Genomic DNA, 71,592 nt, shown 5'->3' with positions numbered 1-71,592 from the left:
GACATTTGGAACGTTGATTGGATGACCTATTCAGTGTACAATGAACCGAAGAACCATGTACCTATTTATATTCGATAATTTTGATGTTTGATTATATTTCCTTGAAAAAGCTTGAACCTAAATGCCAGATGAAACGTTGGATTTACTTCAAATTCATTCGCTGACATTTTACAAATATATTCTTCTTATTTAACGTCTTAGATTCTTCATAGTTTACAAACTATCGTAACAAAATATTCAAGACATAACTCTTTGAATATTGTTTTCACAGATACTATTTATACAACTTGAAGTAATGAATGATGCTTTGAATATTCGATCTTGTTCCATTTGTACATTTTTAACATTTATAAACCTTTAATTAATTATCTTACATCAATGATTAATACAAAGTGGAAAAAGATCAAAATGCAGGGAACACTGGCATTCTCCTAGCTTGATACTTCATAACAATGTAAATTTAGTTATGTCTTCACAGAAAACTCATACATAAAATACAGAGTTATAGAAATATTAATATTAAACTATCATTTCAAACAAAAAAGATTATCATTTTGTTAACTGTTTCCTAACTTCTATTTTAAATTTAGGTACCTTGAACTAACTTAGATATGTTCTTGGTCTTATGATTGATTGACTAATTGAGATTATATAAATGTTCCCATAGGTATGATGAAATGTTTAAGATTATACACAGCTATTTGATTTAACTATTTTCTTTTTTCATAGTTATCGGGTTTCATTTTGTAGTGTCAGTTAATAAAAAGACAACTATTCAGTTAAAGATGTAAATTTAAATATTTATATTCATATTTTGAATATAACTTATTCATCGATGACAATTGATAACGTCCCGTAGACTGAGGTTTCTTTTTAATCAGTTCTTTTAAAGAACGACTTCAACCAACTTTCGTCAAACACAATATGTATTGCTATGCCAAGTTAATTAGACTGATTAACTAAACATTGGCTTCATTGATATAGAATTAGATCAATAGTAAAGAATAGATGATGTAAAATTTATTACTACTGAGTGATGGAAAAGTTTACATTTCTGTTTTGAATAATAATGATATTTATGAATAAATTGTTGAACTGACTTTCCAGTTTATAGGTTTTAATAATAAATAAGAGATAACTTTTATAAAATCCTAATATGCATTGTCAACTAATTTGTCGAGGAGGTGTATTCATATTCGATTTGAAGCATTTACTATTTGTGAATGAATACCAGTATAAAACATGTTGAGATTACATTACTTGGTAGTATTCAGCAGCTTTATAAATTTTGAATCACATGTGTAGATGTTTTTTATTGAGATGGTGGGTAAGATTTATATCTCGGGTAGATGACTTTGGTGGAGTTTCATTGTCTGAGTTGGATGGTTTGGTCGTGGAGCTTTCATTGTTCTTCTGGATAAAGAACTAACAGATGTTAGTTATGTGTAGAGAAACTCGTATGCTTCACTTCTATATGAAGTTTATACTGATGATATATTTCAGAAGAACATAGAAAGCACCATGACCAAACTATCCAGTTCAGAGAATGAAACTCCACCAAGTCAATGGAAACACTTTAGTCATTCTTTTATATAAGACTTCAACTATCAAGATGAATGTTAAAGATACAGATTTTTATGGATTGCGATGAGGATACTTAGTTAAAAGGTTTAAAAAATGAGTTGACCATTGATATCTTCGAAGCTTCATGAATGCACATGTTTATAAGGACTAAATTAAAGAAACAATAATCATTGATACACGAATGCTTACCTCAACACCATCTCTCCCTGGATCACCTCTTTCACCCTTTTTACCCTTCAATCCAACAGGTCCTTTTAATCCAGGTGGACCGGTTGGTCCTGATGGACCTGGTGGGCCAACTTCACCTGATGCACCTGGATTTCCAGCTTCTCCATCTCGACCTGGTTTTCCATCTGCACCTGGAGGTCCAGGCAATCCAATAGGTCCAGGAATTCCTGGTCCACCTGTTTTCCCTGGTGGTCCCGGTGAACCTGATGCACCAGGTGGACCATCTGGTCCCGGTGGTCCTGGTGGTCCACGTTCTCCTTGAACTCCCATTGCACCAACTCTATAGGTTGTTACACCAAATGGTGCCGGACCTTTAACCTATAATAAATTTTAGTTAAAATAACTTTTATGGAAATTTTAGTGATTTTTTAAATTGGTGCGGTCATCCGCAAAAGTACCAATTCAGATTCTGATTCATGAAAGATGATATCGTGTTTGATCAAAGGAATGAAAGTTCTGAGTTCTATCTAATTTAATAATGTAGTCAATAGTGATAACGAATTCCAAGATGTGTGTAAAACAACCATCGAATGCTTTATTATTCGCATACTAAATGAAATAATTACTACATTCCATCGGTTACTAATTTAATCAGATTACTAATTGTTTTGTGTGAACTAATCATTGGTGAAAATGACCAGTGATGAATTTTACCAAAATATCAGTTCATTATTAACAATTAATTTACTTTAATCAAGGATATACTGCTTTTGTTATTAACGATCATCATTACGATAATTCATCCGAATAAAAAATTTCAGTGATTAATTTTTTACCAGTATGGGGTTTTTTGGATATGGTAGTAATTTTGCTAGTTGAGTTCATGAGTCGATCTATACTAGACCATCATTGAAAACCTGGGAGCACTGGATGGCCATTTCGTCCTATTGTGTGATTCCTCACCAGTGCGCATCCACGATCCCGCCTCGATAGATTCAAATCCAGGGCCTATCAGTCTCGCGCGTGGGTGCTTATCCTCTAGACCACTGAGCCGGCATCCAACAGTGTCAATGTCTAACTTCAACCAACCTCCGATGTTAAGCAACCGTTCACCAATTGTCTTCAGTGAGTTTCTACCTCACAACAGATGTGATTTGAACTCTACTTCATATTTCCTACTTTGTTATTATAAACAAAAGTGATTAATTATTATTGAGATAAAAAGTAATTCAATAAAAGAGAAAGATTTATTAGATGGAATAATATTTAAAAAAAACTTACTCCAGAACTTGGTACATCTTCAGCTTGACGTTTTAATCTTCGAACTCGTTCAGCTGATAATTTAAAAAAATGTATTTGAAGTATATAAAGAATTTTATATAGATGAGATCATGAGTCAATTGAAGCTAGACCACCATGGAAAACCTGGAAGCACTGGATGGCCGTTTCGTCCTATTTGTTTTTTAATTCCATGAAATAAGGCAATAATTAAGGATCAGGATATAAGTTAACTTTATATACCCTACTTTAAAATATTTATAATCTTGTGATTTAAATTAAACTAAGTGCGATAGAATGGTTAATATGCAGCGGTTATTTCTTTTGAACAAGATCGTTGAATAATACTTCAGTGGTTTGTTCTATTTTCAAAGGAACTTCACACTCAAAGAAATAAAGTCAATTGCAAAGTTTTTGTAAACCACCCATTTTGATACAGTTTACAATTCATATGTAGTGTACAGTCTGAAGCCTACATACGTTCGGATTACTGATGAATCTCAAACCAGAACGAAAAAAACCATCTAGTGTTTCTTAGTTTTCATAGTTTCTCAGATGTTTTTGTGTTTGTATATCATACACACATGTATATTTATAATTTATTGAATGGCGTCGATACAGGAGAATAGCCAAAGACTGCGAATAAAGATGTATTATCGATCCAAAATGTATCAAAACTTTGTCTGATTATTTGTTTACATTGGTCAACATTCAGAAATCATGAAATTAAATGAAGTAACAAATAACACTAATTAATCAGTAACTTAACGTATGAACACAGTTTACAATACCATAGGATTAAAATGCTATTGCAGTTAACGAGAACACAGGTGGGGACAGCCAATTGTATTTTAGTACAGAATTACACAGTTCTTTAGTAAAATGTGAAAACCATACTTTCATTCCTTCATTTGCAAATCCTTCATCAATTGTTTCAAACTTCATCATTTCTTTTTGACTATAACAATTATTCTGTTCTCGTTCTCTTCGATTTGATTTTCCCAACCTTCTGCTGACAGGTATTCCACTTTCCATTGGTGTTATATACTACTTATGTCGACATAAATAGCATACGCAACACTACAGCCAAAAATTGTAGCCAACTTTCGGAATCATACAATAACTCCTTCCTACTAATTCGATCTCTTCAGTTGAACTCATATTATAAGCTTTCGCGTTATGACTCAACTTGATTGATCATTGTCTTTTGACATGATCGTATTGTAACGCATCATATGATAGGTAGGACTGTAGGATGGCAGAATAAACTAATCACTCAAGACGAAAACTGTAATCTATCCGATTTGTCAGGTCTTTGGTATTTGTGTATGATTGTTTCCAATGTCAAGTTAGGTAAAATCATCACTTTCTACATCAAAAGGATTATCTAATTAGTACTTGAATTCTAGTTGACATTTTTAGAAAGCAAAGAGTAACCAATAGTATCAGGGGTAATAATACAAAAATTTGAGTCGTTTCTGTCGGACGGATTTTTTTACTAATGATAATAAAAATAAATTCGATTAACAAACAATATTGAACCCTTTGAATTTTGAATGAATTAGCCGATAAATAACTTAGTTGATGGAATAAAGGAATAACATTAATTTATAACGTAAACCTCCGACATATTAATAGTTGACATTTGAAGATAGTATATTCACCTGTCATTCAGTACTTGACTCTTTTACAGTGAAGAGTCGTCTTATTATAACATAAAGGCTATTATCTGTCTGATTTACTACGTTGAAGAATATATGACATGAACTGGAAAATTCGCACTTTATTCTAATTTCTTATAATAGTCTTATTTCGAACATTCAGTTTGGTTGACACTATGATGATAGTTGAACTTGGTAGATACTTGAAATAATATAAACGTAAAGTGGATAACCTTGAGATTAGTAATTCCTTACTAAGGGGCTTGATCCTGTGTAAAGTCTTAATTGCAAGCTATCAATTATTTACAAACTAATACAACAAATCTCTTCAGTATATAAGAACTCTCGTCTAAATTAGAACGAATAGTTTCACAGTATTTGAGCGCCGAGTTGATGTAAGACATTAAATAGGAATAATATATTTGTAAAATCTCTTCAGTATTTATTTTTAAACAAGAACAAGGTGATAAATTTATAACTGATTACCTTTACCTAAGATATTATCACAATAAGGCATGGTAACAAATAATATACAAAAAATCAATTATTGATACCTTAGTAATAATGGTTTCAAAAAAAAAATAGATAACTCACCTTGTATTAAGTGTAATAAACATATTAAAAAGAATACTGTTCTAATTGGATAAAATTTAATGTGATACATTGGACATTTAAAAAAATAATCACTAGGATGTTTTAATGAGCACTACTCATGTATGAACATAAGATATTCAATATGTGTAACAAATTTTGCTAAGCAACTAACTAATGAAATTTATTAGTCAACAACAAAATATTTGTGTCTTCACTATTCTATCCAAATCTATAACTAGTAATGTACATGTTTGGGTCACAATCTTTTTTCCATCTTTTGGACTAATAATATTAATAAAAAGAACCATTAGGATTAATATGCTTCTTCTCTATTTACTCTACTCTTAGTTATTTTTCTCCTTCTTTTCTTCAATGTTCTTTTTTCCTGTATATTTGTGCATACTTGTATAAGATAGTAGGTTGAGACAAGAAACAGTAAGTATGTACAAAAATTCTTATACAACATAATGTACGTTTATTTGTGCTGTTTGTTCAATGTGTGTACGCACTCCTAATGGTTACCGCCATAGATACAACATATACCCATCCACCCATTCACAAATTAATGATTTACTTATTTCTTTTCTGAAACAATATTTAGATCAGTGAATCTTTGTTATTTTTCTAGATTTTGGTTACATAGAAAGATAGAACATGTAGAAATATGTTACCAAGACCAAAATATTAAGAAAAAAAGGTAGGGAATAGTCACATTGGTGCTTAGTGTTATTGTCTAAAATCTAGAATAAAATATAAATTTATCAGTTTTATAAAATCGTTAATGTCAAGATGCTGTAGGAAAAAAAATCGAATATAATTAGGGAATTTCCATGGTACACACTTCTTTTAATATAAGTGTTTTACGTCAATTTGTGCAAGAGATGAAGATTGGGAAAATTTAGACTGTAATACCTTAAGGGATATAAACGATAGAATAAGCAGGATCAGTGTACCTTATAGCACACATTCATACACATACACACAGTGCAGCTATCTCGTTACCATCATGTATTATATATCGGACATATATAGGACTAGGATACATACAGAAAAGGAGTTATAGGGAGAACGTCACTATAAGAATGAAAACATTAGTAAATAATAATATAACTGTTGTAATCGTCTATTTCTGTTCTAGATTTTAGACTAAGTAGATGTGTTTAATTTTTGAAGTGAATGTTTTCATATGTCTGTAATTCAATGATTGGTTATCCTATTTTTCATTTGTATTAGAAATACATTTGAAAATGTCAAAGGATAAATGCATTTTTATTTTATTATTGTATTATGAAATAAAGGATTTTATTTTCATAGATTATTACAATTCAAAGTTTACTTTGGTTAGTTTATCTAACGAAAACATGATACTTTGTCTTAGTTAAAAATTCATTTCGAGTCTTTTCAGTCTTTTGAAAAAAGTTATGCGCAGTCATTCATGGATCAATGGAAGTTATACATTAACATCGTTGGATGCCGGTCAGCCCATTGGTCTAAAGATTAAGTGTTCGCATGCTATCCCGGAGATCCTGTGCTTAAATCCCTCATGCGGGATCATAAATGCGCACTGCTAAGGAATTCCATACTAGGATGAAACGGCCATCCAATGCTTCCAGGTTTTCAATGGTGGTCTAGTATAAATCGACTCATGAATTCAACTAGTAAAATTACTACGATCTCCACAAACCCCATTTTGATCATAAAGCAAAGGGTCATTAAATATAGCTTGTAAATTTTTGTACCGCTTATTAAACAATGGGGATGCAGATAGACCAGTTCAAGAGCCTTTCAATAGTTAAGTTATAAAATGAAGATGTATAGTATGTGTATTTTGCAAGATTTATAAAAGGTCTTCCTATCCTGGATATAATATAATTTTCACTATGAAAAACTCATTCTTTGTATTATAAACCCATGCTTCATGGATGTATTTTTAAGTCCATAAATATTGATGATAGCTGCCTCAATTAAACATTGATAAAAAAGGATCTGGTAATCATGTTTAAACTAATCTTCAATTAAATTACAAATTCTACTGTTTATATCTTATTTTTTCAACCATCAATAGATAGTGTCAACACGGTATACCATGGAAATCGTTCAACCAAGACTATTAAGCACAACATCTAGCATTCGATTATTTTCCGCTTATAAAATATATTGGTAGTGAGATACGTAAAGGATAGTTTAATACTGTCATTATTAATCTAAAGATGTTAATGAATAGAACTCTTTGACTCAACCGTGACAGGATCATTTCATAATCAAACTTGGAAACAGTGTGTCATGAAAAGGTTAGCTTTAAAAATCAATATTAAAGACCACTTGAATAATATCATTTTACTTGGGCAAAATTTGATAAATGATACACCGAACATTTTCATATAGAGTACTCTACATATCCAATTTTGTAAGCATTGAATTGTGTAATAAACGAATGTAATAAGTATGAGTTACAATTACAAGAACAGAAATTCTTACCATATTAAACAACAGAACAGAATGTTGATTTTATTTATTGGAACATAGTATCAAATATGTGAGTAGCTGTTTGATTTAATTCACAATTTAATTGAGTTCCTATGATTCAAAGCATATCGCGCCTTTTTTGGTTTTGTCAAACTCTTTTACGACGAAGCATTTTTCAATATATCTTCTGGTAACGGTTCATTTCTTCCCATTTATATAAACAATCTGTGGTCTTCCTTGTTTCACTGAATCTTGTGCTATAATTTAGATACTCATTGATGACTTTGAGCTTCATGAAATCGAAAATTATTTAAATATCTATTCCACAGAGCTACGATCATTTTCTCTAATGACATCCATGTTTTACTAAACAAAAACGAATAATCATCAAAGTTTCTGATGAAACATATATCGGTAACTAAGTTTAAAAACGTCACTGGCAGTATGTAAAAAGCCACTATTCCTGAAATTACAGTTGAAAGTCGGTATAACCAGTCAAAGTGAGTTTAAATATCAAGAAGGACAGAGGACGAACATGTATCGCTGTAAGACTATATTCTTCTTTCTTTCTTTATTCATTAATGAATTCAGTAGCGAACTCTTACCAGTGATCAAGAAATAAAGAAAAACTATCTAGTCCTCCCTACCTCTGTATACGTGTACCATTTTGATTTCTGTTGTAGAGCCATTCATATCGGGTGTGCTATCAGACCATTACATTCTCGGATTTCTGAACATTCTACATGATTGACTAAGGGCGGCGATAAAACATCATGTATCTCTATATTGGGACCAATTGCCACAACTAACTTTCAAGGTTATTCACTGAATTCCATTGAACTTGCTCTATGATTCCAGAATGAGTCTCTTACAAAGGATGCCGTAGGTTTGTACAGACTCTTTCACCTACTTTAACTTTTTACCTAGTTATCCTTCTCTCAAAAAAGTTTTTCTCTTTAATTTTCCATTCTTTTCATCTAAATTCAGTTTTAATTTCTTATTTTATTTTTATATAATCTACCTTAAACATGTAATTATCTAGTTTTCTTTTCACTGGTTTAATGAATTGTCTGTTATTAAATGTACTATTCTCATACCTATGTAACCAGTTGTAATAATTCATCGATTACATAATATGCCTTTAATCTTAATCTTAACTTTCCATCCGTTGGTTTACCATTCATTGGTTACCATCATATACATTGTCAACTAGATCCGTTATCATTATCAGAAGGGGGTTTTGTGGAGATTTTAGTAATTTTATGGTTGAAATCATGAGTCAATTGAAGCTAGACCACCATGGAAAACCTGGAAGTACTGGACGACCGTTTTGCCCTATTGTGGGGCTCCTCAGCAGTGCGCATCCACGATCCCACCTCACGAGATTCGAACCCAGGACCTATCAGTCTCGCGCGCGAGCGCATAACATCTAAACCACCAAGCCGGCATCCAACGTTGTTATTGTTTAAATTCAACCAATCCACGAAGTTCATCAACCATTCACCAACAGAGACTGATAGGTCCTGGGTTCGAATCTCGCGAGACGGGATCGTGGATGCGCACTGCTGAGGAGTCCCACAATAGATTTGTTATCAATTACATGATATTGATTTTATACTTCATTTAAAAACTGAATGTATCAGGTGTACAGCTTTGACAGGAAACTGCTCAAAAAGAAATATTTTATCTGTCAGCTTGTATCTTTAATATCTCATTAGGGATTAATTTACTATTAGTTATCGAATTTATGGGATAATTAAAAAATTTTTTAGAAAAAATTAAGATTTTTTTCAGTTTTACAGTAGTCTGGAATGAAATATTGAAACCTAACAATAAGTGATGCAATTAATTCCTATCATAAATGTGGCTATGAATAAATGTATTCAAGCTCATTATGATTTATACTGATTTATACTGATTTATACTGCGATGCAGTATGAAGTTGAAACTTTTTCTGTTGACAAATCCAAAAGATGGTCAAATCATTTTTAAAACTAAAAAAGAAATTATAGTCTTCTATCCTTTCCTAATCAGAATCATAACCCATAAATTGACATTAACAGACTATTTAAAGATTTTAATCAAGAACACTTCTTGGTTTTCAATCGTCTTATTTAGCTAGTTTGATCTTTAACTTGTATGGAATCTATGGTTGGTTTTTTTCTTGATTCGATAAAAAAGATTTATATATATACTTGAAATCATGAGTCAATTGAAGCTAGACCACAGTAGAAAACTTGGAAGCACTGGATGGCCGTTTTGTCCTATTGTGGGACTCCTCAGTGGTGCGCATCCACGATCCCGCCTCGCGAGATTCCAATGTTAAATAAAAATCAACTTCCATTAAGCACATCTTTCCATTTATATATATATGTATTTATATATACAGTAACTAGATTATAAATAGCTTAATTTAGTCATCAATACTAGTTATTATTATGTTTATATTTAGTTATATTGCTAAATATGACTTAACATATTTTCTCAACTGATTCGGTGGCTTTTTTGTGTACGTGTGTGTGTGTGTGTAAGTATGCATATATATGTATGTGTATACTGAATGTACACATCTACATAGATCTACCGGTAAAATTTCAGGATATTTTTTGGCATATTCTTTTCTGTCAAAGTAGTAAATTGTGCCCAATCAAATATTTGTACTGATTGGTTCTTCCTCATTTTTTTTTTCCTTTTTCATTCGAGAGGTACAAGATATTTAATTCATACCTTCAATAAAAACATACATTTACACTCATCAGCACATATAGAATTATATACACCCTATATGCTAACTTATACACACGTACATGCCTATTATAATTCAGATTTAAGTGAAACTAAATATATCCCATTGTTAGACAAATGAATCAAATATTACTTAGATCATATAATCCTCATACAATATAAAGTAGAAAAGTGTATGTATGTATGTATGTATGTAAGAAGAACATAGTTGTTCACCTTTTCTTCCTCACTGACATGTACACAACTACAAAACTTTTCAATGAAATGATGAATAATTTTCTAATGAATCGAACTGTGGAAAATTAAAAATTATGCTTAAATTTTATTTAAAAGATTATTGTAAAATCTTGATCACTATGCTTATAAACTCATAGAAAGTAATACATCATTTTATATTTTTTAATGAATATAAAACTACTACTTATATAAGGAAGAAATTGATATATACTACTTAAAAAAAGTAAACACAATTGTTATCAGTGAAAAAAAATATATTGAAAAATGTTAGTCAATCTTATTGTCATTAGTTGTATTGTTTATATGATCAATGCTCAAGGTAAGTTGATCTATTTCAATATATTTGTTTGATTTTTGTTCTCTCTATTGTTTATAACCCTCCCCCCCCATCACCACCACCATGAAATGATGAAAGTCGGCTTAAAGATTGAATTTCATTTCATGTATCTATCCTTAATTTATTCTCTTTTCATAGTTGAAAGCATGAGTCAATTGAAGCTAGACCATCAAGGAAAACCTGATGGTCCTTGGTGATCTAGCTTTAATGGACTCATGCTTTCAACTATGAAAATACTGAAATCTGCACAAAACCCTTTCTGATTATTTTCTTTTATCATGATTTTTAAGAAATGTATTTGAGAATATATATTAGATAAAGTGTTGAACGTTTCTTTTAATGTTTTGATTGAGGCAAATATTCCCTTTATAATAAACTATAAACACAGATTATAATCATTCTATTTACCAATCAACAGATGAATAATGAAGTTGTGTAATTGCCTAATCATTACATACTGGTTAAGTGTATTTTTGTATGTATTGGATGCCAGTTTCATTCTGTTATAGTAAATTTTAGTATTTTATATGTAACAGATTTTAAACTGTTTAATTTGGAGATCACCCTGTTCAATTTATAAAATCGATACAATCGGCTTGAATAGTCAGCAATTGTAGTTAGGCATGTATCTTTTATTCCAGTAATACCATTTAAGAATATCATTTTAGTTATTATTACTATACTGAAGTTAATTGTTTACATATTTAATATGTTACTAAACTGGATATTAGTAAAATCTTAAATGTTTTAAAGTTCGGTTTTAATATTGAGCTCTATAAGCAAAGATGAATGGTGTCTTAGCAGTGGAGTACAGGACGCGAGTTTCATCCTACTTGAGACTTGTCAGCCGGATGAGCCTACATTCTAGAGTTGGTGTCTACTCTGAAACTTGAACACAGTACCATTCGATTCTAACATCATAGCATTATCCACATGACTACTGAGTTCTGACTATTTGAATCTTCCCATTGATATTTAGGACTCCAATTGATCATCCATCTTTGTGGTATAATGCTTGTGATTTAAGGTAATATCAAAACAATTAGTACAGGATATACATATGTCAATAGCAGACTGATCAATTACATTTCTAAACATCAATAGAAAGATTCAAACAGTCTTTAGAGAACATAAACTTTCTTAATATATTAATTAAGCAATTAAAATTTCACTCATTTCCTTCGATTGTTTTTTTCCTTAAAAAAAAGGTGATTAGTAAGTTTTCTTCATTTAATAATGAACACAAATAATCAATAATTTGCTAACATATTTATATTAAGTAGTATGTAGTTAAAAAGAAAAAAAGGAATTTCGGTAATTATCAGATTTTGTATAAATTTTTAATATTAATATACTAACGAGAACAGAGTGAGTTAAAGAATACTGATCGGTGGCCTATGCTCCATTGGGGATAATAGGCGTAAGTAAGTAAGTTATATACTAACCATAAACAATCATTAATTGATTCCTAGCATCATCAAAGTATATATGGATATCTATAATAAAATGATATACTATTAAAATCAATTACATATCGAATAATTCGAAAATGATTCTTATGAAAAGTATTTTATTATGGGATGAAGCCTATTGTCACTGAACATATTACTTTAAAGTAATGAACAAATATATTGGAAATATTGTGGATAAGATAGAGAGAGAGAGAGAGAGTGATGCATATAAATGAATAATCATGATGAGATTAAAATTAATCTGCAAATTTAATAGTTGGATTCATGAGTCGATCTATACTAGACCACCACGGAAAATCTGGAGGTACTGAACTTCCGTTTCGTCCTAGTATGAGGCTCCTTGACAGCGTGCATCCACAAACTAGTATGAGGGACTCAAACCGAGGATTTTCAATCTCATGCACAAATGCTTAACCTGTAGACCACTGAGTTGATCGGCATTCAACGGTGTGAATGTCTAACTTTAACCAACCCACGAAATTGGGCCACCGTCCACCATTTTCTGCAGTGAATAACTGCCTCACTACTGAGAAGTCTCATTCTAGGACGAAACGTCTGTCCAGTGCTTTCAGGTTTTCTATGGTGGTCTAGATTCAATTGGCTCATGAATTCGACTTTTTAATTACTAAAATCTCCACAAACCCCTCATTCTGAAAAAAATCTATAAATTTCAATACAACTTTACAATTAGAACTTATACAGATATTTCAAGGAAATCAACAAATTTGTGTAATTATTCATCAACCTTACATTGGAAAAGATTAACCCATATTCTTGTTTATTTTAAAGTATATGTAACATAAATTAGTAATTCTTATCATTTATGTGAACAGCTAACATTTAATTCACCTGAATGTGCATTTAATTTGCCTTGAAATGATGGAAGTTATGCGTGATTGAACATGTTTATGTTCTGAAAGGAGTGTGCTTCAAGTAGGAATAATTTCAGACAGTTATGAGTTATTATATAAAAGGTTCATTGTTAACAATGTAAGTCTGATTGACTCAGTTTTTAAGATGATGGTTGGAGGTATTCAACAAGAAACCCTGGACCTAGGTTTCGTGTTACTTGGCACTCGTCAGCAGAATGTACCTGTGATCTTGAGGGAACTGACGACATAAGTATCTTTTATAAGCAAAGATAGATAGTGACTAGTAGTGGAATCTAGGTCAGCCGTCTCCTCTTATTTGGGACTCGTCAGCTAGATGTACCTGCATCTCACAGTTGATGTTCACTCTGAGATGTGAACCCATTACCATTCACTTTAAACTCCATCACGTTATCCACTTATCTACTGATTCCTGAACATCAACTCTGAGATGCAAGTATATTCAGTTGACGAGTCCCATATGGAACGGAACATACTTCCTGTATTCCACTGCTAGCCATTATCCATCTTTGTTTAGATTCCTTTCGAATTAAGGCAATATCGAGGCAATACACACAGTATGCACATATGTCAATAACACACTGATCAATTACACTCCTACACATCAATGGGAAAATTCAAGCAAACAATACCAAGTGAACATAAGTATATCTATTATTTGACACAATTTATACAAACTTCATTTCAAAAACCAAGTGATTATTTAGAGACACTGAATAACCAAATCTAAATGATTTAATTATGAAACTTTAATTATTATTCTGGATAAAAGAAATTTAAAAAATGAAAATGTTCCCTGAACTATGTATGATATACTCATTCATGTTTGTTATATTATTTCAAATGAATTATGATTAGAGTGAATATATTAAAACAAATAATCAATTATCAGAAAAGGGTTTTGTGGAGATTTTAGTAATTTTTTCAATAGTTGAAATCATGAGTCAATTGAAACTATATTACCATGGTAGAAATGTGTATGTACTGGACGGCCGTCCCGACGTATGATGGGACTCCTCAGCATTGCGCATCCATAATCCCACCTCACGAGATTCGAACCCAGGACCTACCAGTCTCGCGCGCAAGCGTTTAACCTATAGACTACTGAGGCGGTATCCAGCGGTGTTAATCAATTCATTGTATATCGTAATAAATTTACATTATAACTTCTTTTCTTTTTTGATGATTATAATTATAGACGTTATTTATAAACATCATAGTGATAATAACATTTAATTTATTTATCTAAATATCCGATGATAAAGTTGTATTAGTAAGAATAGGAAAAAATTTTACATTCATGATCATTTAAATATGCTTATGTTGTTCCACAATAGGATGAAACAGCCGTCCAGTGCTTCCAGGTTTTCCATGGTGATCTAGCTTCAATTGACTCATGATCTCAACTATTAAAATTACTATAATATCTGCAAAATCCATCTCTGGCAATATTTTTTTTACTTCATTAAAAACAAATGCTAAGAACTTTCTTATTCCAATCTATTTATTATGATTAAGTAATATTTACTAATGTTTACTCAAAAAATATAAATCTTGGGTTGTTAATGATGAAAAATATTTTCTTTTATTCTTTTAGGTTGTACAATGGACAATGGGAGAGTTTTATCCCCCGGTGAAGAAGTTCGCTTAGCAAATTTTCCATGCGCAATATGTCGTTGTGACCCAAATACACGTGAAGTTGTCTGTGAAACAGAAACTTGTCCAACTTTACAATGTGGAGAAGATGAAGGACAACTTCTAGAACCTGGTCAATGTTGCCCAGAATGCGTTGGTAATTTAATTTGTACTTCTCTTTCTAATTACTGAAATGATTGTTTGGTGCCTATTAAAATTATTATTTAACAATTGGTTCAAAATTAAAAACTTGCCCTCTAAATTACTATGATAATTTTAAAATAATTTACATCACTGACTAAGTTTACGAGGGAGCATTAAACAGCTGTTGTGTTCTAGTATGAAACTCCTAACGAGTGCGGAAGCAAGACTCAATTACATGATGTAATCATGGACTTCATATCTCACACCCGTCATATAAACTTCAGACCAGTTCCTGCAGATTTTAGACGGTTATGTAGCTAAATTCAGATTGTGATGTGAACTGTTCTCGAATTCAATGGTCTCCATAAACCTCCAGTCCTGACTGAAAAGTTATGAAGCTAAGGGCAACAACTTTAACATTATAAAATAACAATTATTTTGTAAGACTACCAAAATGACTGTATTGGCCAAGTACATCATCTACCCACGGCATCGAGTCACAAGTCACAACCAAACAATGTCAGAAGAAAGTATGATTGACTAACTAAGTGGATATGTATTATTATTATTATTATTAAGTGGACTATATATGAATAAAAATTCGGTTAATGTAACGTGACTAAATGAGTTACCAGGTGATTATCCACGACTGAAAATGAAAATCACAGATAAATCAGTGTTCTTCCAATACTGTTCATTATATCAATGTAATTATCGTCAGATTTAGTTGACTAGCGGTTATTGTATGAAAGGCAAAAAGTAATTTACTTGTCATATATATTGCGAATCGAAAAAAATTGACTAAAGTTACTATTTGTGCAACGTTTCACTTTCTTAGCTAAATTGACAGAGCATCATGCCAGTAAATAAGAGGTTTATGAATTTGTTCGTTCTCTGAGCTCAGAGAACAAAACTTCATTAAAATCATCCACCTGAGCTACAAATCTTCTCAACCATCTCATAATATTTTGGTCTGTTATAAATTTCAATTTTTAATGACCTGCTATTAAAGCCTATTTTATTTGAAGAAATACGTACTAATTCGCCATTTTTTCATTATTTTTTGTTTCCTTTTTAAAACATTAAAGCGAAGAATCGTGTGGTAAGTAAATTTTAATAACACAATAAATTACTATTCAGTATACTACCCTGCCATTGAACTCATCTGACAATTTATGTTCATTCATAAGTGTTATTTATGTCATATTTTCTATGGATAGATTTTTTGTTCAGGAACTTTATTCAAGCTAATTTAAGAGGGGAGTCAGGTACGCTTAACAGGATATTGAACTAAAATGACTTTTCAAACCGTTAGTTAATCTCATGAAACTGAGATAATCAAAGTAGAGGGAATTTTCAGTGTTGTAACGAAACTAAGATATGGGGACAAAACTTTAAGTGATACATTTTATCTACTTAAAGTTTATCAGTAGACAAAAATTATACACTAAAATGTATATTGATGGAGAATGATTATTTCAGTAAACTAATAATTTTCGTCAATGATCTCATTTTCGATGGTATAATATCGCAATAATAAGTTATCTTTTTATTAATCAAACCTAGTATCAAGATTCTGAGTTTAAGTTGAATTTTGTGCCATTAAGATACTTGTGTGTACTGTGATAATTTACCGGATAGTTACAACAATTTTTTGAATATATGGTGAAAAACAAAATAGAATATATATTCTGTTCTTAAAACAGAATAATCATAACAACCATGTAAAAAAGAGGATTATTCAAACAACTTTTAAGGAAAGAGAATAAGTCTGAATTGATTGGGATAGCGAATGAGATATTAACTCAGAAGTGAAATTGAGTGGGAGATTTTTTACTATACTTCAGATAAGATTATAAATGTTAACCATTGGATTTCGCTATATCAATTCAAACATGTAGTGAAACAGAAGATTCTGGTTTTGATTACCCTCACGGTCATTAATGTACACTATTGAAACCTTAAAATACAGAATGGAACAACTATTCAGTAGTTCCTAGGTTTCATCTTTATCCAACTGCTGTTAGTTCATAATAAAAGTTTCCGATGAATTGCACAAAAGCTTTGCATAACCACTTGAAAAAGGTCAAATATGTCTATAAATGACATTTATAGTGAAAGTAGTCTAATAAATGTAAAGGAGAATGAGAAAAATAACATTGAGATAAATCTTCTTTACATGCACTACTCAATAGCATGTATATAAATAATTAAGATTCATCAATATAAATGTGAGTTAGAAATTCAGATTTGATGGACTTATTACCAAATTATGGGTAACTCTCATTCATAGTGTGCTGTCGGATGTATATAAAAGGTTTGCGATTGTCTCATATTTACTCTTTTCTTAGGGTGTAATATTTAAACAATTCTGAATAGATCACATCTTGCGGACACAGTACACTTAATATCAAAGGAATAAACAAAATTAATACGGATCTGCTGAAAGATCTGTTTTTAAAAAAGGAGGTATATCAGAGGTGCAAGACTATGCAACATTCTTCATATTAAACAGAAAAGAAACCGCCTCTAAACTGTATATAGGATGACTATTCCGACGTTTTATTTTGCGAATACTTTTCTGTACTGTTCTCGATAACTAACTGAATGTTCTTAGTCAGTCATACTTGGAATAACCGTAGAATGGTGACTTAGTGGTTAACCTGTTTAAGTTTTCCTTGATCGTTCTTAGGTTCAAAAACCAATCAATCTTCTGTTATTCGGATAGGGAAATAGTATCATTTTCGCTTACACACAAAAATGTCCGATTCAAATTTAAGTACACAAAATAGGTTGTACACTAAATAGGTTGTATCAAGTAATATTCAGAGTGTGGGTACTTTCCACTAATAGGCAAAAATGGTAACAATCGAGCTTCATATAGATTAAGTAAAGCTAATTACAACATTGGATTACGAGTGATTTGAGTATCATTTGTGTTAATTTGTTATTCCCTGAGACGGAATATTCGTTTGAATGATGATAGATTCCTAAATTACATTACAAAGTTGACCAAGTAGTTTTGAAAACTACACGTTCTTTAAACTTGGTCCTTTTAGACTATTAAAACTTGAAATTTATTTCAAGTAGATATGAAATGGTAATAATAATAATACATTTCAGTAATAAGCATACCAGATAATCGTAACTTAATCACTAAGTTAAATCACCATTTATTTGCTAATAGTTTTGATTAGCTGAAATGACCGAACAGCGTTTTTAGTATCAACTCTAGTGTTAGGTAAGAGGTAGTACTAAAGAGTATAATTCATTTAATTATGTAGTTGACTTTCGATATTTTTCTTATTCCATGTCGATATCAGGTGTAGTATTAACTTAGATGTTTTCATATTTTTTCTTAAGTTGACAAAAATGCAACATGAGTGTAAAATTAATCCGAGATATTTACTTAATCTTCATTACTTTGATTTAATTTGAAACGCTCAGTTTTTCATGGTGAACTCATTAAATTTTAAGACAGTCAACAGTACATTCCACATTTTTTACCTGATCATTAGGAACCAGTACTACCACAGGCTACACCTCGTACATACACTGATGAACCAAGATCGACAAAAACATCAAGACCAACTGCTGAGCCAGCATACACTCTACCACCCCCACCCCCACCATTACCTGATGGGTCTCCAGGACTTAGAGGACCTATTGGACCACCTGGACCTCCAGGACCACCGGGAGATCCTGGTCTTGATGGTGAAAATGGATTGCCTGGTATGCCTGGTCCCCCAGGTCCAGTAAGTTCCATAATTTCAAATATTTAATTTTTTTTTACACAATACAAATAAGAAATAATTATTAAAAATGATTTTCTGCAGTTTTCAAACTGTAACAAATGCCAGCTTATGAATTATTGTTTAATTTTTGGTAAGCAGTTAGAGAAAGCATTCTTTTAATCAAAGTGTAGAAACTCCCAGGCACGTAACAGGGATGGGGTAGGAATAAACTAAATATTAGTGAGATCTTTGTAAGTCAGTCCTCTGCCTTCCCCTAAATATTTCTGACCCAAGTTGGAACTAAGTTTCACAAATCGTAGATTTATAATTAATTCTAATTTATCGAGAAAACAACTTTGTTTATTAATAAAAGTATATTGAAACGTATATTGACAATAAATCACACAGAAGTGTGTTTATGTTTTACTACAATTGAGTGAACTAGATTGAGGGACATAATCACATATAATTTTGTTACATTTCTTCGTATATTTTCAACCATAACATGAAAAAGATGTAAGTAAACTTAAATATTTTAACAATTCAAGTAATTTAAGACTGATAATTGACTGGTTACACAGTAAATGAAAATATAACTTCACCCCATTGGCTATCAGGACACAGTAGCTAAGTGGGTAACGCGATGGCGTTTGAAGAGAAATGTACTGGGTTCGAGTCCCAGAGTGAACATGAGCTCTGAGATGCAGGTACATCCGACTAACGAGTCCCAAATAGGACGAAACGCGCCTCCTGGATTCCACTACTAGCCACTATCCACCATTGCTTATAAAGCTTGTGACTTCAGACAATATCGAGGCAGTCCGCGCAAGATGCATATATGCCAATAAGAGACTGATCAATTACAGTCCTAAATAACAATGGGAAGATACAAGTAAACAACACCAAGTAAATATTGTTTATACCTGTTAAGACAGAATATTTGATGGACACTCTGCTACAGTTAGGTTTGAATCTTTAGTGAATATGATGTACAAAACAAAATTTTACCTTGAGGTTAACTTTTCAGTTTAAATTAACATACTTCCAACGCTATGCTTACACTGTTTAAGTTACTCTTAGTCGGAGTTTTAGATATCCATGTTAGTTCAATGATTGGAGCTAGATGATAGTCTAAGTTATAAAAGGACTGAAGATACAAATCTTGAAACACCTTTAGTGTTTTCTGAACACAATTATCGAACTGAATAGCTGAACAAATTCTATTTTGCATCAGATCTAAAAGAATTATTTTCCAAAGCAATCAACTGTTTTCATTTTTTGCCAATTACAGATGTTGGCTTCACACACTTAAATCATACTGTAATGAATAACTTTAAAGTTGGGGTCACTCAAATGTATAATAAATACTAAATTACAGAATCTCTTGGTAAAATATGAGAATTATACGCTGAATACTGAATCTGTAAATTTCCATGATTCTTGCTGTTTATTTTGTATGATTCTTCCAGTTCACAATTCCTTTCTATTTTTACTTCTTGTCTTCCCGACTCGAGCTTCATAGCCTTCTGATGCTAGGTTTTCCATTTCCGATTAGTGTAACATACTATATACGTTTGTCTACATAAGTAGCATACACCATAATACTATCAAGATAATATAGATAGGTGTAAAGGGAACCTTAGTAAAAATAATTATCTCGTCACGAGCAAAGATGGATAGTGGCTAGTAGTGGAATACAGAATGACGGTGTCCTCTTATTTAGGACTCATCAGCTAGATGTACCTGCATCTCAGAGTTCATGTTCACTCTGGGATGTGAACCCAGTATCATTCACTTTAAAAGCCATCGAGTTATCCACATAACTACAGAGGCCTGAACATCAACTCTGAGATGCAAGTATATCCAGTTGACGAGTCCCCAATAGGATGAAACACGCGTTCTGTATTCCACTGCTAGCCACTATCCGTCTTACTTTATAATGTTTGTGAATTATCGAGGCAATATCAAGGCACTACGCACAGTGCTAAACATCAATGGGAGTATTCAAGTAAACAATACCATGTGAATTATCTCATCGTTATGAAATTTGAAATTAGTTAACTTTTTGTAAACAACCGAAGTTTGTCAAATATCCGGTTTTTGAAAATGTTAAACTCCATTGGTCTAGTCTTTTTTTTATATTAATCAATAACTATTATTATTATACTATTATAAGGGATTATAAACATGTACTCTATGGCTTGTAACAAAAGTGACTACAAACCAACTAAGAAACTCAAAAGATAAGCTAATCAGTTTAAAGGAGGTCAAAAGAAATTGTATTTGATTAGGGTACAAAATTTAAAAACCTGATTTTGATTACATAACCACTTTAGAATTGATTAAAAACTTATGTTTTTCATAAAATTTAGGATCATACTTTACACTAATCAATCTATTAATATTGGTGTCATTTTCATCCGCATCTTAGTGCTAACCATAATCTATTGATCAATTTACAATGTAAATCATAATTTAAGTAATTTAAAATTACAATACATCGTATTTTCTATCAAGAAGTTAGCAGGAATCGTCCAGAATTACAAGTGGATAATAGAGTAATGGTAACACCTCCAATTGTAATAGTGGATGATTCAGGACTCTAGATACATCTTGTTGATGAGTATCAGTTTCCATAACATCGTACAGTTCTGGATTCCTGTTAGTGGCATCTGTAATATTCATATATTCTTGCTTTAGTGCCATGAAAATCCTGTATTTTTATTGTGTTTTTTTTCAGTAGACAGATTTTATTTATAATCCAGTAATGTAAACTTTATACTGTGAACAATGTGGGTTTTAAAGAAAGCGTTTAATACCTGTGCTATAAGATGTTATATTTTTAAATCATAAAGGTGTGTCTGTGGTGTGGTCTACTTATATCCATACATGTAGTGTAGGGTGATGGTCAGACATAGAATGTATTTTGGCAGAAGACCGATGAGGGAAGAACTGAAATGAAGCGCAATTGGTAGGAAAATGCATGAACAATGGGATTAGAGAAGATGAACTGATATTTACAGAAGAAACAGTGAAGATTGAGACAATTGGTTGCTATTTTCCAAATTAACTGTTCATTGTTTGATTATCAGAATTCAGTGAGATAGCCTGTAATTTTGCTTAAATACATTCGATTGTCCCCACCAGTGTTCTTGTTCACAACATTTCTAATACAATGTGACTTACTAAACGATGTGGATGGTTTCATCTATTAAAAAGGAGATTATAAAAATCGCTTCTTTAGGACGATGAAAATACTTTACAAAAGGATGAATACCATATTAAACAGTTTTGAAATGATTTTACCATGATAAATGAACAGTTATGACCTACTATTATGTTTATCAAATCCTTCCCTCATTTAGATGATGTATGCAATTTTAATTTTTTTTCAATGATTAACTAATTTTAGCCCCCTCAAGATGTTGATGACTATATGCAACGTTCTAGAGCAATGATAAAAGGTCCAGTTGGTGAAAATGTAACCATGTACCAAGATATCAGGGTAACAATGGTGAGTTGTAGTATATATATATATATATATATATATATATATATATATATATATATAGGAATTTGAATCATGTGTTTTTGACAATATATTGCACTTTCAAAATGATTATAAAGTGCGTTTTATTATGGAAAATGTTTTGTTACATCGAAGAATGTGTTCAATTGAGAACTCTGTGAGATAGTAACTCACTGAAGACAATGATGGACGGTACGGAATTTGGTGGATTGGTTTAAATTAGACATTAACACCATGGGATACCAGCTGAATGATCTAGAGGTTAAGTGCTAGCGCGCCAGACTGATAGGTCATGGGTTCAAATCTTGCGAGAAGGGATCGTGGATGGGTAATGCTGAGGAGTACCATAATAAGATGAAACAACCATCCAGTGCTTCCAGGTTTTCCAAGGTGATTTAGCTTCAATTGACTCATAAATTCAAATATAAAACTACTAAAATTTCCACAAAACCTCTCCTGAGAATAAATATATCTTGAAGTCGATAATTTTAAAATAAACAACACTCTTCTACACTTGTCTATTCAAGAAAGAAAAAAAACTTTTATGAAGTAGCAATTACATAATTCAATAAATCAGTTCTATTTATTAATTGTAGCAGTTTCATTATGTGATACTGTCCATTCAGTAAGTTATTGCTTGATCATTATCAAGTTCTACTCAACTAAATTTGTTTAACTTATACTGTTGCTTAGTCAATCATAAGTTGATGATATAAAAAGCAATGTATTCAGATGTATTGATTTATTTTTGACGTATTAGAAATCCTCATCCGTTCTCTTCACCTTTTTCTTGCATTCAGTCATATCAGTTTTGTTCAGATTTACTCATTTTTTATGGTAACTTGATTTGTTTCACCGTCGATCTATGCATATTCTACAACCTGTTGAAGAAGTATTTTGAAAACGAAACTCTTTAAGCAAAGAAGGATAGTGGCAAGCAGTGGAGTCGAGGACCCGCGTTCCGTCCTATTTGGGACTCGTCAGCTGGATGTAAGTGCATCTCAGAGTTCATGTTAACTATGAGACTCGAACCCAGTACCACTCGCTTCAGATGCCATCGCGTTATCCGTTAAGCCACTGAGTCCTGATAGCCACTTGATTGTGCAATAGGGTGAAGTTTAAATTCACTTGGTATTGTTTACTTGAGTCTTCCCATTAATGTTTAGGACTGAACATCAACTCTGAGATGCAGGTACATCCAGCTGACGAGTTCCAAATAGGACGAAACTTTTGTCCTGGATTCCACTGCTAGCCACTATCCATCTTTGCTTACAATGCTTGTGAATTAAGGCTATATCGAGGCAATACGCACAGTATGCACATATGCAAATAAAAGACTGACCAGTTGCAGCCCTAAACACCAATGAGAAGTTTAAAACAAACAATACCAAGTAAATTTGAAACTCTTTAAGGTTTATATATTTTAATTAACTAATAGTTATAATGCTTAGAATGTTAGACCTATCCAACTATATACATTTCTTTAAAATACATATAATAACAATAAAGTTTTTAGTCTGATAGACTATTGAAATAGTTGGGTTACTTGACAGTTACTATAATATCGTATTAAATTTCATTTTAATCTTAGGTTACATGTTTTAAAGTTGACCAGAATCAGGTATATTAGAAGTATGTAGTTTTAATCATTAAAATTTCTGTACAGTTGTTTGTTATTCACCAATCTAAAGGCATAACAAACGTCTACTATATTTAACAAGTTTTTTCCATTAACATAGCAATTTGGTTTAACCATTTTTTAGAAAGGGTATTTAATTGTTCACTTGATTTGGTTTTACAGGGTTATGGCTTTAATATAATGATAATTTTAGGGTTTTCAATCTTTTTCTTATGAAATGCTGATTTTTTTTCAAGCATTTAGTCGGAACAAGTAATCTTTACCTGAGATTATTTATTAGATTTGAAAATTTGCTTTTTAGCTTTCATTTTGGATTCCATGAGATGAAATCAATAAATCAAACTACTGTTTATTTCTCTAGGGACCACCTGGTGAGCCAGGTGCACCCGGATTCCCAGGAGTCATAGGCACACCTGGACCTATCGGACAATCTGGGCCCATGGGAGATCCCGGCCCACCGGGAAACCCTGGATCTAGAGGACATTCTGGGCCTGTCGGAAATGATGGAAAAGCTGGACCAATAGGAAGACCTGGGTTAAAAGGTGCTCGAGGACCACGTGGTATGCCTGGAGTCATGGGAGAAGCTGGACTTCCTGGAGCTATGGGTCTACGAGGTGAACGAGGAGAACGTGGAGAAGAAGGGATCAAAGGAATGGCTGGTGATTATGGGCCGAAAGGACTACCAGGACCCGTAGGGCCTAAAGGTTCGATTGGTCTTCAGGGTCAACGAGGTGAACCGGGCCCCAGAGGATTCATGGGACTGCCAGGACCTATAGTATGTGTCTATTTTCTCCAGTTAATACTTGTATAATTATGAAGTGTATATCTTTATTTTTTATTACAATTCTGGTAGTGTATTTATGTTGTTATGAGATCAGAATTTCAGCAAACAGTTTTGAAATAGTTAATTTTCTCTTGTATACCATAGGCAACTAATCTAAGTCTTCTATTTACGAAATATTTCAGGCAGTGACTAACTTTTATGTATTTTAAACCATCTTTAAACTCCATATATTTAGTTCAGTACAGTGTAAGCATTCCTCACTAAAAAGATTAATCTAGTAATTAATGAGTACTTCATATCATACATATCGATTGATTCCTTTAACGTACAATGAGTCTGTAGTGAACGAAGGCTCGCTGGGGAAAACCAATTTATGTCTGATGGGAAATCCCACTATGGGTTAGTAAAACATGAAATCATACATTAAATAAATCATTTGAACATCTTCTCTTAGTTGTACTCTTCACACTCCTTAAACTCCATAATTCTGTTGTTATTTCGTTTGCTCTCCGATTTCCTTCCTGCTCTCCTCATTTCAATCTTTTGCTGCCAGACATTTCACTTCTGATTTTTTATGCATACTACCTATATCTGTCAGTATAAGCAGCATACACCATACGACCACCAACTCATGGTTACTCAAGAATTTGAAATTATCGATTCCAATAGATTCAAGGGAAAATGGGTCTTAAAACTGGAATATTATTTAGAGAAAAATAGGTATGGTATAAGTGGTTTATGACTTTTCATTGAAACCAAGCAATTATTTGTAAAGAAAATAATATAAAAAAATATGGATGGGAACTGGATATAGGATATAAAAACATCTGAAAAGTCACAAAGCTAGAAGTCACTAGACATATAAATAGTTATGAAAAGTCAAAATCAAGCTTAAATTCTGACTACTGAAATAAAAAGGAGGTACCTAGGTGTTCATATAAATTTGAAAATTTTATGTTGCATACCACGGATGACTTGAATAGTTTGATATACATATATATCAGGGATCTCAAGTTTATGGTTAACAAATAAATTCTTATATTGCTTACTACGTAATAACATCTCTTTATTGTTGTTTATTTTTACCTTTTAGGGAGTTGATGGGACAGATGGTGTTCCAGGAGCACCAGGTGATCCTGGAGCACCTGGTTCTCAAGGAAGTCCTGGGTTACAAGGCCCAGAGGGACCTAAAGGTCAACCTGGTCTCCCTGGCCCCAAAGGAGAAGTCGGTTTCCCTGGATTACGTGGAGATAGAGGGGCGCCAGGACCATCTGGAAATCCTGGAAAACAGGGTACACATGGACCTCCAGGAACAATCGGCAATAAAGGAGAGCCGGGAGATCGAGGACACCCTGGGAAACCTGGGATGATGGGAATCAGAGGATTTTCTGGTGGAGAGGGAGAAATAGGTCTTGTGGGTGCGAAAGGACCAGAGGGTTCGGTGGGATTGCAAGGTGCTCAAGGTTTGCCAGGACCGGAAGGTATCAAGGGTCGTCGCGGTGAGCGTGGCCCACTGGGACCAGTAGGTGAACAAGGTAGTAGGGGTATACGTGGTTCCGCTGGGCTATCAGGAGCCCCTGGGCACGAAGGCAGTCGTGGCCTCCCTGGACTTCGTGGTCCTCCGGGTCCTGAAGGCCCACCAGGTGCTATTGGACCAGGTGGAGCACCTGGTATAACTGGTCCCGTTGGTGAGAAGGGAGCTCAAGGAGACATTGGCCCAAGTGGTCTCAAAGGTCCTACCGGTCCTAGAGTAAGTTATAGATATTCCACTTTTCAGTATTTTGTTAAAGTAAATCTCAATCGCATTAGAAATAAAGGAATTTTTTAATTATCGAGAAGTCTATATGTTATTTGAAAAAGTAACTGCAATAGTGATTTGCTTTTTTAATATTTTTCATTGAATCAATAATAATCTTCAGTGATGTGAGTAGTTATGTACTAGAACACAGAAAATGAGTTGATAATTACAAATTTATAAGACTAAGGTGGAAAGTGATCACAATATGACACAATTGGACTACTTCAAATGGTTAATTACTTGAACATCAATGTTGGTATAAGAAGGCATTTCAGTTTGATTATTACATAATTATCTGTGTATTTTAATGAAAATTAAAGAAAATGCTTTAAGTTTAACTAAATCGTGATGTGTCATCATCAGAAGATATTCTCAAGTATTAATCCAACCATAGAAAAATATTTTCATAACAAATAATCATATCGATTAAAATCTATGAAATAGTCCTATAAATCAAACTTTAAAAAGAATATAACATTGTGTCGAAGTACTTTTTTTAGGATACGCGTCTGACAACAAGCCCCCAAATGCCCTGGTACGGCCGAGAGTGGGAAGAGTCAGCTCTCCCTCTCGAAATGCTCTCACATGGCCACGCGTATATAGTCCTACTCACTGCCTTCTCTCGGCATTACTGTTGTTTACGAAATTGAGAGGACGAAAAGCGAATGTCCGGCGCTTTAACCGGGTTGATGGACACGGAGGGTCCGCCTAAGAGAGTTGGAAAACACTGATTGCAAACCAATGGTGAACGTGGGCTCCAGTATCCTAAGGAAACAAATGACGTTTGAATAAATCGTTGGTCATCGGCGACCATGAGACTGCATCTCCCCACGATGCTCCACTGCCTTGTGGACCAGATCTTAAGGTCAAAGGCTCCGGATGTGGCCCCCTAAGAAAACCACCTGCTTCAAATTGGGCACCTGGGCAGTATCACAGCCCTCACACAAATCAAATGAGATTTGTGTGGCACATATACATATCTGGTGTCGTTTTGTACCAATATTTATGTGTTCAAATAAATAAATAATAAATTTTTAACACATGTTATTGTAATATTCATTTCATTTAGGGTTCAGTTGGCAATAGTGGACAACCCGGACCAACTGGTGAACCCGGTCCTAAGGTAAGTTTTCAAGTTAAAAATCAGCAAGCACATTTGTAAACTCGTTAATTTTACAACACTGTACAATATCTTAGTTTTTTTAAGGAATATTATGCAGGTAAATATAATTATAAGGGATAATTTGTAATATGATTCAATTAAAAGAGATCTATGAACAAAATTCAGAATTTTAGTGATCATATCAACCTCAAAAGATTAAGCTTTCCAAACTTATTCAATGTATCAAGTTTGAGCAGTGATTGATTTCAGTTGTAGATATGGAAATGAAGTATAATTACATAAGTGACTGATTTCGTTATTAAGAAAGAATCCTATACAATTCATGAAAGGAAATTTTCTTTGTGACGGTCCCATTTCATCAAACCGTACAGTCATATTCATTGGGATTTAACAAACAAAGTAATCTATCAAAAATCACAAAGAAAATTACATAACAGTTTGTTCACAAACTTCAGGTGTCAAAAGAAATCTGCATAAAGATTAGTGAGTTAGAGGAAAGTAATAGAATGATACCAGAATTAAGAAAAAATAATTATCAAAAGGGGCTTTTGTGGAAATTTCAGTAATTTTATAGTTGAAATCATGAGTCAATTGAAGCTAGACCACCATGAAAAACCATGGTGGAGTTCAACCAAGTCTGTTGTGAGATATCAGCTCACTGAAGACAATAGTGGACGGTTGCTCAACTTCGTGGATCGGTTGAAGTTAGACATTAACACCGTTGGATACCGGTTCAGTGATCTAGCGGTTAACCGCTCGCGCGCAAGACTGATAGGTCATGGGTTCGAATCTTGCGGGGCGGGATCGCGAGTGCACACTGCTGAGGAGTCCCACAATAGGATGAAACGGGAGTCCAGTGCTCCCAGGTTTTCCACGGTGGTCCAGCTTCAATCCACTCATGATTTCAACTATTAAAAAAATAATTGTCTAGTTGACGATTATAACAAGAATAAAAATGAATTAAAATATGAATATGCCTGTAATAAATAAAAGTAACATTAAAAAAACTAACTAAAAACATCAAGAGGAAATTAATAACAACCAATTTATCACATGTGGAAAATTAAAATTGTTAAAATCATAGTAGAATGAGAATTTGTAAGTGTCTGTTTCGTGCACAAAGTTCAGGTATAAGACGGTGAATTAATGACACCTCTGTTGTACAGAAGTTATCGATTTATGCTCCATTCGAACGTAGTCAACTAACTGTATGAATGATACTTAGGGATATATCTGAAGGGCAAGTGTGATTGGAATTAATATGATGTTTCGTCGCCGAACTGTCGATTCTTTTATATTCTCCTCTTGAAAGTCAATCAGGATAATTTTTGGAGATTCTCTTGAAGAGCACTCGCTCTATGCAGTTAATGTAATTAGATCCACAAGAGCGAATAAACTTAAAAATACACATTGATATGACCCAAAGAGTGAGTTTATTTTTGCCACATCCATGAATAGTTGGAGGTTGGAGAAGACAACACGAATCTAAGAAACATAAAATATCATTCCCAAAAAATTGCAAAGGAAAAAAGATTTTGGAAACAAAATGTTTTTCCCTGAATTTCCTTTAAAGTATAGTATACAAAAGTACTATTAATTGAATCGAAGATCAATGCATACGCTGATAATGTTTAAATCATTTTGAGTTTCTGTATCTACAAATATGTTGGAATCAATGATTGGTTAAAAACAAAACTTTTCAAAACTCTATATCCTCTTCCTCACTTTAATTGAGTCGGTCGAGAGTTAGTAAATGAGAGAATATCATCTTATTCCTACAACAAAGATTATAACTGGTTAATACGTATCTTATCCAGGAATCTTTGCTAGGAAAACATTTTCATTTACTACAAAAGTGATCACAAGAATTTCGGAAAGTACATGGGATTACAACAACATTGTTTTGAGAACCCTAATTAACTTCTCTGATCGGTTCATACAAATAGTTATCTAACTTATAGGCTGATAAAATTTCTGTCTGACTGTCACTCTTCTCGAAATTTACTTTACTGCTAGCCAAACATAACTCGTTGGGGTAGACTGTAGTTAAATATGTGTAGTACATTTCTCAAACACCTCGGTGGGGAGCAGTTCAATACCTTATCAAACGACTTACTATTTCCTTCTAGTATCATATGACCGATCACAAATTTACTCAATTGAAGATCACACAGCATACAAACATCGCTTAGAAAGGGCTTATGATCAGATACTATCAACCAACTCGTGTCTTTAGCTTCAAAATACCACGTCTTTTAGTTATTAAGATACATAGACGAAACTGGTGTTCTGTTCTTTAATATCGAAACGTAGACCTCGTTCGAGCAACTGGTTAATCAATGTATTAAGATCCAAATGACTGCTGTGTACAGATACTGGCAGCAATCCTCTAGTGCTGATGAGACTCAAGATGAATGAAGTGATTTGTACGCTCGATTATTCCACTTCATATTATCAAACTAAGCATTAAAGTAAAGTCTATGGAAAAAAATTCAAAGTAATGATAATAGTATCGGTTAAACATTTGATTAATACATTCGAACCTTAAATGTCCTTTAGAAACGACATGACTCAATTAATCCTCTTATCCTAATTTAGTATTGTTACTACGTGAGATCACTTTTCTAACCTCATGTTTTTTGCTTCCGCATTATCACACAAGGGTCCACTTGGATCTATTGGTCGACCTGGTATGCCTGGAGCAGCAGGAATTCCTGGTCCGCACGGCCCTCAAGGAGGACAAGGGTTACGTGGTCTACCGGGTTCAGTGGGGAAGACTGGAGATCCCGGAGCAGTTGGATCGAAAGGTCCTAGGGGTGACAGAGGTCCACGTGGAGAACCCGGAGCTCCGGGTCCATTTGGACCATCAGGTGAGAAAGGCCAACGTGGACAATCTGGCAAACGTGGTCCTATGGGAGCAGAAGGTAGAGTTGGTCCAGAGGGTTCACCAGGAACACCTGGGAAACCGGGTGATCCTGGGCCTGCTGGAGAACCTGGGCATATTGGTCCACCGGGACCTCCAGTAAGTGAGATATATTTGCTTTCTGTATTGATGATGCTATTTACATAAACTACTCACAGTTCGGTATCAAATACAGTTAAGTAGAAATATCTTATGGCTGTCTTGATCAATGGTTACATTTTTAATTAGATATTAAGAAACTATGCAGTCACGATGTCTGTTTTTTTAAGATCTGGAAAAAGGCATGTAAATTTTTACTTACATAAAATTCGTCTCTATAAGTGTGAATACTTTGGTTTGCACACTTTATAATATTATTACGATTAGTTTTCTTACCACTTGTTAGGGAATGTGATTTTAACTGAAATCCTAACTGTTGAAATGCTCTTTTATGTAACAATAGTTTACTTTTATATGGAAGAATACATTACACATATTTTAGTCTACGTTTTCATGAAACCGTAATTGTGGCATTGAAAGGTACATTGAAACATGTGTATTATCAAGTAAATCTGTTAACAGTTCAATTTACCCGGCCAATCAACTTTAGATACATCTCAGTCCTACAGGAGGTCAGTCGTGGCCTGGTTAGCCCAACAGTAGCATCTATGACTGTGAAGTTAAGTGACATGGGGCCGAATCTACTAAGAAGGGTCAGTTTACTCAAGACTACTCTTACACCTTGTTGACAGGTGCGAAATAGAATGAAACTTAAGTCTAAGGTTTCCCGTCAACTGCTTTCAACTGCCATCTTACATCTTAATATAGTACATGCTATGTTGAATCATTTCGACTAGTGTCCATATTGCAACTTGCTAGATAGAATTCAATCAGAGCTAAGAAGGACTCAAAATACATGACACTGGTCACTGCCCAGTGATCAACCAATTGTAACTAATTGGTTGATACAATTAAATACTTTCAATGCTTTTGCCGGTTAGTTTACTAAGGCTGTTAACAAAACGTTTGCCTGTCAGTTAATCTATGCATTTTTCTATAGGTTAAATGATTACAATAAAAAATGTATTGAAATTATATAAATCTACTGATATAATATTATCTTTTCGTGTTTTTACTATTCAGTAAAGCATAAAATGCTCAAATGGTGAATCGTATATTGACTTACTAGCAGTACTCTGTACATTCCACTTGTTTGTGTTTTCCATTGATTTATTCAATAATTTCACCTATATGATCAGTTTTATTCCGAGGGAGACTGTATACTTCATAGCGATAACACAATAATCAATGTCATGTTTTTTAAACCTTTACACAGATAACACTTCATCAGCAAAACTTGAAATAAGAAATATCCATTATCCTAAATAATTTGGGGTCAGATAGTAATATCCTTCATGTCACGTGATTAAAGAGATTATCATACAACCATAAACCTTGGTTACTTATTTACTTCAACTTATCAATAAAATAAATCTGTACACTAATTCAAATCCTAGTGAATATAGTCAGAGAAATCACGCTCATATGAGCAGGAAGAAAATCAAGAGGTTCATAGTTGAAAGTTTCCTTTAATCTCTTCTAATTTACAATTCTTCACAGCATAAAATTATGAAAGCCTAATTCGAATTAGTACAAATAATTATAGCAGCTATCTTGGAATACATCTATCATTAGTCAATACAAGGTTTGTTCATTTATTCATTTGCATTTTGTTAAAGAACTAAACATGATTACTTACACACAATGTGTTATTGAAATAAGTTGAGAATAAAATATGTTTGGTAATAATATTCGTTAACATGGTAAAAGATATGACATGTTAAAGGTTACAGGAACTAATAATATCAAAGCTATTAGGAAAACTCAGAATAAGGCGGTAGCAACATTTGGCTAAAAATGACTGCTGTGCGTTCTGTCTGTTTATAAACTCATCAAACTGTTCGATAATGCAAAATGAAACTTTCTGTAACTTTTAGGGAGAACGTGGAGCTCCAGGACAAATGGGTCCACCGGGCCCACCTGGAAGGGCTGGGGACAAAGGTGCTTCAGGTCCAGTTGGACGTGATGGGGCCAAGGGCGACAGGGGTGAAAAAGGTGACATGGGAGACAGTGGAACGGTTGGTGTTCCTGGCCTTGTTGGTAATACGGGAATTCGTGGTGAAAGAGGCGAAAAGGGTGACAGAGGACCCACTGGACCACGGGGCGAACCGGGTCCAATAGGAGTTCCGGGGCAACGAGGAGCCGACGGCCCTATGGGACACCCTGGGCCACAAGGACGACCTGGTAACAAAGGGATACTAGGAATTCGTGGTTATCAGGGCGACAAAGGAACACCTGGAGATCAGGGACCACAAGGTATTCCAGGTGATCCAGGTATACCAGGGCAACCCGGCCCACCTGGTTCTGTCGGGATGAAAGGAGTTAAAGGGGAAATGGGTCCACGTGGACCTCGTGGTGAAGCTGGTAACATGGGAATAAAAGGAGTTCAAGGACCACCTGGACCTAAAGGTCACCCTGGATTATCAGGTCAACAGGGTGATAGAGGCCAACCAGGTGTACAGGGAGATCAGGGGTCGGAAGGTTTAATTGGAGAACCTGGACCCCAAGGACCACCAGGAGAAAATGGTCGGCCAGGTCCCCCAGGACCTGCTGGACAAACTGGGCCGAAAGGTGAGGCTGGGGATCCAGGACTTGAAGGACCTGCCGGTTCAGACGGAATGGCTGGACTTCCAGGTCCTGCAGGTGATAAAGGGGAACGAGGAGACCCTGGATTGCCGGTAAGATTATATTACTATTTTGACTGAACCTCAATTGGTTACAATATATATACCAACTGAGATATGATATTACTTGTACGCCACAATTACACAATATTTAAATTTATTATTTTCAAATAAGTTTTACTTTCCTAGAAAATTCTCATTTATTATGAATTTTTGACTTCATAAGAGTACATCCTTACTGACTATTTGTTGGTGTTGTAATCATTTTGATTATACATACTATAAGTACAGTCATTTCTTGAAACGACTAATCCAGACTAATTTTAGATATTACTTATCTTTTGCCATAGTTTTTCGTTCATATAATAATAATAATAATAAGAAGAAGAAGAAGAAGATGATGATGATGATGATGATGATGATGATGATGATGATGATGATGATGATGATGATGAACTTTCTATGTACATATTTAACGTAGTATTCTTTTTTCAGAAAACTAAAACATTAAAGAGTAAATGTAATTTATCTGTATCACTCAAATAAGTGTGAGTAACTGACAACCTAACTTAACTTAATGTTCCATTAATCAAAGAAGTAAAGTATGATAACGACGAAAACTGACGCTTGAAATAAGAAAGCATTAAAATCTGAATGATTCAAGGAAGAAGGTTGAAATTTATAGCCAATGAAAAGTTTATTCAACCTCCAAAATTACGACGACCACTTAACTACAATAAACTGATTTGTATATCGATTGTATTGAAATATAATGATTAGTCAAAAAAATAAATGTGAAAAATGAACTTTACACAGAATTAATACAAAATTTATGCTGTACGTTGTACTAAACAAAATTCACACTAAATTGTCACTAAGACGAATAAATATATATGAATAAAATGAGGGTTATGTTGAACGATTATCATACTGAATTAGTTGAAATCATAAACAGATCGATGTTAGGCCACCACTGGAAAGTTGGAAGCATTAAACGGCTATTTCGTTCCGGTACAAGACTCTGTTTGTGGCCTAGTATCTGAGTCTAGTTTGATCGTATGAAGATGCTTGAATATAAATCTTCTATTTAACGCCGCATAATATCTAGGCTAACCCCATTTGTATGACGGCAGTGATAAAAAGCAAATACGAGTTGCATTGAAGGGATTTATTTAAAACATTCGTTTATCCTGACAGACATTCCGAATAAGAAGCGGCAAACAAAGCGATGCAGGGAAGGCGAGTAAGCCAACTCGATTTGATAAAGCATGACTCAACACCTATAGTCAGACAAAAATAAGCCGATTACGTGTGGTGAATAAGGTAAGCAATACAGAAACATAAGCTCATATAAAAAAGTCAAGATTACTAAGCGACTAGTTAACAACTTCAAAATGTGATTCAAGAAGAATGAATAGACTAGTCTGCCCGGAAGCCAGAATAACTTATGTGGGTTTAACGTAGTAGTAGACATCACAATCCTCAGAAGTGCGCACCCGCTACATTGCAAATGGGAGTCGAATCACAGACCTAAGGTCTTGCACCCGAACGCTTAACCTCTAGACCACCGGGTATAAATCTAATGTTGCTAATGTCTAACTTCAATTAATCTACAAAATTGCGCGCGGGGTCGAAGGTCCTGGGTTCGATTCCAACATGCAGGGTCGTGGATGCCCAATGCTAAGTAGTCCCGTACTAGGACGAAACGGCTATCCAGAGCTTCCATGTTTCCAGTTGTAATCTAACATCTATCTGTTCATGATTTATCAAGTAAAGGTTCGCATAGATGACATATAAGAGGTAATCTCGCTATCCAGGAGGCAGAATCGAAATAGATTGAAAAGAGTTTTGTTTCGAGTTATTTAGGTTAACACTGCAGACAACAATTTGAATGACTACTGTATTTTTTTATTTTATAAATTAATCTCATAAACTGAACAACTAGCAGTAACTAATGTTTACCCTGAATCATCGGTATAGAGTTGTGCAAATTTTCGAGTTTTTATTGAAATCATGAACCGATCAATGTTGGACCACCATCGAAAACATGGAAACAATAAACGGCCATTTCGTCCTAGCATGGATGTGTACTGCTGAGAAGTCCCATACTACGGTAGAATGGCCATCCGGTGCTTCCATGTTTCCAGTGATGTTCTTACATTGATTAGTTCATGATCTCAATAAAACTCTGGATCAATTAAATCATTTTTTCGAATTGATTCACTATACATATGAATTGTATTAACGAATATAAAAAAGAAACGGATTATCTTACACTGACACAAATTAGTTAGATCTCTCTATAATACGTTCAGCTACTATGTTGCCAATGCATACTTATTAAATTTTTCTAAATATTTTATGGCCAATTTCAATGACTGATGTTTGAATACCCTCTTATTTTTTAATCCATTAAAAGAACGAAATGATTATTTAAAAAATTTATTTTAACTTTTTCTGTAGATTTTTATTTCGTAATCTAATAGGACCAAGTTATTTGAAAAGGAAATATTAGAATATTATTTTTATCGCAATAACATTTCCTCCCATAGGGTACAGTAGGTCCAATTGGACCAGACGGTGATCAAGGACCAAGTGGTGCACCGGGAAAAATTGGACCAACGGGACCACCTGGTAATGTTGGAAAACCTGGAGAAATGGTAATATATGCATTGTTTTACTATTTTAATCTGGTTAAATAAAATTGATTCAATGTTTTAGTAGTAATTCTATTTATACAAAATAATAATGTTATGATTGATTAAAACTTATTGTGAAAGTCTGTATTCTTAGTACTCTGATAGCTTTGATTTATGTTTCCAGGGTCCACCAGGAAATGCTGGTCTACCTGGAAGAACAGGTTTACCTGGTCCTCCTGGAAAAGACGGTCAGGTGGGAAAACAAGGTCCACGTGGTGAAGAGGGACCTCGAGGACCAGACGGAAATCCAGGAATTCAGGGCCCACCCGGAGCTTCGGGTGTTAAGGGTCCTCCAGGGAGTAGAGGACCAGTTGGTCCAACTGGGATGAGAGGACCGCCTGGATTAATTGGACAGCCCGGGCCACCAGGTAAACAAGGAAGTCAAGGAAGACCTGGAAAACCAGGGCCAGATGGATTTGAAGGGAAACGAGGTCCTCCAGGGGAAATAGGAGCACCTGGAGTTCCTGGAAATAAAGGACCAGTGGGAGACGAAGGAGAACCTGGCTCAAGAGGTGCATCCGGAAATATGGGTCTTACCGGGCCACCTGGTGATGGTGGGCCTCCTGGATTGCCAGGAATTCCAGGTTCACGAGGAACACAAGGACCACCGGTAAGTTATTGTATGACATTTCAAAATTGTGGTCACATTCTTCTTATTTACTTGTCTACTAAGAAAACAAATATAATTTTGTTGGATGGATACGACATAATAATCAAACAACTGAATATATAAAACCGATTTTATCTGAGGTGGAAATTTCTTTGACAAAGCTGTTCCCTGAATATTAGGGTGAAAATTCCTGCTAATTTACTTTAGAGATCAGATCAGTTTCACCTATAACTAGAAGGAATTATCAGATTTGAAAAAAGGTTTTAGAAAGACACCTCCAAATTACAAATGTAATTCTTCAGTAGCTCAACTTCAAGACCTGGTTACTGAACTAGATTTCAACATTTGGCTGTCCATCTAACGTAGCAACTGAATACTTTAGTATTCACTTTCGAGTATCTGAAATGAATTTGGAACTTAATCAACAATTCATTCTTGTAATTTTCTTAATCAAAACACACTGAGCTATCAACTTGGAAGACTCTGATAATATAAATTCTATTGTGACACATGTTTTCACTCAACTTCAACCATCGTTATTGTATCAGTAACGAAATTATAATCCAAAAGCTCATTTTTATACATTTATTTTAAATTGGACAAATCTAATATTACTTAAATAGATTTATGAAAGTTTCGTATTTTTTACAGGTGATTTTCATTGTATCGGATAATTATAAAAACTAGTAAGCTGTAGACAGATTAATAGAATTCGATCACCACTAAGGTTTAGAAGAACATATCATTGATACCACTCAGTGACTATTTCTTCGCATATCAGAACTGTTCCAATAGTGGACATCCACGATCGCATATATGACGAAAATTAACACGTTTGAGTCTGTTTGGAGCATGATGGTTTTGAGCCGTCAAGTTCAAATTCAATGATTAAGATTTTTTGTCATTCTTTTAATTATATAACACAATTATTTACTAGTATTATCTGTAATTTACTGTTTCATTCATTAATCCATTACTTATGGCTTCCCTTTATAAATTTTAATCAGATGGTAACTACTCGTGAAAACTAGTGGTTTTTAGCTTACTCCTTTGTAATTCGCAAGATGTTATGTGACAGATTAATTAATGTAGGTTATCTCCTAGATAACTAAATCGAACAGCAGTATTCATCAAACTGAAATCGGACATTATTCTACGATTAAGATATTATTTTTGGGACTAAATAAGAGAATAATCTATGCATAAAGTTATACTATACAATCATATTCTTAGATATTTCAAGTATATATTTTTCAATAATACATAGTTTAACTAAAACTACTACTCAATAGTAGAAAACCTAACTTCGTGCATTTGAAATATCACCTATGTGAAAATTGGATTTGAAAAGTTTAAAAGGCAAATAATGTTTTTTTTCTACCGAATCTTGAGTCCAAAACATTCGCGTATTTAATTATGAGATATTAAACCATGCCATTATTTAAATGACTTCCTGATTTCCCTAGTTGCTAGGTACTTGATTTTTTCGTCAATCATATTGTTATATATACTGATGAGTACCTTTTGATGAAACTTAGGGTGAAGTTGGCCTTAAAGGTGAAGCGGGTCTTCCAGGCGTTCCAGGACCAATTGGGCAACCAGGACCAATGGTAAGTGATAACAGTTGATTGACTAATATATTTACTATGTAAAAGTAAACAACTTGTTCAATGAAATATGTAACTACTATGTTAGTAATCTAAGACAATTTGTTCGATTCTTAGCATAAGAGATCGACATTGACTGAAATGTTATTACATGATTAGTTAAACTTTTCAAATACACTCAGAAGGTTGTGTTACCTTACGAAGTAAAATGAATTGTGTGAACGGTAGTCCTCATACAATTCGCTATAACTATATTCAACCTCAGATTGGAGGATGAAATGTGTATCGTTGTTTTTAGGCTACTGAAAGCTGCGAAAGCACGTTTGATATTTTGCTTTTGTATGCTGATACCGTTATTCATTTGTGGATATTTACGTTGTTTAGTTTGATTGTAACGTTACTGAAATTTTCACAGGGACCACCAGGTATTCAAGGTCCACTGGGTGAACCAGGACCGCCAGGAAATGATGGTCCTCCGGGAGCCATTGTAAGTGAAATTTATTTTTGTATATAATATAATTTATAAGATTTTGGAGTGATATTTTAAGTCAGCAGTTTTGTAAAACATTTTACTACAGAAAAATGAACTGTTCGTTCTTACTAGTATTTGTTAAGTACTAGCGAAAGAGTTATTGAATTGATTGATCAGATAAATTATCTTTAAACGTTAAAATGAAAATGAGCTTTTTTAAAATATCTCCAGTTTATTTTATTGTACACTTAGAATTTTCTATTTATGAATAATTCAAAGCCGCTTTTTTGATCTTAAGAATAAGTAAATTAAACCAAACTTCTTCAAATATTAAATGACCATTATACTTCAGGATCGAACTTGGCAATTATCATAAAAGTAGAGCAGTCCCCTATTAGTATAGAATTACACAAAGTACTTGACTGTTAGTAGTGAACTCTATCACTCCTTGAAAATAAGGGGCCATTTGTGGTTTTTAAACAAATTATTTGATAACAACTCGATTAGTTGTTTATGAGAAAGAACTTTATATGCCAGATAATATATAATTCCTTTATAAATTATTCATCAAGTTTTCTGAATCAAATTTCTTGGGACAGAGACATCATGATAATGGTCATCACTAAGTGACCAACTAGTTTTAACATTTCATTTTAACAGAAAGTAATTTGAGTTCGAATTAGCTGGATGGTCATGTCTCTAATTACGAGACCATGTGAAATGGACTGAAGTCATACATGGAACATCAGTCCTCGGAAAATTGCAGGCACATCATTCTAATAATCCGAAGTAATACCAAATCTATAGTCGTATATATATATATATATATATATACTCATCGAAGCAATCAGGAAAGAAATGACAATACATTGTTCAAGAAAATGTATTCACAATTTAAGCTAACAATTGTACAATAATCATTGATGCGTACATAGCACAAACAGCCATTATCTTCCATGATGTAAAAGTTTATTAATTGGTTCGATAAATCAGTAAATTTATTACATATGATCCGTTATAATCCATAGGTGGTCTAAAATTTGTTTGTCTAATAATATCCTTATGATTCATGCATATCATTATCATTCTCTAAAGTAAAAAGTAAACATAATTAAGAGATATCACATGTGAGAATATAATTAATTGTAGCTTAGCAAATAACAAATATATGGTTACTAGTTTCACTTTATCGCTGACTGTTCTCATGTTTAGCTTTATTATTTGATAAAATTATGTATTTGATCATATAAGATCAACTTTCTTATAATGATAAAGTTTTAAAGTCAGGTGGATTACTACAGAACTGGAGGTCTCGTCAACGCATGTATTTTGAACAGCATAAACAAGTTGACACTATTTCCATCAGTCATGAACTACTTTTCGGTGATGATTATCAAGAACCCACATGGTTTGTTCTTTTCAAATAGTCGATCTGTTTGAACTGCATTTGACCATGTACATCAGCAGTTGAGATATTAGTTGACAAGTGAACAATGTTTCAGCAGTTATATCCCATTGATCTGTTCACTAAGCTCTTGTTGAACACCAGCGATGAAATCAAGCCATCTCACTTGTTCAGTAGTAAAACTTTTTTCCTCTTAATCTGTTGTCATACAAGTCTGTCTCCCATATGGACAAACAGTGAGCTATGTCTATATTTATAGAAATGTGTAACATCGGATACCAACTCAATGGTTCAACAGCTATAAGCTTAGTGTGAGGCCTGAAGATCGTAAATTTGATCTCCCACAAATTTGTAGCTATGGATTGTCGATGTACTTCATAATAGAAACAAACAGCTGTTCAGTGCTTCTTGAGCCTGATTAGTAACTTAATGAATGTCAAACCATGATAAATATCACTTTCAAATTAAATTAACTTCCATAGAACTCTATCAAAAAGGTAAACATATAGCCTAAATTTTATTCAGTATCATTTAAAACCGTTTTAAAAGGTTATTGAGTTGTTTACCTTATTTATTCATCTATGAATTTCTTTCATATTTATTTTTGAATTTTGAATAGGGTTTGCCTGGACCACCGGGAGAGTTTAAAACTGACTATACATCATTGTTTAGTCGTAGAAGAGACACAGATGTTGGAATGATGGTAAGGTTGAAAAGCTAATCGGTAACATATTTAACAGATATTTAATGAATACAATAAAAATGCATGCATACGGCGTTTTTGCTAGTTAGATAGTTTCGGACCTTTTGTTTTTTTCCAGTGTGTGAATCATAGTACAGTTTTAAAATTGTTTGTTTAAGTTTAAACAGTTTTGTACTGTGGCTTTGGAGATAGATTTATTTATGAAGTACTGATACCTACTGAAAATCCATTGCAGACCAAAGAAAACTGAATAACTATTTTTTCCGTAACTTTAGACTATTTAACAAGATACCCTTGTAGCTTTTCATGGGATCAAACTTAGGACTTTCGAATCTTGATTCTTGGTAGTTTAGTGAAAATTCTTGACTGCTAAAAGTCAGATAGGTTATTAGTGGAATAGATATCAAAAAACTACCATGCTTTATATCTAATATAGTCGGAAATATGGAACGCTGGATTCCACTTAAGTTATAAAAATTGTCGACTTTGGGCCAACATGGAATCATGTACAAGTAGTGATGGTGAGTTACAAAGCTATTCAATACTTCCTGGTTTCAAACCAATCTCCAGCTAATGTCAATGGACGTATAAACCGTTATCAGATTAACAAGATAGTGTGATTGGATTTTAATAACTTTGTGACATTATTTAGATTTGAGTAAGCTGTGAAATTATGAACTCGTGTTGCATCCTATTTAAGACTCCCCAGATATATGTACTTCCAACACAGTAAGTTATGATTGTCTTAGTGTAACCTAAAACCTAGTAGTTATTACTTCAAATTCGTAACTCCCAACCACGGAAACGACTCACTCGACGAACACAATAGGACGAAGCGGCCGTCCAGTGCTTTCAGGTTTTCCATAGTAGTCTAGCTTCAATTGACTCATGAATTCAACTGTGAAATAATTTAAAACAATTAGTCCCTTTGATAAATTTTGATAATGCAATGAGAAGACGAAGTTTATCAGAATTATGTGACATACTTCTGCAATACATTTCGAACAATCTGATCACACATATACTTGTTAAGACATTTTTGTATGAAAATTAAAAGGTCAACTAGACAGGTTAAAGGTAAGCCGTAACAAAGAAAGAAAATAAATAAAGTACACAAAAACAATGTGATAACCACTCTGGATAATAAATCAGTATTACCTGTGTAGATTAAGGGTAAGAACAAATTGTTTTTGAACACACAAAGGGCATTTCAATTTCCGTATAGCCAAGGCTTCAATAAACTTTAGTATACGTCCTCGAAGGCTTTTGTATGACCAGTCTTAACCAAATGTTTCGCAATGGAAGAAACTGTCTGTCTATCCTGGGATCTTATTTGAATACTGGAATTCATTTGTTTCTGCAGCCATTTGGGTATGTATTCCGTTACCCTTAATTGCAGATCACGATTGCTCCTCCCTATGTACGTGTTTCCGCGCATACATGTAAATTGATAGACACAATGGGATGTGACACAATCGCTTACGTGCTATTTGGGTTTTTTATGAAATATAGACCTTGTCTTCTCAATAATGACAAGTTGGGCTGCATAGAATGTCCTGTTGATGGATAATTTAAGTCTTTGTTTCAACATGAAACTATTTGAGTTGCCCCTAAATTGTAACATGATGTAAACTCATTCTTTGGATGCCAGAAGCGTCATAGGTCTAATCGTATTGCAACCCTTCCAGCGGTTTATGAACTTCAATGAATAACCATTATTCATTCATTAACGTAACAGTTAAGAGCTTCGTCTGAACTTCAATGGTATCCCTGGTACAAATACAATTAATTCTATTGAATATGCCCTTTCTTTATTAATCCACATTTGTAATGAATGATGTAATAATACTAAATGCTTCCCGTTTCAATTATTCATTTTCTTTTTTTAAAAAATAAAATAAAATTGTGTATCTATGCGAAATAATCAGCTGGAAAATAATTTTTGAAAAAAAAAGTATTAGAAGACTAAAGGTCACAATCATAAATGCCTAATTGAAAATTAAATGAAGATTAGAATATGGTGTAGTTAAAACTGTTAATTATAACAATGATAGTAGAATGAATGAGATCAGTGAATTTTCATGGAAGATATCCGAATGTACTGAATTCAAAGCAAGACTTCATAGGATTTTAGTGTGAGAAAGGATAAGGATAGAAACAAGGAAAGAAACTTGGAAAAAGCGAAACAAATGTAAATGAAAATAAAACCATGAAAATGAAAGTGATTATGCATACCGTTTCAGTATATACAAATCTGCTTTTGGATTGGGTATAGCTACAGTATCTACATTATTCTGTTGATTAAGTCTCGCCCTATATACGGCATAGAATGGAAAGTCGAATACTATATGGTCAACCATGTATCGTCAAATAAACGATTTCATACTTGTGAATAGTATGCTGAATCATGTTAAGAAGTGATTATTCGCTTATCTGAAAACGTTCCACTGTAGACGATCTATATATCTAACTTTATAAAACCAGGTGAGTAAGTATACGCACATTAAGATAATCTATCAAAGTAGTTTGTCTTTCACTCATGGACAAACCAGTAAGTATTTAGTAGGAATTATAATTAAAAATTTAATATTCAGTTTTGCATTTTCTTATCTTTTTGACACTTTCTCTCTTGCCTCGTTTTTCATCATTGTACCTATCCGAAATGAAAATAAACAAAAAACATAAACTGATTTAGCAAGCTGATGAACCCCGTAATAGAGGAAGGAGAATACGCCGTTCATATGAATGGAGTGATGAAGATTATGATCCAAGCAAAGAAACTGATCCTAATGATGAGGTAAGAGGATATGACGAATACAAATACTATTAAGTATTGTATGGTGTAAGCATGTAATCTTGTGAGATTATCATTCTGATAACTTTGAATATTTATGTATAAAGTCGATATTATCACAAGATTCATAGTTCAAGGTTATTTATAACAATTAAACCAAATGCCTAGTTGACGAGATAAGTCACAGAAATTAATAGAATTTTAAAGAAGGAATGTGGTTCATTAGCGCATACCTATAAATTTTATTCTACTTTCTCCCATATTCACCTGATGTACTTCACCATGAAAATAAACTAAGTATCATACTGTCTTGTTTTTTAGTTGTTCTACATTAGAAATCGTATGATTCATGAAGTAAACAAATATGCCTTTCCTGTATTTTTAAAGGAGATTGTTGGCTGTTTGTTAATCTGCTAAATGATGTAGGCAGATTAACGGAGAAATGTGAACATTATAAGAAACTCATACTAGCTAAAAGATGCAAACTATAACTCTTCAATACTTTTAACAATGGAAAAAAGATTTATAATATGATATAACCTAGCTCTTTACCCATATTTAAATCTGCGTTTGATACTTAGATCTCTAACACAAAATTTGATGTTTTTTCCTAGCCACTAGACATAAGATTCTCTGCCGTAAACTATGTATTGGCTATTAAAGAATCACAATCTAGTACAAAGAAATTACATAATACCAGTGAGTTTCACTAGCTTTTTTCAACAACACTCATTAATAGTGGAGAACATCTTCAAAGTTTTCCTCCTACCTTCACAATAATCATGAATATGATATTTTCATAGTATTTAAATCCTGTTCGGTTTTCATAAAGTCGGTTTCTTTCACATCTTCCATTATACAATTTTGATTTTTCTTTGTTTTAAACACCATTTTCCAACTAAAAATAAGGAGGAAGATATTTTTGAAGCATTGCGTCAAGTTGGAAGACTTGTGAATAGTTTGAATAGTGGGAGTGGAACTCAGTTCAATCCTGCACGAACTTGTCATGATTTGAAAAGAGATCATCCAGAGAAAAAAGACGGTCAGTCGATATTTATTTTTTGTCTATTTAAAAGAATTCACACCAGTTTCTTTATAGTTAATGAAATCATTAATTTATTAGCAGTATTGAATGTTAATCATTTTCCCACTCGATGTTGAACCAATGATCTCGTTGAAAAATCTATGAATAAGTAAGTGTGCTCTTTGTTAAGGTTACTGGTGACTGAGTTTCTAATTTTACGGTAGTTACAGTCGCCAACATAACTTCAGAAAAACTGCGGACACAAGAATTTTTAGATTAAGTCTAATTTGTTGTTTAGATGAGGTTTCTTGGTGATTGATTGAAATCTTTTATTTCATTCTCGAATATGTATAAATGTCTCTTGATTGGCTGATGCCAAAAGTTGCTCAACTTAAGAGTTTAAAGCACAGTATTTACTATTTTCATGTTTACTAAAGTTACATTATATACAATGACCAGTTTATCACTCAAACGTCTCATATTAGCAACCTTATCAGATAAGATAGGAATCTTTCATATTCATTTAATGGGCTACAAATATTTGGAATTATCCATAAAATCAATGATCACTGAGTAATCTATTTCTCAGTGTTTGTGAGTGCTTTTTATTTCATGTTCATTTCGGTAACGGATTCGATTACTGATTGATTAGAGCAGAAAATACTTTCTTTTCTTAAACAGCAATAAAAAGCCTGAAATAATTCACCAGAACAAGAAAATGACAAAATTAGTCATTATTTTAGTCATGACCTGATGATTTGATCGACAGAAGACATTGCGAACAGGAGATTTTCGAAGAATATCACGTAAAAAAAACATTTGAAAATCTTTTAATTTGTATTAGTGTAATTTAACACTTAGTACTAGGCTATGTCATGCTGCCTAGTCCTTAGTTCTGATCGAATTCCATGGATTAAGTTTCAAGATGGCCACTAGTCAGGATAACCTGATGTCGAACGCATCATATCTTACCGTTGATCAACTGGAGTTCAAGGTTTCTGGTTGACTATGTCCAACCAAACAACAATATAATCCAAATTTATTTGTAGTCGAAATCTAAAATTTTATTATGATTAAATTGGCAGTACCATTGAATTTTTGATTAATTCACTTCTGTACTGGTTAATTTTCATTACAAGCTAACATTGGGTAGAGAACCAGTAGATATCAGGAAACATTCGATAACTATTTTGTTCTAGTCTGGGACTCCTCAACAGTGTACACCTAAGATATTATATATGATTAAATCTAGAACCCACCTATTTCGATCCTAGCACAAAGCTGAGTCATTTATTCAAAACTTGGAAATTCAGATATTTTAAAAAAATTAACATGGTAGACACTTTAAGGTGACGCGAATTGTTAAAGTATTTTTTCCAATGAATCACCAGGATTTACATCTGAATGATTGTTGGCTTAATTCATTATCTTGGTAAATTTTTCAAGCTAAATAAATTCAATTATTATTGTTTGTTTGAATCTTCCCATTGATGTTTAGGACTGCAACTGGTCAGTCTCTTATTGACATATGTGAATACTATGCGTATTCTTCGATATAGCCTTAATTCACAAGCATTATAACCAAAGATGGATAGTGGCTAACAGTAGAATCCACTGCTTGAGTCTCAGTGAAAATATATTTAATGTAACTTTCAATGAATGTAACATATAGCACATACTTTTTTATCAGTGGTCTTCATAAAGATGTTACGAGTATCACTTGTCCAATTTCATTATCATAGTCACTAATGTTCAAAATCAAGTTTTAAATTAAAACTATACCTCTTGCTTAATCTATTAAAGTTAGTTGACTTATTCAAATTTTCATTCATTAACCAGGTATTTATTATGTTGATCCCAATGGTGGTCATTGGAGAGATGGAATTAGTGTTTATTGTCGTTTAAGTGGTTTAGAAACATGTGTTAGTCCTGTTACAGAACAAATGTCATCAATTTATTTATCACAAACTAAACAAAAACGATTATGGTATTCTGAATTTTTAATGAAATCAGAAAATACTGTAAGTTTTTTCTTTGTTGTTGTCGTCATTTATGTTTACTTTTCTTTGTATAAATTTTAGTTAGTCAAATTAGTTGGTAACTAATTTATTTGAAATGTAAACGAAATAGGAATTTCTTTTTTTTTCTTTTTTTAATGTTTAACACACTAGGATTATTTCAGGTTCCCCTACTGTAGTTAACTCATTTATTAAGCACATGTTCATGTACCTGGTCCTTTGAGGAACACAATTTCTGTGAAGGCTGGTGATGCCAGTCTACTACATAGATTGCAGTTAGTAGGGAAGTGTTTTTGAACTTAGTATTCTAAACACTAGCCCCCAGTTCCATTGTATACTGTTATGATAACTATAAATGATATCGTCGTACCAAAAATTATGGTGATTTATACTCTGACGATTGATGGGAAATGTTGATTGTAACACATTTTAAATACATGAACCTAACTCTTAAGGGTAGACCAGGACAAATATAATCACCAACCTTTCTATGTGTTTTTACTAGATAAATATTTGATTCACCACACGTATTAGTTTGCAATGTATCTCCTCAGTTCTTAATAAGTCAGTACTTTCCTAACCAGCATTAAGTTAGACAATTCTAAATGGCACAATAGATCGTATTTAGTATTTTAGACAGCCAAATTTTAGTAGAAGCAAGTAAGTATCCATTTAATCGTGAACCATATGGACAAGAAAATAATTTTACATGGTGACTGTTAAAATATTGGAATGTATAAGGGATAAAATGAATGGGATATATTAACGCTTTGTATATGGTCTTGGCCAGATGGTGCTCATCATAGTAATATAAAATGACTTACTGGCACTATTAATGTGTTTGAACCTTTTCATTCTGTGAATTTAACAGATAATCTAAGAATAGGGTCGGTGTTTATAGTCGTTCGCGCAAACACGACTATTACTTCAAGAGATTGTCTGTCGATCTTTCCCGATCCATAGAGTTTTATGTTGACTACCTTTAATAATCTCACAGAGCATATTATTGTTTAACATGCAAAGAGGTTACACGGTGGGCCACGTGATATGAATTGAAAACAGAATAATAGAAGCTTATTAGTAAATAGAAACTAATTCGTATATATTCATTGTTTGAATCTTTCCATTTATGTTTAGGACTGCAGTTGATCAGTATCTTTTGGCATATGCATATCCTGTGAGAACTGCCTCCGTATTGTCATTAAGTCACAAGCATTTTTAGTAGAGATGGTAGGTGGTTGGTAGTGGAATTCAAGACGTGCTTTTTGTCTTATTTAGGACTCTTCGGCTGGATTTGCCTGCTTCTTATAGTCGATATTCACTACAGTACATAAACCCAGTACCTTTCTCATCAAATGCCATACCATTATCCACTTAGAGTCTCGGAGGAAGCATCAACTCTGAGACTCAGGTACATCCTGCCGACGAATCCCGGATAGGAAGAAACGCGTGTCCTGGATTCCACTGCTAACCACCGTCTATCTCTGTGAACGGAAACTGTCTACTTCGTCACGCCAACATATTAATATGATATGTGTAGTCTAGGAAAATACTTCTAATTACTTTTCCTTACTTATGCAGGATTTTTTTAGTGTTAAAAACTTATAGTGCTTCGCTGAGTGACATTACTGATAATGAAGTTTAGTGATGCTGGGTTCTTTATACTCAAAGATTTAATTATTTAGATTTTCTTGTTTTTATGAACAATATTTTCAACGCCTAATCCAGTTAGAATCGTTATATTCAAACTCATCGGTTCAGAAGTAGCAATGTTACCGTAAGAGCCCAAGGTCCTAAGTTCGATTTACAGAGGGATATTAGGTGCTGGTTGTTGTAGAGACTTATACTACAACAAAAAATCTCTCCAAGACTGTATAGTTGTCTATAACAATCCCAATTAACAACACTTCATGATGAAAATCAGATTTTAATATCACATTTTAAATCCTTTAGGTAAATGACTATAGTTTGTGAATAAACAAATTAAACGGAATAAACCCATAGAGTCACAAAATAATATTAAGAATAATAAAATTGTTCACCTTTTAAACATTTCAACTTTAATTCAGAAATAACACATACACAACTTTAATAGTTGAATTCATGGGTCGATGTAAGCTAGATCATCATTAAAAACCTGGAAGCACTGGACGGCCGTTTCGTCCCAACATGACCCGGCATCCAACATACACAATTATTACATTTTATCGGTTTCACTGAAAACTTTCATTTAAATTAATTATTTATCTGCTTATTATTCTTTTTCTTTCATTTCATACGAAAAAATAAAATGAACATTTAGCAAATCGAATATAATATACCAAAGGATCAATTAGTTTTCCTTCAAATGTCAAGTGAAGTAGCTATACAACGATTAAAAGTGAATTGTCGAAATATACAAAATATATTAGAAATTATATCTTTATTAAGTGATAATAATATGTTGATTGAATTCAATGAAACTATACAATTATTTTCTATTGAAATAGAAGAAAATTCATGTGGGGTAAGGTTTACTATTATTTGTATATTATTTTGATAATATTAACGCTTAATATTTATTAATATCAGTAATGGGGGATTGTGAAGATTGTAGTAATTTAATAGTTGAACTCATAAGTCGATTTAAGCTAGACCACTATAGAAAACTTGGAAGCACCGAATGGACACTTCGTCCTAGTATAGGACGCCTCAGTAGTCCTGGATTCTAGTCTCTCATGCAGGATCGTGGATGCATACTGCCGAGGAGTTCCATACTGGGACGAAGCGGCCGTCCAGTGCTTCCAGGTTTTGAAAGATGGTATAGCTTACGTCGACCCATGAATTCAACTATTAAATTTATTAGTATGTTTAAAGAGTAAATATTTATGTCTTTTTATGCATAAATGACTAAATAACTAAATGTTCAATTGGAATGTGGTATGTTTACGTTTTTTTTGGTGAAATTGATGGATGAGCTAAGAATGTGAAAAATATGTGCTTTGAAGGAAGAAATAAGATTGCAAGTACGGATAACTGTATTTACTGTTCACCGAAAGTATGATACTAGCTAACTGTTACTAAATAGTTCTTTGGAATGTTATTGAGTTTAATACCATCGTGAACTAAAAGAAATGAGGACACAGGCCATTATTATTATTATTGTCAGATGGTGTGATTTGATTTTCATGGTTAGTGTTGTTAAATCTGTAAGCTTCAATCTACCTTCTTTCGCTACTTATGATATATAATTAAAATGAATTATACATATGTATCGGATAGTGTTCTATGATAGTCCCTAATTCTGAAGTTGATACTAATTATTACTTAAGGAGATAGTAAATTGAAATTTGTAAGCAAGATTTTATACGATATTTAGTTTCCTACATTTATAACGCTTTCTAAGTGATATTTTTATTGGGTCAAAAGTGTTGTACAGATTAGTTTAAATGATTTTTGTCACCATTGAAAACTAGTAAGCACTGGATAAGTGGTTCCTTCTCAATCTGGATAATATATCAACATTTACCTGTCATTAATGAATTACTACTTCACTTTCAACTTGATTAATTCCAAAGGTCATTGATGCTAACTAGAATTTTCAAAAATCTTTACCAAAGCTAATTACTGGGGTGTAAAAAACTTATCAATAACTAGAATATTGAATACTGTCTAATTTTAAATAGTTCATAGTGAAAATTGTTATATCCTGAAGAGAATTATGAATGGTAACTTTGAGAACTATTTATGGACCAATATGATATGTATATTTCCTATTGTATAATTGTTAAGTAACCTAACTATTCATATTCATGTTCCTTTTATTATAAGCTTCATTTTGACTCACAGACTATTACTGTACGATTTACCATTCCTGAGTTATACCCAGTCTATTAATTACTGTTCCCCCTATTCACAGCCACATTTGGCTAAATCTTGTACAAATGTTATTTTCTATTTTATGGTACGACGTAGTCAGTTTGTTTGGTATATAAACCCAATATGTTTGAGAATAATGATTCATATTGGTGTTCTGGACTTAACTGGCTGAGCTAAGCAGATATCAGGACTGATTAGTACTCAAGACTGCTCATACGGCTTTTGTGTATCATAGCTCTGATCGATAATTCATTCGATAATCTAATCGATAGATTTCTCCAGATAAAGGTAACTATGTACATAGAGTAAATCTATGAAAAACTTATCAGTCAGTTTAATAAAGATAATGAATATATACTTAATCAATCAGAAGAGGTTTTATGGAGATTTCAGTATTTTCATAGTTGAAATCATATTTCAATCGATTCATGATTTCAACTTAATCAATCATGAATAAAACCGGAATCAAAATGATCATTTTTTTTCATTATTGATTTAAAATTAATCAATACAGTATACTTAAGTAAATAAATATTATACCCTTACAACTAAACTTAAAATAGTGATGGAGAAATTTTATAAGTAGCCTTTTAATAAGATACTTATTATCATATATATATATTGATTTATGAACAAAATACAAGCGTATACATATGAAGTTTATAAATACAAATAAATTTATTTGTCAATAATTGATGGTGGTTAACGCCTATTGATAAGAAAAAAATTTCCTAAACAATGGGTTTAAATTTTCAATATTTATTTAGAGCTTAAAGATTACTTAAATAATGAGTTGCTATCGTTTAATAAGTCGTTGACAATCTGAAAGAATTGAATAGGTGTTTCATCTTGTTTTGAAGTTGTTCTATAATACGTAACCGCAATTCATCATCTACTGGAAAACAGAAATTTCTAGTCTTATAATATGTCACGAATAGCATTTAATGTTACTAATGAATGAATGCCTCAGTTTTCATTTGATCGACTGGTCAGATGAATTGTATCTCACTCAATGAGAGAACCGAAGTTCTGAAGGGAACTTCAACTGGAATCATAAGTGTATACTGTTGGGTAGTCCCAGATGAGGACTATCTTTAACTTAAATAAACGTATGTACATCACGTAAGGAAATGATTCCAGTTACTTGTAGCCATTACTACTACATTAGATCCCAAAGAATGTACTTACTAATTACTTTAGACTGTTACAAATGTTACTTGGTTGTTTACAGACAACATAGTATACATATAAATAAGCGAATTCATCAAGAGAATAATGAAATAGGAACTCTGTGGACTTGAGTAAAATTTTTTAAGAGTATATATTTTCCTGATGAGAAAGGTTCTTTGGTCTGTCTCTTTTCCTTTCACCTTCAGGATTCCAAGTTAGCGCTTGCCTCATGATTCAGTTTGATGATTTCCGCAATGTATGTCCTATCCATTCCCAACGTCTTTTCCTAATTTCCTCTTCATTTGAAAGCTGGTTTGTTCTCTCCTACAGTAGGTTGTTGCTGATAGTTTCCGGCAAACGGATATTGAGCAGTTTACGTAGACAATTGTTTATAAATACTTGTACCTTTTTGATAATAGCTGTAGCAGTTCTCCAAGTTTCAGCTCTGTACAGTATTGAAGATTCCGACTTTGATATTGGTTGACAGTTGTTTTAAGTTCCATACGTTCTTCAACTGTATGAATGTTGTCCTTACTTTGCCAATCCTCGCCTTTACATCTGCATCAGATCCTCCACGTTTATCGATGATGTTACCTAGATGCGTGAAACTTTCCACCTCTTCCAGAGTTTATTCATCACGTGTGATTGGGTTGGTGTTTTCCATGTTGTATTTGAGAATCTTGCTTTTCCCTTGTGCATGTTGAGGCCTACTGCCGCAGAGGCTACTGCTACACTGTTTGTCTTCACCTGCATTTGTTGGTGTGTACGGGATGGACGAGCTAACTCATCTGCGAAGTCCAAATCGTCTAGTATCCAAACTGTCCTTTGTAATCCGTGCTTCCCCTCAGATGTCGAGTTGTCCATAACCCAGTCGACCATGAGAAGAAAGAGGAAGGGAGAGAGTGAGCATAAATGTTTGACACCGGTCCTCACTTGGAATGCATCTGTCAGCTGTCCTCCATAGACCACTTTACAATGTAATCCGCCATATGATAGTTTGCATCTTTTAGCTAGTATGAGTTTCTTATAATGTTCACATTTCTCCGTTAATCTGCCTACATCATTTAGCAGATTAACAAACAGCCAACAATCTCCTTTAAAAATACAGGAAAGGCATATTTGTTTACTTCATGAATCATACGATTTCTAATGTAGAACAACTAAAAAACAAGACAGTATGATACTTAGTTTATTTTCATGGTGAAGTACATCACGTGAATGTAGAAGAAAATAGGATAAAATTTATAGGTATGCGCTAATGAACCACATTCCTTCTTTAAAATTCTATTAATTTCTGTGACTTATCTCGTCAACTAGGCATTTGGTTTAATTGTTATAAATAACCTTGAACTATGAATCTTGTGATAATATCGACTTTATACATAAATATTCAAAGTTATCAGAATGATAATCGCACAAAATTGCATGCATACCAGATCTTTATCGCCTTCGTTGTTATCAGTAGTGGGCACATAGCACTGAATAACATGCATTGTAGTCCCCTCCTTCTTTTTTGAAGGATGTACTGGTGATTCTGGATCTACGTGATCCGCACCCTATAAGTGCTCTAGCGCTTCTTTGGACAATATCAGTGCAACTCATCGTGTGAACGAAGTCTTTTCTTCCTCATGATCAGAGTACATCTGTACCTCTCCCGAATCTAATCTATTCTGTCCAATTTGGGTTCAATGGGTTTCACTTATTCTGAGAACCGCCAATTTGTATTTTCTCACTTCTACAGCTATCTGACTGATCCTCTCGGACTTCCATATTGTCCGGATATTTCATGTACCTATATAAGTCGTTGTTCTGGTTTTTAGAAGGCAGTTATTCGTTCCTTACATATCTTAAAATGGAATACTATTTTTCTTAAACTGATTAGTACCCTATTTCTCTCTCTAAAGAGTACTTTCCTTTATTCATTTCTTACCATTTATTGATATGTAGACAACTTTTTTAGGTTCACTTAGTATAGTTTGTTAGAATCTTCCCATTGATGTTTAGGACTGCAACTGATCAGTCTCTTATTGGCATATGTGCATACTGTACGTATTGCCTCGATATAGCCTCAATTCACAAGCATTATAAGCAAAGATGGATAGTGGCTAGCAGTGGAATTCAGGGCGTGCGTTTCGTCCTATTCGGGACTCGTCAGCTGGATGTGCCTGCATCTCAGAGTTGATGTTCACTCTGGGACTCGAAGCCAGTACCTTATAATCTTCCCCGGTACATCTAGCTGACGAGTCCCAAATAGGACGAAACGCGCGTCCTGGATTCCACTGCTAGCCACTATCCATCTTTGCTTATAACTTTTTTAGGCTTTTTTTTCTTCAATTTATGTATGAGCTTAAAGTAAAGACATTTGAATTATTAATTCTCCTCTAATTCTATATTTATTTATTAGCATAAACAAAGTGGAAGTCTTCTTCTCACTGTACGTACAAAACAACCATCTTTATTACCAATTCGAGATATTCGAATAACAACTAATGGATTATATGATTCTGAATTATCCTTAGAAGTTGGTACAATTTGTTATGGTGGTATGGATCCGGAACAATTCAATATAACAGATATTGATAATAATAATAATAATCATAGTAATAATATTAATAAAGAAGATTCATCAAATCATAATATTTATGATCCTGTTGAGCATAAATCAAATATTGAAGTCAAAAAGTTCAATTTCAATGTAATGAATAATAATAATAACAATAATAATAATAATATTAGACTTGTATCTGAACCATTTTAAAAATGAAACTTAATTAACACTTACTACTTATTATTACTAATATTAGGGGGAAGATTTATACAGTTTTAAAGTAATATATAGTGATGTAACAATAATTACCAACAACAACAAGAAATATTTGTAAATCGATTTCAAAATAAAAATGCAATAAGAATATTTTAAAAAAATGAAAAAAAAAATATTTTTTGTACGTGAATTTTATTTAATTTTTATTAAAAGAAAATGTAGGGTTTTGTTTGGTTGTATTCCAAGTTAACTATCATTTTATATAGTTGAGATCATGAGGTAATTCCTGGAGTTCTAGTGAGAAGTCGTGACCAGTGGAGCTAATCCATATCAGGTAGAGACAGGTATCTACCTCAATACAATGGAAGTTGGTCGCGCAATTTCGTGGATTGTTTGAAGTTAGACATTAACACTGTTGGATGCCGGCTCAGTGGTCTATCGGTTAAGTGCTCCGGTACGAGACTGGTAGGCTCTAGGTTTGAATCTCGCGAGGCGGGATCGTGGATGCGCACTGCTGAGGAATCCCGCAATAGGACGAAACGACCGTCCAGTGCTTCCAGGTTTTTCATGGTGCTCTAGTTTCAATTGACTCATGATCTCAACTATATAAAATTACTAAAATCTCCACAAAACCCCCTTCTGTTAACTATCATTATCTTTTATAATTAATCTTATTTATTGAAGAAATCTTTTTTTTCAATAATAAAAAAAGAGTGAATATTGTATACCATTGAATGGTTGATAGAAAGAATACTTGACACAATAATAATTAGTTAATCGATATTTTTTCTTTCACTGATAAATTAATCAATATGCTTTGAATAGTTTTTAGGAAATTAATTTTTAACACTTTATTTCCCAATTGGTAAAAGTTCCTGATTTTGGATGATGATTGATGTTTAGCTTTGATGTTTGTGTATATGTTTGAAAGAAAAATTTCATAATAAATTGATATAATTAAGATATCAGATGGAAACAGATTATACCTTACGTAAACTAAATCTTCTACTACTATTCACGATAAGTAGGTCGAGTGACAAATATGATCAGAGTAGAATCTGGCACAAATGTATATTGAACCAACTTGACACACAAAAAATGAAATGAAATTGACAAGCTGAATAAGAATTTAAAGTAACAGTAGTATCAGAAAGAATAAGCATAGAAATTACGGTTTGAAAAGGATGAGTGAACTTGAGAAATAAAAGCCATCAATTCGTACATCAAAAACTACTCACGAAAAGGTTGTATACAACTAGTCTCAGGTATTTGTTTCTTGAGCTTCATAGTTACATTCCTGAGTAAACAAGACCCTAATTAGTTTAGTATTCTTTTCATGATTATTAGGAATAAAGGTTCCTACGTATAATAATTAAAAAGCGTCAAACTCTAGTAAATCCTACAACAATACACAAGTTCGCTGTATTCATGTAATATTGTCAACGCATATTTATGCTATGCCTTACATAGTTATTGATTGGTGATTTCTATGTAGATGTGAGTGTTAGTAATGAGAGGAACTTCACCTAACAGCTAAATTAATTTCTTGAAGTGAATAGATTAGCACACATCACCGAAAAAGATAACAATAATTCGAGTGGTATTCGGCAGATTATTATTCAGTGTCATTCGCAATGGTCAGTCAGTCACAACGTAGAACTTCGTACGTACGTAAATCAATTCAAGTTGCCATACCACATTAGCACAGAGATGAAGTTGTCGATTCGAATCCCATAGTGGTAGAAGTAGTAAGAGTATAAGCATTATGTGAAAGATTAGGGTTTGATGACGTTATTCAAGTAGTATAGTACAGTGAAATAAATTTGGAAAGAGAAAAAGAATAGGGACATGAGGAATTCAGAGGATTAGAATTTGGTAGAACACAAAGAGTGGATGCACCTGAGCCATTGCAAACGATTTTGAGCCATGTCATTCAAGGTCTCTAACCATCGGTTGCTATCATCTCGCAAATCCAAACCAGATAGTCTACACCTACCAACATGGTTCAGTTCACTTGTCAGCGACTTCATGGATTTATGCCACGTTTTGGTCTGGCCGCGCCTAGCTTTATTCCAACCTACTCCTACATCATAAAGCATTGCACGTCGGGGCAGTCGGTGGTTGGGCATACGTAACATGTGTCCCAGCCATCTCAACTGATAAAGTTTCACTACTTCATCAATCGATTTGCCATCATTACCTAGTACCCGTTTCCTAACAACTGCATTACTTACCCGGTGGTCCCAGGATATACGAGCAATGCTTCGAAGACACCTATGATCGAACACTAGTAGCCTACGAATTTCCTCTACTCTTATCGGCCATGTTTCACTGCCATAAAGTAGGACGGAACGAACTGCTGCACAGTAAACCCGTCCTTTAGTTGCAATGGTATCCAAACGAAAAATAGTCTCGACAGATATGCAACATTAATCCATCAGATAATAACGCGATCGTTAGTGTATGGTTACTTGAGATGTAAAACACTTCATTACGTGTTTACTGACTAAATAAACTAAATGATAGCTGGTGTTAGAGTAGGTTGTGATGAAGTTAGGGGCAATCATACCAGAAAATGGCATCAGTCCATGAAGACTCTATTTGATTGAGCCATGTAAACAGGTACAAACCACCTGGTTCGAGTGATTATCCTTATCAATGGTTAGAGGCTTTGTGTAACATGGCTCAGAATCATTCTCAATGGAGCAGGTGCATTCACTCTTTAGCATTCCTTAGATTTTAAATTTTTCCATTTCCTATACATTTACTTACTCTACATATTTATATTTTCTTAAGTCATCCTCAGTGATAAATCTTTCCTATCATCACTAATACTGTTACTATACCTGCTACCCTGGAATTTCCCTCCACATTCTCATATAGCAATGCTAACAGAGTAGGGCAGCTTGAACCGACGTGCACATGTGTAAGGTTATACGTTGTGTAAAACTAACTGATAATTCAGTGCCATTATCTCGCAAGATTCAACTCAATGGCTTTGCCATATTTTGCAAATACTGTCACAGTAGTTTCCACATAGTACATTACCCAGTTACACTAAGGGCGGGTAGAAACAATACATAGTCGGTTTGATATGGTACGTTAAAACGAATGGTAGTGTTGGATTACTGTCGCTATATCATAACACACTGGGTGGGGCCCTAAAGATCCAGTAACTCAGTGGCTCCAAGCATCATCACATACGACTTGGAATGGAAGATATTACTGATCCTACTGTAGTCTTGCAACGTGTTCATTAGACAAGAAGTACACCACTTGTTGATATTCTTGAACTATGTTTTTCGCTAAATAATAATGTCGTGAATTCACTTGATATTGTTTGGTTGAATTTTCTCAGTGATGCTTAGGACTGCGATTGATCATTCTCTTATTGGCACATCGAGACAATACACACAGTATGCACACATGCCAGTAAGAGACTGACCAATTGCAGTCTTAAACATCAATGAGAAGATTCAAGTAAACAATACCAAGTGAATTTAAACTTCACCCTATTGCACAAGAAAGTGGTTATCAGGACTCTGTAGCTAAACGGATAACGTGATGGCGTCTGAAGCGAATGGTACTTGGTTTGAATCCCGGAGTGAACATGAACTCTGAGATGCACGTACATTCAGCTGACGCGTCCCAAATAGGACGAAACGCGCATCCTGGATTCCACTGCTAGACACTATCCATCTTTGCTAATAATCTCGCGTTTTACCAATAAGATTATTTTACCGTTATATTCTCCACAGGATAGCATGTCATCTCTACAAGTAAATGAGAATCAAGTTTCCTTTCTGTTATGCAGCAGTAAAGCAATAAATGGATAGCCTTATTTTTAATAACTGATACATCAATTCCTTTTTTGGAGTTGATATCGATTTACATGTTCTAGTCTTTAATTCAGAAAGTAGTTTTTCGAACCATTAAGCCAAATGCCTCCAATTGAAATTGTAATCAGTATACAAAACAATTTCATCCAGTTTATTATTGGAACATTTCGGATGGCAATGAATACAAATAACTAGATGACGCCTAATAAAAGTTGGTAGTATTGTTCCACTGAGTTAAAAGTGTTGAAAACTCTTATCAACGTATTGGTTTGAAGTTCACCTACACAAAAACTATTTCGATTAACAGAAAATATACAAAATATTTTACATTAAAATCATTCGTAAGTCACTGAATGGTTTTTGTTGAAATTGAATATATATAAACAGACTTCTTAGCTGAACGTTCCTTTCCTGAAAATAGCTTTTAACAGGATATTGCCTCTAGATAGCTGATATACGAAACTTGCTATCAGGGTTCCTTGGATTACTACTCATAGCAGTGAACAGGAATCAAAATGGAACATGTACCACCATGACAACAGGGAGTTGCCACTTTTGCTTGCTTCTAGAATAGCTATCTGGACACGTAACTAATTTAATCAAGACAATTCAGTAACTAAAGGCAAATTCAAATCCCCAGCTTCGAGTTATCTTATTATTGTGAAGGATAAGTAGCTTGAACCTGGAAAAAAGTGATTGAAAACCAAGTACTCTAACAACTATCTCATTGGCCACTCATCACAACGAGGAATAGAATGATTGTTATACAGCTAAGTATTAAAAACCAACAATAAACATGGGTTATTAGCAAATAATATGAAGAACATTGAGAACTGATCGATCAATATGAAAAAAAGCTAACATATAGACTTATGGAATCGTAACTCAAAAATGACCAATAACCAGTCGAAAACTGTCAATAGTCAATATATGTATCGTTAAAATTTTCGTACGATCCATCAGGCTTCACTTAGCGCATGCACGAACATCAATAAAAAAAGGATGAAGACTATTATTTACAAGAAATCTATTTTACGTTTAATGAATCTCTTCAGGTGATTTGAGATCACAGTGACCTTAATGAAGATAATCGTTGCGTACAGACACAAGTATGGAGTGAAAAACAGATAAATGTGCACAAATTTGTGTGTGCAAAGACTAGTTTGTTTCTCGAGTTTAGATTAGAAATGAAGTCATTGAACAAATGATAATGGACTTACGGAGGCTTTTATCACTCGTGAAGATAATACTGATTATAAATTGGGATAGATGAAAACAATTAAAGCAATAATGCATACAAACACGCAAAGAAACGGGTGAACTTAAGATTGTTTCAATAGTATTTATGACTAGAAAATGTTACTTCATGTTATAAAATTAACCTGTCAGGCATCCATGATGTGTTACAGAGCTATATGATATGGCAATAGTACTGATGATAATAATAGTAATGACAATGAATATGGAGAAGACAATTCAGAGAACACTGTTTGGATCAAGTAAGGGATCACGTTGGTGCCGATAGCGAAGAGCCGTCCATACTCCTAAAAGCTGTGGGTAAATAAAACATGATGATTGGAACAATAAGCTAATGAAAATAAATATGAGAATTTAATGATTAAGGAATTAACCACACAAACACAATAAGAAAAGGGTTGAGAATCATCGACCTGACATTTTTGAGCACACCTACATAATCATTTAATTTACATACACCTATTACCTACTGTTTTCATCACAGTTCTCTTCTCCCGTAGCTATATATTTAAATAAAAGACATGCACACACAAACATAACTAATATCCACATCTTAAGCCCAATAAGACAAACAGATTTACAGATATGGCACTTGACTTATTTTACGCATGAAAATAACAAAAATAATTGTTTAGTGACTGCAAGCCAAAAACTTTAAGAGTGCGATAAGGGTATATAATTTGAGTTCTCTTCGAATATTTTTGAGCTATTTATGTACCAATCATAAACTGAAGCTTTACATAATAAATGACCCATTGGTCTCGCAGAAACCATAAAAAGCTAGTAGTCAATTTGAACTTAGGCAAATGAAAATGGAGACAGTGTCGTAACTACGTTAAATCCGCTGGGAATAGCATTCATGTAATACTGAATGGTGGGAATGTATGCTTAAAAAACGTATCAATAGTTCAATGAATTGAAACTTTTATTCACGGTTTTCTAACAGTTTATACACTGAGTAGTATTCGCCGACGCTGGAATCGAGAGGGAAAGCAGAAATGGTCAGCTTATGGAGTGATAATGGAAAGAATCTCAAGGGATTTTTTACAAACATTACACTCTGGTGCTGATTCAGATTAACAAGCGTGTAAATGTTATTTTTAAGAACTACAGAGTCATGATCCTAAACCTATTGATACAGATATATTTAGGGATCCTCAATAATTTTTTTCAGATTGTAATGATTCGGTTGTTTATGAGAATAGGTTTTCAGATCACACGTTCAACATATATTCGACATAACTATATCATTACAAATACATTCGTATATGTTTATATGACCTCTTTTACTAGTCATCCGACTGCTACCAAAAGTTTTTATCTCTCTGAATCTTTCTAACTGATTAGACATTTGATTGTAGAAGGTCATCCTGAAGTACTGCTACTTTACAATCATGAGTACAGTAATAGTTTTCCACTAGTTGCATGTGGAATGTATGCTATAAGGTTAACTGATCAATATAAATATATGTTAAACTAGTAAAAGCACAAAATAGCAGTGGCTGTAGCACAATTACAAGCTAAGAACTCACTTCAATGACGCTGAAGAAAAGGCTAGTGGCACCAGTAACTCGGACACCAGTTGATAACCGTTCTTGAATTACAGTCCAACAAGCTGTAGTACATGGGCAGAACGTGCTATTCCCCACATCTGAACCTTGGCAGCATTTAGCAGTTTCACCCTCAGGTGTATCGCAGCAAGACAGCTAGAGAAAATAGTGTGGTACTATCAAATCACCTCCTTAAGTTTGATTAAAAACTAGAATTGGATAATCCAGTCTGATATAAGCATAAATATCTTATCAGTCAGAGTTATAATACTTAGAACTACATTAACGGGATATAGAGTAATGGTAGAAAGTGCAAAAAATAAATAACCTAATCAGTCCCGACCGTTGCTGCTATCTTGACTTGGTGGTCGGGCTTGCCTATCGTGATGAACCAACCGAGTTGTACTGGCTGGAACAATCATTCCTCAAGGTCTAACTATGCCAGACAGGTCGGTTGAAGAGCGGTGAGACTAAAAGCAGCAAACCCAAGGTTCGAAGGCGAAGTCGTACTGCTGACTGTAAAGAGGTGTGACGGCAGTAAGGTGTTTCCATCAGACAACCAGCATAACAGCGATGCTGCCTTCCCACAAGGAGAGGTGGGGTTAGAAAACGTCGACTCTAAAAATGCACACCTCGCCTTATCCCACGGATATCCGTCTCCGGCGGTAAGGTCCCAACAAGTATGGAGCTAACACTAAAATTACCCACAAAAAGGTCGTGTGTGACCGACCTCAAGCAGTTGTCCCTTGGGAACTGCGGTCACGCTCTCAGGTCATTAAGACCACTTCTAACCCAATTTCCTTTTCAGGTACCTCTAGAAGAACCCTTCCACAGTGTGGGCAGCCGGGAAGTGATAACTGCCCTCATACCTTTAACAGCACTCAAGACCACTGTATTCATAATCAATCTCCTTCTTCAATTCCTACTATTCCTTCTACCTTGACTTTCAACACTAAACTTCCTCTTTCGGCTTCCACCTCAGGTGTCATCATGGCCAACGATTCTAGTGCGCGAAACTCTGTCCCAGGTCTACTAAAACCTCGCCCCAAACTACACAATAGAGCCTTCAACATACGTACCCCAAGTCAAATCGGCCAACAGGCCTCCTTGGCTAAGACCCTAAAATCTCGTACCATTGATGTATGCTGTGTCTCCGAAACACGCATACAGGATCTTAGTGTGTCATTTACTTGACCTCACCTCGCCAAAATGGACAGCCGACGAAATACACCCTCCTTGTATCTGGCGACCCGTTGGCTAGTTCTCGTGGACATGCAGGTGTAGGCACAGCACTTAGTACAAGGGCAGAACAAGCACTATTAGAATGGATCTCTGTTAACAGTCGCCTGTGTGCTGTCCGGCTAAATGGATCCGTAAGAACTCGGAAGGATAGGGACACACGTCGTTGCCTTTTCGTCGTTTCTGCCTACCCTCCCACTGACTGCAGCCCTGATGAAGTGAAAGATGACTTTTACAGAAAGCTCTCTGAGCTTCTTCAGAAAGCTAAGCGCTCAGACATAGTAGTCGTAGCGGGTGACTTTAATGCCCAGGTAGGCAGCTTAAATCAAACAGAAAGACATTTAGGTGGATGTTTTAGTATTCCAGCTCAACGAACCGATAATGGTGGTCGTCTGTTGCAACTATGCTCAGACAATCGTTTATTTTTAGCAAACGCTAACTTTAAACATAAGGAGAGACATCGCCTAACATGGCGACCACCTGCACCAAACCAACGATGGACTCAAATAGACCATATTGTCATCAGTCATCGTTGGAGAGGGTCAATAGAAGATTGTCGCTCGTATTGGAATACTTGTTTAGACTCTGATCACGCTTTAATACGAGCGCGCATTTGTCTGCGCCTCAATGGACGCAGGAAAAGTACACTAAGAAGACCCATTAGGATTGAACTGGAGGACGAGAAAGCCAAATGAGAATTCCAGGAACAACTGAGTTCACATCTAGGCGGTTCTGTAAACAAGACTGACCCAGATGCTGCTTGGAAAGACATACGAACAGCTGTGGAAACAGCAGTCACATCTATTAGTAATTTAAACCATAGGGTTTCAAAAAACCAATGGATTTCTTCCAAGTCTATTTCACTGATGGATTTGCGTAAATTCATCCCATCAGGCTCTGAACACGACAAAGAGCGGAAACAAATCAAATGTAGGCTGACTAAAAGTCTAAGAAACGATCGTGAGCAGTGGTGGGCAACGAAAGCAAAAGAGATGGAAAAGGCAGCGGCTGTAGGCAACACCAGGTAACTCTTCAGACTAATAAAAGAAACCCGAATCTTCATCGACTGAGATGGTTAGGCCACGTGTTACATATGCCTGAACACCGATTACCATGATGCGCAATGCTGACTAGTGTAAAACACGGATAGAAGAAAGTTAGAGGCGGCTAAATTAAAACGTGGCATCGGTCCATAAAGTCACTAAATTCTAGTCTTAGCTATGTTGGTAGATGTAGACTACTTGGTTGGAGTCCACGTGACTATTGTAACCAATGGTTCGAGACTCTAGGTGACGGCTCAGAATCGATCACAATGGCGTAGATGTATACACTCTTTATCTTCCCTTAAACCTTGAGATTAAAATTGCTTCATATCTGTTTTTCTTCTTGTACGATGTCCTTATATACGACCTTTCTTTAATATGTTACCATCACTAAATTAACTACTTTTATGAATTCGGTGTTCATCTTGTTGTGCTAACGAGGTGTGGCAACTTGGACCGATGCATATGTGTGCCTGGTCCTACGTTGTAGCTGACTGACTGACAAAAGCAAAGTAACATATCAATTTACGATCCAGAACAAAAGTGTGGTAGTCTGAGTTGCTGAACATCATAACAATACAAAACAATCTAGGCCAACGTATCTGTACTAAGTTCTATGTTGTTGATGTCTGTCCGTAATAAAAAGCGGTAAATCAACGTAAATAAGACAACAAAACGGACGAGAAGCACAAGGATTGAGAACGGAAAACAAATAACGGGTAGTACAAAGTTCAGGACTTAAAAAGAGAAGATTGGGTGAACCTGAGCTGTCATCTATGGTTTCCAAACAATGATTTCCTCATTTGGAAGACTCGACACAATTCAGACTAACAATGACTTTATTGACTAATGCTACGTTTTAGTCTGGTATTATTTGGCTTTCCTCAAGTTTACTACAGCTTTGGACAGTACCTTCGATGAAAACTCTCTGTGACTATAACGTGATTTTATTTTCTAACCAGAAAAGCCAAAAACCCAAATGCAGTGGGTTAGTGTATAAGATAGACAATTCTTATTGCACTTCAGAGTTCTACTATTGACTTATACAGCCTAATCGATTGATTTAGCTGCCTTCCTTTGACCATTCAGTCTAAACCTAAAACTTTCTGCTCAGTGACTGATATTTCGAAGACATCTGCAACCAAACATCTGTAATCAACATATATTTTTTAATGGTTGCAGCTGTCACACAGACACAAAAACAAGGCTGTAATATTGGTTAGGGTTAAGTGGTAGACCATTAGTAATAAGGCTAGGAGGAATATCTAGATTATCAGCAGTATAATGTAGATTGTTTAGACATGCGCTATAAAATTAAAGGTTAGCAGTTTAGAAGAATTTCGTTTCTCAACAAACTGTTAATGAAAAGTCAGGAATCGTGAAGTAGTTTAATAAAATAATCCATGTCATTTCGTAATATGAAAAACTAAAGCAAAGCTTCAGGAGTATTAATATGTATCCAGTTCATTACATATCCTATGTGCTTTTGGAACAAAACATAAAGTATATGACAAAGTAGATACCTAGACAATTGTGTACTATTTCAAGTCATCGGAATTAGAAACGATAAATTCAATAAGATGATGTATATAATTAGTGCAGCTACTTACCTTGGCTAACTTGCACGGGGGATATCCCAATGCGGCAGATGAAGACAGATCGGATCTACTGAAACCACAGCATTTAAACGCCGTCATGACAGTTAGTTTTGAGTTATTGGAGCTTTGTTTCCACGCTGTCTCAACTAAAATCTGTTGATAATCACTAGAGAGTGATAGACAAGCGCATGCTACAGAAAATTGGACGAGAAAGAGGCCGAAAAGTAGGATTATATACTAATAATTATTAAGGAACTGTAGACGAGTATTGTGAGGGGTGAATATCATTCACTAAGTAAATCCGCGAGCATTAATTTAAGCCCTGAAGTGGAGTCCAGAATCTTTGACTTGAGTCTTAGGGATGTTACAGATTAGTGCCTACACTTAATAGATCATATAACTTGAAACCGATAACACTGCTTATCATCTCAATCCCCATATATCTTACACACAACACTGGCTACGTATTTTGGTAACAGTGATTACATATGAATATAAAGTCCGTCAGTCAGTTACAACGTGGAACTTCGTACGTACGTAAATCAATTCAAGTTGCCATACCACATTAGCACAGAGATGAAGTTGTCGATTCAAATCCCATAGTGGTAGAGGTAGTAAGAGTATAAGCAGTAATCCGAAAGATTAGGGTTTGATGATGTTATTCAAGGAGTATAATCCAGTGAAATAAATTTGGAAAGAGAAAAAAGATAGATATTAATATAAAAGGGACTAATTTAAGTTACTATCCTGTACAACAAAGGAAGACTAGATGAACAGTAGCATGTGAGCAAAGATCTTCATTACATTTTCTGGACGAGATACAGTCTGACAAACAATCACTTACTTTCCATCAAGGTTGATAAGTCATAAGTTCGGGAGCTTCGTTTACCTGTTTGAGGAATGTATAAAACTTATGAAATTACGTTCAATTGATTTTAAGATGTTATATTACCAAGTCGAGTAACCTATGATAGTGAATTTTTAGCCATCTACTTTGTAAAACTGAAGCAATTTTACGAATAATCGCATTCTGTACATAATCGTACATTCAGTTAGGGTCTGGTCAAGTTTTCTATGGTTGGCAAAAATAAGGGCTGGTATTTATTGGTCGAAGAGCGAGGAAGCTTTCTTATTGTGCCAAGTACAGAAACGTAGTAGTTTCACACCAACGTGTCGCCTACGTGAAGTATTATATCTATATAGTGAAGTATATTATCTACTTCGCAACAGAGAAAAACATGATTACTCTAAGTCAAGAAACGAACTGAGGGAAGCTATCCATCAAAATACAAATGCACTTATCAAATAAACTTGATTCTTAAAAGGATACGAAAAATAATATTGGCTGGTTATGTTTGATAGCGCCCAACAATCCAGCTACAGCAAGCACAAAGAGGAAGACTCCACAAGCTATTATACCACCAACAATATGAACGCTCGTCACATAAATGCTTAGCCGGGCATATGCAGCAACGCCAACAAGAATGAAAGCAATAACCTAAGAAAAATTTTGGCTTTTTATATACATTTCCCAAATTACTAGGTAGAGTAAGTTTAGAGTTATGAGTAAGTATTTAGAAGATCTAAAACTGAGGGCCATTTTTCTACCAGCTTTCTGCCAAGATGTTTCGCCTCTTAGTCGTGGTTTTGCAAGCAATGTATCTATACTTCTGAGTAGCTTGTGTGTTATTATGAAAGAGCTCTAAACAGCTAATTAGTTTACATGACGAAAAGCAGAACAGAACAGTCTACCTTTACCGTTCGGTCAACTACGGTCTCTAAATAAGGTTTTGTGTAGGATTTTGTTGGAAAGTGGTGAAAAAAGGTATAGTTGAAGATGTTTGTTGACTCAGCTAACTCGATAATCTAAAAAAGAACAATAAAAACGAAAATCGTAGACTCAGTATACATAATAAACTTAAACCCAATAAAAGAATGAACGCGGATTTAAAGCATTGAGCTCAGCAAACTGAAAAAGTTGACACAGGGGTTTGGTAAAGTACCGCGAAGTTTGAAATGTAGCTCAACCTTCAAACGATTCAGTCTTCAGTCCTCAGTAATAAGGATAGGAGGTCTAGTGGCCTATTTTAATCCTTGCAATTTGTTACTCTGTGGAGGTCCAATCTCTTCTTGAATATATCAACAGAAGGCGCTGATATTACGTGTTCTGGTAGAGAATTCCAGTAATTCACTACTCGGTGCGAGAAACGAAACTCCAGACGTAGACGATTTGATCTCGGTTTTTGGACTTTCTTTGAATGTCCTCTCAAATGACCAGCCCTAGACGGGAGGGGAAGATAGGACATGTTAGTACCAAGGTCATCGTTCAGGATACGATATGCCAATATTAGATCACCCCGTATTCGCCGGTAAGGTAACGGAAATAAGTTGAGGTGTCTCAGTCTGTCTTCATAAGATAGATCGGATAGACCTTTTACCATTTTTGTCCCGCGGCGTTGGACTCGCTCCAACATATCCGCCTCATATTTGAAACAAGGACTCTCTGCTTGAATCCCATATTCCAAATGTGGCCGTACGAAAGTTGGGTATAATAACCTAAACATTTCCCCATCCAGATACCGGAAAGATCTACGAATAGACCATAATACCCTAGAGCCTTTTGCAGCAGCAGCCTTACAGTGACTGTTTGTTTTGAGATTAATACTTAGTATGACTCCTAAATCTTTATAGTTTCTTACTTTGGGCAACACTAGTACACATATTGTGTAGTGATACGAATCATCGTAGTTATTTAATTGCATAACTACACTTTTATTAGGGTTTACTTCTAGTGACCACCCGTTCATCCATGCCACTAATGAGTTAAGATCTTCCTGTAAAACTATTCTGTCTGACATGCTATATATGGGTCTCCAAATCTTGATGTCATCGGCGAATAGTAGGACGGATGACTTAGCTATAGCTGGTAATTCATTTATATAAAGTAAAAAGATAAGAGGACCTAAAATTGTGCCTTGGGGGACTCCACTTTTTACTAGTTCCCACGATGAGAGAGCCCCATTTACTCTTACCCTTTGTCTCCTTCCATGAAGAAAGTCACTTATCCAGTCTATGACTGCATAATGAATTCCAAAACTTTCCAGTTTTAATTTAAGACCAGAATGGGAAACCTTATCAAAGGCTTTACTTAGATCTATGAAAATGACATATACAGGAATATTGCGATCTTTTGCCTCAGCCCAATCTTCTCTTGCAATGAGAAGATTTGTCAAACATGATAGACCTTTTCGAAAACCATGTTGTTCCTTAGACAAAAGATCATGTCTTTCCACGTAGTTTATAACAGCCATCCTAATAATTTTTTCCATTGGTTTTACAACTGCACTAGTTAGGCTGACGGGTGGATAGTTACTAACTAAATCCCTACTCCCAGCCTTATACACCGGACTGATTATTGCGTCTTTCCAGTCTCTTGGCAATCTGGACTGCCGCAGGGACATATCAAACAGTATCGCTAAGGGTTCAGCAATAACATCTGGGAGAGCTTTCATAATCCGAGGATGAATATCATCAGGACCACTAGACTTATCAGGTTTCAGATGCTGAAGTAGCCTTAAAACAGTTTCTTTCTTAATAACTACAGGGTCCATCAACAAGTCGCCACAATCACAATGAATAGGTGATCGTTCCTCATTATTGGTAGAAAAAACTTTACTGGAATATTCCGAAAAAGCTTCCGATTTTTCGGTATCATTTCTTGCCAAACTTAACGGATTTTCTTGTATCAAAAGTGATGGTATTCCATCACTTCTTTGAGTTCGCCTCTTTATATACAAGAATAACCGTTTTGGACTATGTTTGCAATCCCTAACCAATTGCTTTTCGTATGACCGTCTAGTTCTACTAATTAACGCTTTACAATTATTTCTAATTTTACGATAACTAGATCTGTACTGTTCTAAGCCAGTAGAGATGAACATGTTCCAGTGTTTTTTTCTACACCTAAGGAGTTTCTTAACTTCTTTATTTATCCACGGTGGACTATTGTTCGGTCTACGTGGCACCAAGTATGGTATGAACGGGGACGTGACTGCACTAAACTTGCCTTTAAATACAGACCACGCCTCATCAACTGATGAGCTAGTATCTACTGACCAATCTATCTTAGTAGCACAATCCTGAATTTCTGGTATGTTAGCTCTCCATATGTTTGGGCGAGGCTTAATCTGATCGTATATCATATCGCTAGCTCTAAACGTGAATGATAAAACAGCGTGATCGCTATTTACTAACGGGGGAAGAATATTTAGGTTGGCAATATCCTCAGTCTCATGAGTAATTACCAAGTCCAACAGAGAAGAACCTTGGTTTACACCAAAACGTGTAGGTTTGGATACATGTTGTACTAATGCATGTTCCATTACTGTTTCCAAGAGCCTGCTATCAAATGAGTTTATAGAGCATTTCGTGGTCATCTCAGTCCAACTAACGTCAGGTGCATTAAAGCCTCCTAATATCAAACATCTGTTATTTGCACTCCATAGCCGAATGTGCTCTAAAATAAAGTCATCAGTTAATGGTTTAAATGGTTGTGGACGGAATAGAAGAAACTTTCGCTTAACGAGCTCCCGCGTCTAGTAGCAGCGGATCACCAATACCTCCAGGCATAAACCGAGGTACATTAATGACAGATGGGTAAAAGGAAATTGGTGATTCATAGTAAGATACTATCCTCAGTCCTTAAGAATAGGTCAAGTTTCCTCTTAAAGGACTCCTGGGAAGTCTCTTGAACTGGCCCAGTCGGCAGCGAATTCCAGCACTTGACAACTCTTAAGGAGTAGAAGTTGTGTGCACAGTCCGTTCTGCTATGTTGAGACTCCAGTTTCTGGATGGTACCCCTTGGGTTTGTATTGGGACTAAGCTTAAGTAGGTGTTTGAAAGGATGCCCAGAAGTGTTAGGGATGCTGTAGGCCACCAGAAAGTCACCTCTAAGATGCCTGTACTCTAACGGGTAAAGGTTAAGTGATTTGAGGCGCTCTTCATAAGGTTTGAATTTGAGTCCTCGAACTGATTTTGTGGCTCGCCGTTGGATACGTTCCAGAGTGTCCTTATCCTTTTGGAGTGAGGAAAGAAATACTACGTTTTCGTGCTCTGGATGGGGACGAATACAATTGCTGAAGATTATGTGGAAAGTTCTCCCGTCGAACTGGTCAAAAATGATCTTCAATGTTACCAGTGCAAGATTTGTTCGAAAGACGATTCGGTCACAGTTAGCGTAAGACTTCAAATCGTAGGGTACCAGCTCTTTTAAATCTTTTTCGTCCTGGGATACTTATAAAAAGCAGTTTCCTGAGTTGTAACTATAGTCTGCAACATGTCTCAGATGAACTAATTTACACTTTGAAGTATTGAATGTAAGTCCGTTGTCGTCTGCCAAACTTTGAAGTCGAGTCAGACCCTCCTGAAGTGCCAGTATATCCTTTTGGTTGCGTATTCCTCTTCAAAGTTTCATATCATCAGCAAAAAACAATAAGTCAGACGATACTTGTTGTGGAAGATCGTTTATATAAATCAAGAAGAGAAGAAGTCCTAGTATTGGGCCTTGGGGGACCCAATAAGACATTACGTAGTCCGAGAGAAAGTGCAGTTATTATTATTATTATTATTATTAGCTTTATTCAATATTATATTATTTGGTACAAAATCGAATTCTCAGCATAAAGTATTTCAACATGTTTACGTTTCTTATTTCTTTGTTGCTCCTGATGATAAACATTCAGTGATCGCCAGTTGGATGTTAGCAGTTCAGTCAATCGACATATGAATAATGTATATTCTTTTTGCTGCATGTTCCCAGCAAATACGACATCTCTGATTAGGCCTTTTAGTAGCCTTTACAGCGAAAGGTTGTACAGTTTTCAGAAACACACCGGAGTAGGTTGTGTGCTTAATAGCCACAATGATGTATTAAAACAAACAATATTAGATAACTTGTTGAAATATATAGATGACAGGAACAGGTAGCCCAGATGTTTAAGCAGGCCGCCCGTTAACCGTGACCTTAAAATGCCGGTTTTTTAGATATGAAGTGAGCCAGTCAATTAGAGGTGGTTCGATGGCCGATCGTTTCAGCTTATTGATAATATATATGGTTGACCCCATCAAATGTTTTCGAGAAATCAAGGTAAATTAAGTCAATTTTCCTTTTACGATCAAGGATGCTTATCCATCTATCCATCGCAGTCAGCAGGTTGGTTATACAAGAGTGACCCTTCCTGAAACCATGCTGTTGGGGTGAGAAGAACTTCAGGGACTATAAGTAGCCGTGCATACCATCGCATATCAGGGACTCCATAGTCTTTGCTACTGACCGGTAGCCTGAAGGTTCGCTGCATCGACCTCCTTTGAAAGTTGTTGTGATGTAAGCCAGCTTCCAAATCTCCGGTAGTTTGCCTCGACTTAGCGAGTGTGAAATTTTCAAGCTAAGCAGTTTTGCCAGGATTGAAGCTGATTCCCT

General features: G+C 34.4%; 3 protein-coding genes across 3 annotated transcripts in view; 1 reads left to right on the top strand and 2 right to left on the bottom strand.

Moving 5' to 3' along the window:
* The window catches only part of Smp_197370 (hypothetical protein), a gene marked incomplete at its 5' end in the record, with an annotated part of 21,557 nt that extends 16,202 nt beyond the window's left edge, over nt 1-5,355 (bottom strand). Inside the window, 3 exons of the mRNA XM_018799473.1 lie at nt 1,774-2,130; nt 3,034-3,086; nt 5,286-5,355. Coding sequence (XP_018651259.1) covers nt 1,774-2,130; nt 3,034-3,086; nt 5,286-5,355 — 480 coding nt within the window. The remainder of the gene's footprint in view (nt 1-1,773; nt 2,131-3,033; nt 3,087-5,285) is intronic.
* A 5,681-nt stretch (nt 5,356-11,036) lies between these two features.
* Nucleotides 11,037-54,743, top strand: Smp_164590 (putative collagen alpha-1(V) chain precursor; the record flags this gene model as incomplete). Its single annotated transcript, XM_018799472.1, has 18 exons — nt 11,037-11,052; nt 15,030-15,220; nt 18,730-18,966; nt 22,358-22,459; nt 24,475-24,888; nt 25,991-26,647; nt 30,481-30,840; nt 32,718-33,518; nt 36,017-36,124; nt 36,288-36,773; nt 38,312-38,383; nt 38,796-38,867; nt 40,877-40,960; nt 43,656-43,757; nt 44,664-44,796; nt 46,618-46,799; nt 49,099-49,302; nt 54,229-54,743. 18 exons carry the CDS (start codon nt 11,037-11,039, stop codon nt 54,580-54,582), a joined length of 4,575 nt encoding a protein of 1,524 aa, XP_018651258.1. The 3' UTR covers nt 54,583-54,743.
* Nucleotides 54,744-59,179: 4,436 nt separating this feature from the next.
* Nucleotides 59,180-67,134, bottom strand: Smp_078750.1 (putative transmembrane 4 superfamily member). The gene is made up of 7 exons (XM_018799471.1): nt 67,118-67,134; nt 66,867-66,980; nt 66,655-66,816; nt 66,445-66,612; nt 65,127-65,351; nt 61,217-61,390; nt 59,180-59,978 (listed from the first exon to the last, which is right to left on the bottom strand). The coding sequence occupies exons 3-7, from the start codon at nt 66,712-66,714 to the stop codon at nt 59,904-59,906; spliced, it is 702 nt and encodes a 233-aa protein (XP_018651257.1). The 5' UTR covers nt 66,715-66,816; nt 66,867-66,980; nt 67,118-67,134; the 3' UTR covers nt 59,180-59,903.
* Between the last annotated feature and the right edge of the window lie 4,458 nt (nt 67,135-71,592).

Source organism: Schistosoma mansoni, chromosome 3 (genome assembly GCF_000237925.1).
Source record: "Schistosoma mansoni strain Puerto Rico chromosome 3, complete genome".
Lineage (NCBI taxonomy): Eukaryota > Metazoa > Platyhelminthes > Trematoda > Strigeidida > Schistosomatidae > Schistosoma > Schistosoma mansoni.
This window is presented reverse-complemented; position numbering and strand designations above follow the sequence as displayed.

What these genes read in the sequence shown, in the direction of transcription:
- Smp_078750.1 (XM_018799471.1), bottom strand. Translation starts at nt 66,714, where the DNA reads ATGGCCCTCAGTTTTAGATCTTCTAAATACTTACTCATAACTCTAAAC. An exon ending in CCCCGTGCAAGTTAGCCAAG is followed by an intron (nt 61,391 to 65,126) that starts GTAAGTAGCTGC and finishes TATTTTCTCTAG; the next exon opens with CTGTCTTGCTGCGATACACC. An exon ending in TTTTCTTCAGCGTCATTGAA is followed by an intron (nt 59,979 to 61,216) that starts GTGAGTTCTTAG and finishes ATTTACCCACAG; the next exon opens with CTTTTAGGAGTATGGACGGC.